Below are 72089 nucleotides of genomic sequence, written 5' to 3'. Positions count from 1 at the left end.
TCTATTCTTAGGTAGCACCATGCATTCCAAACCTCCGGGCGGGACCAAAAATCTACCGATTAACTTCAGATTAGACGAAGAAGAGGGAACCAACCTCCCCCAGGAAACCAACAAGTCTCAGCAAAACTACAACAACAAAGAAAATGGCGGCGTCTCGAAAGCGCAGGGAAAAGAGGGCAAGAAGAAGAAGAAGGGAAGATCGGGCAAGAGAAGGGATGGAGAGAAGAGAAGGAGGAGAGCGCGTTCTCCCGAGGCCGAACCAGGAAGTGGATTCGGTGGCGCGCTGCTCTCTGATAGGTCCATGGCCATTAACGGGCTGAATCCGGCCAATGGGATCAGAGGGATCGGTCTGCGGTGGAAGGCTCTGCTGGGCTTACAAAGGGCCCTGCTCTAAAGACACTGTCACACACATGACAAAGGTGAGTTTATTTGTGAATTATTTGATTGAATTTATTGTATGTACTGTGTGTGTGTGTGTGTGTGTGTGTGTGTGTGTGTGTGTGTGCGCGTGTGTGTGTGTGTGCGTGCGTGTGTGTGCGTGCGTGCGTGCGTGCGTGCGTGTGTGTGAGATATTCACTGATTTTGACAAAAAAGTGATTTTGACAACAAGCGTTCTCCAGAATAGCGGATACACCTTTAATACTCCTTAATAACTTTCGCTCATTTTCCAGTGTATATATTTTGACTTTATTTATGTATGAAATGTTGCTGAAACTAGAAATTTAAACAATGAACTAACCATTTTTTCTCTCTCTCTCTCTCTCTCTCTCTCTCTCTCTCTCTCTCTCTCCCTCTCTCTCTCTCCCTCTCTCTCTCTCTCTCTCTCTCTCTCTCTCTCTCTCTCTCTCTCTCTCTCTCTCTCTCTCTCTCTCTCTCTCTCTCTCTCTCTTCCAGAAAGCGAAGGACAATCCGACTCCTAAACGCTCGTTTTATCGGCGATCGTTTGGAAAGACAATTGGAAAATATTTATTGACTGTAAATATTCTAAATATATCTAAAAAAAAAATGTCAGAATATGTTAAAAAAAAACAAAAAAGTAATTTGATGCTCTGTGAGGCTCTTTGTGAATCCTTTTGCTTAAAACTTATTTTTTTTTTATATATAATTTTTTATTTTTTATTTTCTTTCCCATTTATATAATTATGTCGTAAGATATTTTCTTGTTTTTTTTGCGGTAATTTATTCGGTTTTGTATTTATTTTGTAAATGTACGGAGGGGCTGCTGACCTTATATATATTTTTGTACCATATTGCACTTTAGACATATAAATATAAAAGTATATAAACCATTAATTTCATTTTCATTTTGTTCTGTTTTGTTTTGTTTTGTTCGTTGACTTGATTTTGTTGATTTCAAATGAAGAAGAAAAAAAAAACGACGGTCGTAACTCTGTGTTCAATTTTCACCCTGCGTTCTGAATCGCATACTTTCTACTATTTAGTATTGAGTATGGTAGAAAAAAGATTTAGTATGTCCCCATTCTTGTGGCCAGATTTAGTATGGTTAGAAAATACCTGGATGTCCTACTAGGTCCGGCCAAGATTGTTAGTGTTGAAAACAGCATGCTATTTGGGACGATTCTGACCCACAATCCAGTGCGCACGTGAAGTGACGTCACATCGACGAAGCCTCCATATGAAAACAAACGGGGATGCGACGGATATAAAAAGCAAGAGGCAAGATCAAGGCGCAATGTTATGATGAAATAAGAGAGTAAAAGTATGTCCCAATAGTATGCCTACTGCATCCTAACTAGATTATTTTTATCGTCGGATGTAGTATGTAGAATAGAGAAAAGAAAGAGTATGCGATTCGGAACGCAGGGACAGTTTAAAAAAGTTTTCTGTACGGAAGAGGATTAGGGTAAAATTTAGAGGAACATTCTTCAAGTACATCATGAAAAAAAAAGCTTCCTCAACTAATTTTTGGGCCCTAAATCTCTTCTGTATTTCACTCTGTTCAGATGTCCAGTTCTTTGTATTTACCAGCTGCTGTATTCTTACGTTTTTCTAAATATTTTGCGGCTCAAATCGAAGCTGTTGTTTTTGTCATCTCATCTGTGTTAGTGTTTTCAACCTAGTTCTGCAGTGTCTGTTACCCTGCGTTCCAATCCCCATACTTCCCTACTATTTAGTATTAGTATGCCAGAAAAAGATTTAGGATGTCCCAATACTATGCACATCAATTGTAGTATGCTAAAAAAAAAATGCATAAATGCCCCACTAACTACAATAGCATTTTGGAGTATTCGTCTTTATTCTTGACATTTCTCAACAAAATTTTAAAAAAAATCTTCCTTATCTGATTTTTTTTTTCTCTCCTGTCTGTGGCCCTAAAACTCTTCTGTACTTTAGTATGTAGTGTAGTAAAAAGACACACACACACACACAGTTCTGTACTTTAGTATGTAGTGTAGTAAAAAGACACACACACACACACACACACACACACACAGTTCTGTACTTTAGTATGTAGTGTAGTAAAAAGGAAGAGAATGTGATTTGGAACGCAGGGTTAGTGTTTTTGCCCTTTCTGCTTCTCAAAGTGCAAAGTTCATATTTGTAAATATATTAAAAGCCAAATTTAAAACACGACTCCAGTTATATTGTTGTTTTGCACTGAGACAAACTCCCTGTACTGAACGGAATAAACATTTGACAGTAAATTCATACGTCTCTGTCTGTGTGTTTTTCATGGTGTTTAGAAATGTTATTGAGTCAAATAATGCATGATACTGTGCGTGTGTGTTTGTTTATGTGTGTGTGTGTGTGTGTGTGTGTGTGTGTGTGTGTGTGAGTGTGTGTTTGTGTGTGAGTGTGTGTGTGTGTGTATGTTAAAGTTGCACAATGCAGTTTCAGAGAAGGGGGATTTATTTACATTCACAGAGCCTGCAGTTAGTTTACTAAACATATTTTCTCAAACCAATTAAAAAAAATCTATATGGGCATGATACTGTGTGTGTGTGTGTGTGTGTGTGTGTGTATTCCAACATGATAGCAACCCAAAACACACCTCCAAGACGAGTGGCCAAGCATGTCTCCAGACCTAAACCCTCCCTGCGTTCTGAATCGCATACTTTCTACTATTTAGTTTGGTAGAAAAAAGATTTAGGATGTCCCGATTCTTGTGGCCAGATGTAGTATGGTTAGAAAGACCCGGATGTCTACTACATCCGGCCGAGATTTTTAGTGTTGAAATCAGCATCCTATTTGGGCGATTCTGACTCACAATCCAGTGCGCACCTGAAGTGACGTCACATCGACGAAGCCTCCGTATGAAAACAAACAGGGATGAGACGGATATAAAAGCAAGAGGCAAAATCAAGGAGCCATGTTAGGATGAAATAAATGAGTTAAAGTATGTCCCAAGTGTAGCATACTGCATCCTAACTAGATTCTTTTTATGATCAGATGTAGTATGTAGAATAGAAAAAAGAAAGAGGAGGAGATTCGGAACGCAGGGTTAGATTTATTACACACTTAAAGGAGAAGGAAGTGATATTTTCTTGTTAATATACGTGTTAAATCTCTCTATATTCATACAGCAATCACTTAAACAGTTCATAACACAGGTCTATATCTATCTATCTATCTATCTATCTATCTATCTATCTATCTATCTATCTATCTATCTATCTATCTATCTATCTATCTATCTATCTATCTATCTATCTATCTATCTATCTATCTATCTTAAACAGTATGCACAGTTCACAACACAGGTCTCCCAGTCGTTTTTATCCAATCAGGAGACAGAGCGCTATAAAGAGGCGGGTCTCTGTGCCCGTGAACGTAGGCTGCGTCTCAATTCAGGGGTTACGGCCTACGTAGGCTGCATTTGAAGACCGATTGCGTCATAGCGGCGCGCAAAGGCTGTCCCATTTGCAACGATTTGCAAGGCTCCTCATATGCGGCCGAGAAATGCAGCCTTTAGCTGTATCCCGTTACAGAGACCGCCTCCTTGGTAGGACGCGGTCTCGCGGTCTATGAAGGCTATAGCCTATGAAGGCCGATTCGAAGGCCGAACCAGGGCCGAACGAGCGTTGTTAAACGAGACGTTCTCCGCAGGTCTCCGTTTACGAGCATTTCCGGTTTGCGTAACAAGCCGTTACCTTGCGTGACGACTCGCCGCTCCTGTGCTGCCTAGCAACCCTGATTGCTGCCAACGGAGACAGCCTTGTCAGCAGAGGAAAAAAGAAAAATAAGTTGCCTACCAGACGAAAAGAAAAAAAAGTACAAGTAAAAAAGAAAGGAAGATAAAAGTTAAGAAGATGGAGCAACACGTTGCTGTTTTGTTATTTTTTATTTTATTTTCTGCCATCTCTGAAAAAAACGCAATGAATCTTGGGATATGTTGGGCTGCGAAGGATACATCTGATGCAGCCTTCAAAACCGTGAAACGAAGGCTGCATTTCTCGGCCGCATATGAGGAGCCTTGCAAGGAGCCTTGCAAATGGAACAACCTTTGCGCGCCGCTATGACGCAATCGGTCTTCAAATGCAGCCTTCGTAGACCGCAACCCCTGTATTGAGATTCACCGTTCGTTTCACGGTTTTGAAGGCTGCATCAGATGTATCCTTCGCAGCCCAACATATCCCAAGATTCATTGCGTTTTTTTCAGAGATGGCATACAATAAAATAAAAAATAACAAAACGGCAACGTGTTGCTCCATCTTTTATCTTCCTTTCTTTTTTTCTTGTACTTTTTTTTCTTCTCGTCTGGTAGGCAACGTCTTTTTCTTTTTTCCTCCGTTGACAAGGCTGTCTCCGTTGGCAGCTATCAGGGTTGCTAGGCAGCACAAGAGCGGCGAGTCCTCACGCAAGGTAACGGCTTGTTACGCAAACCGGAAATGCTCGTATGAAGTACTGATGTGACCGCGAAAATAAAGGTTGAACATTCTGGACCTGAATGGACCTGAATGGACCTCCAACTCAGCTCCCCTTGACTTGGACTAAATTAAATTAAAAACGGTAAATTCACAAAACTGAACCTAGATATTGACATTGTGTATAACTGATAAAGCTAACATTATATGTAGCTCTCTAGCCTTTAAGCTGGCTGCCAACTGCCCTGTTAAGTCTCTGGCTAATGTTTTGCTAGCTGTTTATCGACTCTTTGTGTTTTTGTAACTTAGTATTGTGATTATTTCACGGGAGGAAAGGGCCATTAAGAGGTAGGCTCGCTACGGTAGTCGGTTTTCCCTGTGTTTGCGTAACATTATATTATTTATTTCACCCACTGGGACCCCCTTCATTTTGCCGTCGGAAGGACTGACAGTTGAGGTAACGGTTAGCGGCTAACGGCTGCTCTAGTCGGATCTTAACTGTCAGTTCTTCCGACGGCAAAGTGACGGCCAACAGCTCCTTCTTGTTCCATTACGTTCATAGACGGTATAAAACTACTCTCAGACATATTTAAAGTTGATTCACGTCAACAAAAGCTGAAAATACTGCGATCGCTAGCAAGCTAGCTATTGTAACGTTGCCTCAACGGTTTTCTGTCACTAACGTACTTCAAAATAAGAGTCAGTTGGTGTACCGTGATCTGACTTTTGACCAGTGTAAATGCTTTTATTGTGAAACTAGGAAATGCTCCGTTTGCATTAGCAGCTATGATTAGCAGTACCTTCACACAGCTACAGAGAGTGTTTTCATGTCTCTCTCTCTACCGGAGGATTATCTGCACTTTCACTACTGTAAAGTAAACAATGCCACCGTACTCTGTTACAAGAATACATGATTTAATTTAATTATTTGGCCAGAGCGATAAGATCTGCTTTGTGCATTTGTCAGTTTTTGTTATGCTCTGAAAACAAGCATACACTACAGTGGCTCAGACCATATATTCCACATATTAGTACTATTTATTTTCTAGCATTGAGAGCATGCCAGTATTTGAGCGCACTGTCTGTTAGAATAATAATTAAGGTGGACCTCTGCTGAATCTTTTATTTTTTTAAAGCATGACGAAAGTTATTTAGCTATTTTAGTTTTGTTTTCCCTACTCTACAGAAAATGTACTGAACCTTAACGCCCATTACAACCCTACTAGAGGGATATTGCAACAATCCATATGTGCACAATAATGAACTAATACTGTATTTCTGTTAATTTCTTAAAGATGGATGCGTTTGTGGAGGAGACATTCAGAGAATGGACCCTGGCTGAATTGGTCCCTGCATCTGAAGGTATGTAAATTAACAACATGTTTAGGGAAAATATATTATTGCTGATATTTGAATTATATTCTTATTGCAACACAATTTGCTGTTTCATGTGTTCTTAGGACGGAGATGTTGGTTCATCATCCATCAACACTAATAATGGCACTATACAGAATCAATTGACTTTGAATCAAATACAGTGGCTTGCAAAAGTATTCATACCCCTTGACATTTTCCACATTTTGTCACGTTACAACCACATACGTATATTTATTTTATTAGGATTGTATGTGATACACCAACACACAGTGGCGCTACACTAAAAAGTGCTGTTTTGGGTTGGGTTGTTTTTGTAAACACATTGCTGGGTTATTGATGTTGGGTCAAAGTGCTGGGTTGTTTGGGGCACTTTAAACACACTGCTGGGTTATTTATGTTGGGTCAAAATGCTGGGTTGTTTGGGGCACTGTAAACACACTGCTGGGTTATTCTGCTGGGTAAATGGGGCAGTGAGGGGTTAAATCGCAGTTGAACATCTGGTTGGGTTATTTTGACCCAGCTGTTGGTTCATTAATTTTCCCGCTCCTCCATCTCATCGTCGAACAGAACTTTCTGGATCTTTTGGTCGGACACGACAGGATTTTATGGTAGGTTACTGTGAATATTTATACCTATATTTGTGTTAATTACCTTCATATATATATTTGTAACGTTATGTTAACCGCATGATCTTGAGACCAGTTTATTGTAAGTAATAAAAACAAGCAAAGATAGAAACTGAAATCAGTGGTTTAGTCTGTGAGAATGTAGGCTAACTACACATTTAACTTTAGCTCATTAGCTACTACCAGAGCTACTTTCAGGGCTCTGCCGAATACATCACAAGCTATTTTTAATTTTACAATTTAATTTGTGGCGGCCTCTTGTCCTTCTGCACAAATAGTGTATTGGCTAGCTAAGTGACCTACATTAACCGTTAGCTCGCGAGCTATCCGCTAGCTAACGGCTAACCTCTACTAGCCATTGGTAGCGCTAACCGCTAACACCAGCTTTACTTTACTCTGATGTTCAGCACACTAGCTAACCATTAGCTTCAGTAAACCATGGACCTATTATAAAGGGGGCAGTACCGGGCAGTACAGTACAGTGTGGTTTGAACAATTGCAGTGCTGTAATAGGTTCATGAGCTGCCGTGAGCATCGCCGGTTTGTTTTGAAAGCAGCGCGGGGGTTAACCTTTGACTCCTCTGTCATAAAGAGCGAGTATGACAGCTGATCCTGACTGCTAAACGGAGAGCAACCAAACAAACAAACAAACTAAAGGGATTTATTGAACTGAATCAGGCATTGTTCATGTAAGACTAATTTTCTATATAAATCCAAGGAGAGGTATTCAGGTGGGAATTATGAGAAACATATTTTAGTGGAGCTAAAAACAGCAGCAGGTAAACCTAGGTTTGAACAAGTAAATATCATGTGAATGTGAACTGTGAATAGTGGAAAACATCAATGTTGCTGAATTAAGATGAATGCAATTTTTGTGAATTTCTAATTTACTTAATGTGAAATTTCGTTCTAGGTTTTTGACTGAGTTTGGGACTGATACAGATGGACAGTTCTGTGACAGAGTTACCAGAATGGCAGCTTAAAAAGGTAAGTTTATTTTCATTTAGGCCTAGATATACCGTTAAGATGTTATTATGAAGGGACAGAAAGTAAAATGTACTATCTTGCTAAATCATTATTATTATTAATATCATATATTATTCGGTATAAACTGTGTTCGACGTGAACAACATGTTGGGTTTTTTATTGTATTTCGATCTGCATCACATTCTATACTACTAGATTTTTGTCTGAGTGATCTTTCAAATGGACATATCTTCTCATAGGAGACAGAGAGAGGGGCTGTTGAAGAGTAGGCCTACTGTTTGTCAGTTTATTAATACAGTTTGGGTGTGTTTGCTGACAGTATTTTCGGCATCAATGGTTATGTGTGCGTCCATAGAACCGTGAGTATTATTTTCATGGTTGTAAGATTGTTGTAATTTATCTGCCCGCTCTGGAGTCTTGTATAATGAGATCAGTTATTTGAGTTAACCGTGTGTTATGGCCAGTATGTTATATGTGTTAATGTTGATGCACATGTTTACTGTTAAGTTTTATAGAACTTATTGGAGCCACCTTATTTAATATTTTGGATTTTCTGTAATTGTGTTCACATCTGGTTAACATAGGAATTAGTGCATATTGGTTAATCTGTACATAATGTATGGCAGAGCATTTAACTTCTGTTCATGATAATAATGTATATTATTTTAGACTGATTATATTATTTTATGTTTCTGTTTAAGTTTTCTTTATTTGTCAATTGTACACAAGGCACATTGAAATTCATCTTTTCGCATATCCCCTCTCAAGTAACCACACTTCGGAGCAGGGTCAGCCATAGTACAGCGCCCCTGGAGCAGTTTGGGGTTAAGTGTCTTGCTCAAGGACACAATGGTAGAGATGGTGGTAGATGCAATACCAGCCTCTGCTAGGTGCCGGGGATCGAACCAGCGACCTCATGGTTACTGATCGGCCTCCTTACCTCTAGGCCAGGGGTGTCAAACTCATTTTGGTTCGAGGGCCACATACTCTGATCTCAAGTGGGCCGGACCAGTAAAATAATGGCAAAATAACGTACATATGTCAAATCCAAATCTTTAGCTTTGTTTTTCAGTTATATGCTTTATAACTCAGCCTACATATGTAACATATGTAAATTTTGGGGGTATTTTGCTCAAAGATGCCAATACGCACTAATGAAATAAACAACTGTTTATTTGAATACACAAATACAACAGGCACTGACCTTACAGTTGTCCAATTTTGTTTACTACATGTACAGGGACACATTTTGTGCAAACATGCAGACAGTACAAAATACAATTAAATAAAAGTGCAACTTCTACTGTTTTGATTTATTTTTAAATACAGAGGTTATTTGTTGTTTTGGAATATGTTTTTCCCAATTTAATTTAAATTTAATTTAACTTACTTTTTTTTTAAATGCTCAAAAATGTGTGCTCTACAAGTCGCGGGCCGGATGTTTGACACCACTGCCTTAGACACTTGACACAATCAATCATCAATATTAGCATGCTATTTGGCCACATATATTGGCCTATTTACAGCCCTCAGAAAACTGACAGCTCTTCTTAGATGCAAGTTCATCAATTCATGGCTTAAAATCCTGAGCTGTAGAACTTTCAGCAGACATTCCTAGCTGTAAGCCACGTAAGTTTCCTAACAGTTGGGAGCGTATGCAACGTGCGGATATGGCACAGGCTCCATGAAGGAAAAAAAAAAAAAAAGTTTTCTTTTTTTTTTTTTTTTCAGAATTGATTCAAATCGGCCGAATTGATTCGCGGGCCACATTAAAACGTATGTGGCCCGCGGGCCTTGAGTTTGACACATGTGCTCTAGGCCATCCTACCACCCCAGAACAGAACCACAGACACACACACTACACACCTGCTTGCAAACTGTTCAATAAATCTGTGAAGAGATAATCCTCGTTCCCTTGCATTCTTACCGATGCACCACAGTGGTTACAAACTCCTAACCAACAAGCATACATTTATTACACTCTTAATGCAGAAGATTGACTGATGCTTATGTTTAGCATTTACACATTATGAACACACGTGAAAACACTCAAAGTTTCTATAATATAAAGTATACTAACTTCAGGCTCTGTAAATGTAAACAATCCCCCTCCCCTGAAACTGCACCTTTAAAATAAAATTGGAAAAAATCCACCAGCAGTTGTAATGGCAAATAAAGACCAGAAGAGGGCGCTATGCTTTAACACATGTTGAGGTGATGCTGCAGTTTACTGTCACAATCCTCCGGTCACATGTGGAGCAACATGAACCCTCTCTTACTGTTACCAGTTACACATGAGGAATATGGTTTCTGATGCTTTGACCAGTGGTATGCTGCAATTTATCAGAGGGTGTGTGTGTGTGTGTGTGTGTGTGTGTGTGTGTGTGTGTGTGTGTGTGTGTGTGTGTGTGTGTGTGTGTGTGTGTGTGTGTGTGTGTGTGTGTGTGTGTGTGTGTGTGTGTGTGTGTGTGTGTGTGTGTGTGTGTGTGTGTGTGTTAGAGGTTCAGTAATCATGGCTTCATGGTGGGTTAATAGTGGTGGCCTAATCTGTCACCACAAATAAAAGCTTGATTAAATACATGAGGGAATCACATATGAGATGTATTCTTGCCCCCAGGAGAAAAGGTCTGTTGGGCTTCACTCTGTGGAGAAATGAAGAGGCAGAGCATGTGGCTATAGATGGAACATGTTGTTTTAATAATAAGGTTAAAGAGGTTTCTTTAAACACAAATTAACTTGTGTATATCCAGCAAAACAAAAATACATTTGAGAAGTAAGTGATATTTTCTTGTTAATATACGTGTTAAATATCTCTATATTCATACAGCAATCACTTTAACAGTATGCACAGTTCATAACACAGGTCTCTATCTATCTATCTATCTATCTATCCATCTATCTATCTATCTATCTATCTATCTATCCATCTATCCATCTATCTTAAACAGAATGCACAGTTCATAACACAGGTCTCCCAGTCATTTTTATCCAATCAGGAGACAGAGCGCTATAAAGAGGCGGGTCTCTGTGCCCGTGAACGATGACTCGCTGCTCTCCATCGCGGCACTATCTGATGAAGACGGCTGTGTGTTCATGTGGTGGTGACGTAGGGACGAGGGAGGGGACTGCTAACCGAAGTGTGTGTGTGTGTGTGTGTGTGTGTGTGTGTGTGTGTGTGTGTGTGTGTGTGTGTGTGTGTGTGTGTGTGTGTGTGTGTGTGTGTGTGTGTGTGTGTGTGTGTGTGTGTGTGTGTGTGTGTGTGTGTGTGTGTGTGTGTGTGTGTGTGTGTGTGTGTGTGTGTGTGTGTGTGTGTGTGTGTGTTGGCTAACTGCTAGTCACTGACAGGAAGCTAAAAGAACCAAATCACTGACTGAACCTTTAAGACTTGACTTGACACTTAGACTCTTTCTGACTTTATTTCTTCACGTCTTTCAACTTATATATAATTCTTCAGCAAGAAACTATTCAAACTTCTAAATATTGCACATATTTCATAGCCTACATTGTGTGTATTCAACTCATTTCATACTAATGAGACCTTTTCAAGTTTGTCCAAGCCTTCATACTCAGCTTACATTTATTACTCTCTTAATGCAGAAGATTGACTCATGCTTATGTTTAGCATTTACACATTAACACACATGAAAACACTCAGTTTCTATAATATAAAGTATGAAGCGAAGACATTTCTCAATCAAATTTGTCTTTATTGATTCATTGAAAAGCAGGAAGTAGCAGAATAAGAAACAGAGCTCCAATTTTTAAATAGCTGTTAACATCTTATTATTAATACGACTTTGGTTTGATTTTAATTTGACAATTTATTGAACCCAAACAGCATTGATACATTCTGGAATGGCCGGTAATATTATATAATGATAATAATATAACTGTAAAGAAAGAAATGTAATTGCTTTTTATGTCGAAGAAAAAGAGAAAAGAGGTTCAATAAACCATCACCAAAATGATTTCACATCATTAGAACTGTTTGCACAGTCTGAGTATCACCTGGGGCTGAGATCACAGACGACCTCGTATTATATTAGGAGACTTCACCAGGTGAAACTAACTAGGGTGATGGATTCTTAACCTTTACTTATTAACACAGATGTACTCAAGGTGGCCCTTTATGCCTGCGTTGAGATTTATTTCAATCACGGTGACACCAGCCTTTTTATAAGCTGGAACAGCATCTTTTTGGAGAAGCAGCATGATGCCCTTGATGGGATTGCCTCCATCCTGTTTCCTGTACCACAGATTCACTGCGTTGGGTGATCCTGTGCCCTCGTTGAGGTTCACACTCACAGGTGTGTACTTCTGCTTCTCATATTGTTCACACTGGCTGTCAGTGATGGAGACTTTCAGGTCAGTGAGCGCTTTTTCTGGGTCGGCGGTCTGACGGTACCAGAGGAAGACATCCTTTCCTCCTGCTCCCCTGTTGGTATCTTCATCCAGACGGATGTAACCTTCCTTGAAGTTGGTTTTGTCTAAACCAAAGGAAATGGTGGCGGTGACGTCACAGACGTAGGTCTGCTGCTGCCTCTTCACCAACATGTGGATTGGGGGAGATCCTGGATCGTTGGGGTTCAGATCACAGGCCAGCTCCTCCCGGCCGTCAGCAAAAATCCGGGCGTCATCATCTGCATTGGTTGAGAAGGTGATGTCCACTATGGGAATATCGTACTTTGAGGACCCTTTGAAGTACCACAGGTAGATGGAATCGCCGCCTGCTCCAGCATTCAGATCTTTATCAATCCTGGTGTAGCCTGCTTCGGTCAGGCCTACGGCCATGTCATCCAGGTATGTGAGTTGAACCCTAGTGATGGCCGGGAGGCTTCCTTTCTTGTACCAGAGAAAGATTGGATCTCCTTTGATTCCCTTGTTCAGATCAACATTGATTTTCTTAAAACCCTTCTCTTTGAGATCCTGCTCATCAGCTGCATCAGTGGACACAGCAAGGTCGATGATGTAGGCGGCCATTGTGGACAACTGTGAACAACAAAGAAGAGCTTTAGAAAACAAGATAAACAAAGGAAGATGCATGACTTTCAAGGCAAGACACAGCCTATCTTATTTCTATCTTTTCAACAACATCAACAGTGTTTCCCCTAGAATTTTTTTTAGGCCCGGTGTTAAAAGCTGATAAAGAGTATGCGCGCTGCGTGCGTACCAAATTTCTAGTAGAAATTGACCAAAACTAACCGTATTATGGATGAGCCTCTTTTGACAGCCGCTACAAATTAGGGCATAGGGTTATGCCTTCACATACGGTACGTTTGTACATTTTGTGTTTCCCTCAGGATTTTTTGAGACTGCTGGGGGAGAATGGACCTTCTAGTGGGGTCTTGGGGCATGCCCCTGCAGAAGAAAACCTTTACCATTTTAAACTTAAATGCATCAATCTGGTGCGCTTTGAGAAGCTAAATCTGATTAAATTTTTTTTGCTCTGTAAACAGCTGTCATATATGCCCTGCCTAAAACAATTTCTGGAATAATTTGGAGACACAAGCCATATAAACTATTGAAGAAAAACACATGGATATGAAAATAAAATACAATAAACACTAAGACCTAATATCAGGGCTGTACAGTGCGACAGTTTTGATTGCATTTGCTACTGAAATTGATCACGTGCGATGATGAACGAAAGTCCATTCGCACTAGTGCTAGTTGATAATGAGGAGAGGCTGTCTTTGAAACACAGAGGAGAGATGCACAACACTGCTTAGAGGGCTCTACATTAACACTCCAAATGGGGGTAAATGTAGTCTTAGGCAAGTAAGTTATTGAGTCCACCCTTCGCTTTGGCTGGTGAAAGATATGTGTCCTCGGGATCTGTGCTCGTGCAGCGATTCTACCGTATAAAAACTTCACCAACGGTAATAACCGGAAGGAGATTACCGCAGTTAAATTAGCGCGTGTGCAAACAGAACATTTCCTGTGTGCCTTCACGTTAAAAGCCTGTTACTAGCCAAACGTGAGTTGACTTTTATTTTGAAGCCGGTAAGGACAGGAAGTTAGCGCTTCACAGCCCTGCAGTGCGCTAGCTAGACAGGCAACTCATTCAGCTGCAGAGAGCAGTCAACAGTAGTCTAAAAACAAAGTTTGAAATAAGCCACTGAAGAACAACTTCCAACACATTCACAACAACCTATTTAATTTATCCTAAATTGTACCAATATGTATAGGCCTACTTATTTATTTAATAGGCTATGTTTAATGCTTTAAAGTTTGGTTTTAATTAACAGAAGGACATTTTCTAAAAATGTTTATTATTATTATTAATATAATAATTATATGTATATACAAAACATATATATAGCTATAGATATTATTTTTATATTTTTATGGGGAAAAATAATTCTGAACTAGAACTGCAAGCAGTTTTGACCGGGGGTCAAGCCTCCGACGCAACTCGTCGTCAACCGCCGCGCCGGCCGCTCACTCCACGGAACCTGTGGATGTAAAGTTTTTGACCGTGGGATGTTCGGTGTGGGAGTTGTATAGGTATCGCTGTTTATGGATGAATTTTGCGAAAGTGCCACGGTAGAACGATGCAGCTCAATTCACAGAACAAGTGCATGTCAAGTTTTTCAATGTGCGATGTTTGGTTGGCGAGTTATGAGCAAAAGCAGATTAAAATGGCTGCCGGAGCTAATTGCACAATGTAATGTCAATGGACATGCTAGCTGAGATTAGCATCCCGCCTTTTTTCTTTGATGGAATTATTATTTTTTTTTTGCGATTGACAAAATGGCCGCCGGAGCTAATTGCACAATGTAATGTCAATGGACATGCTAACATTCCCGCCTTTTTTCTTTGACGGACAAAAAAAATCTAATTTTATTAAAAAGTCCCTTAAACATTACTATTTCTTGGCCATATTTTTTATATAGACTCGGGTATGCCCCTTGATGGTTTCCCGTGACTTTTAAGAAAATTCCTTTGGCCAATTAGGAGATATACAATTTCCTCGTTTATGGCGCCCCCTTATGGCGAAATTCTCCAAATGTTTTATTGAACGCAATTAAGGGTAGCCCCAACATATGTTTAAAATTTGGACTTGATCCGACTTATGATTTTGGATTTATGAATTTCTACGTAAAACGTAGCTAATCAACAAATATTTAAAGCGCTACCGTTTGGTCTTCCGATGGTCGTAGAAAAATTCTTTTGATAACTTTTGCTCGTGGGAGTCGGTACAGCATAATGCTTTTGGTTTCGTCCGAATCGGATAAAAACTCTAGGAGGAGTGTGTTTTGGTGACTGACACAGTTTTTGCGATGTAGCAAAAAATCTATCTATACGCAAATGGGCGTGGCCTATCTCAAAAGATGCAGCTGACTTGTGGGCATCTGTGGATATGAAGTTTCTGACTGTCGGACTGTCGGTGTGGAAGTTATAGCCCCAAACGCGTTTTTCTTTGTTGTAGCGCCACCTAGTGGTTGGCATGTCTGAATTTTTGTGTCTGCGTACGCGGCACGGACCTGGATAAGCCCGACAAGTGGCATGTCCACACACTTTATGGTTTGGGCCAAATAATAAGCATAATAATTCCTACTAAATCAATAGGGTTCCATGCCCCGCATTGTCATGGAACCGCGATGCTCTGCATTCCGCGGTCCCTTGCCCTTCTCGGGCTTGGCCCCCTAATCAGCAAAAAATTGCAATTGGCAGGCAGGTTAGATTATTTTGTCTAAATTGCAATCAGTGCACCCCTATTCATTCTTCTACAATTATTACTGCACACACTAGGATATAATATGAATTGAGAATCTCAAAGGAGACCAAGATGACAGGCTAAAAGGTAATTACAGTGAAATGCAAGGGTTAAGGTTATGCAAGTTTTCGATCATACTTTGTGTGCTACCAAATTTAATTTTGTGCTACTGAATTTTTTTGCTTGCTAGCACCAGTGCTACCACCTAAAAAAATAAGCGTACAGCTTACAACATGGCGGGGCCGCCAGGCCTGTATAATGGTAGGGGAAACACTGATCAAAAAATGTAATGGATTAAGATCTGGAATAGAAGAATATATACTCCAGAGATAAATGTGAATTAATGATAATAAAATAATTCTGAAATACTTACGTGTGCTGAAGCTGACAGTGAATGACAGACAGGTAGGCAGACAGACAGACAGGCAGGAAGGAAGGTGAAGTCAACTGGTGTGCTGAGTTCTGATGTTCCTACCCAGAGTCTGCTGCCTTTATACAGAGACCTGGTTGTTACATCACCACTTCTGTGGAATTCTATGGTCAGTCATTCCCACTTTCAACCTGACACTGTTAGGCAAGTTTGGCACCACTTTGAGGAAGAAGTATGAATCAAGACAAAAAAGAGAAAAACTTGAAAACCCACACACACAAAAAAAACACTCATTCACATACACACAAGATAGTAGTGCTACACTTTGAGTCTATACAGTTAGCACAATGTCAGCCCTAAACTGCTGCATCATGCTTATTATCCAAATTTCTGGGGTTGGGGTGATTTGTGCCAAAGGGCCTAAGTGAGTTATAAGTAAGTAAGTAAAATGTATTTATAAAAGCACATTTATGACAGTTTGCACTGTCCAAAGTGCTGAACATAGTGCATTCAGTAGGTAAACAATGAAGGTAAAATAACAATAACCAAAATAAAAGACATAAAGCCCATACATCCACATATGAACAAAGATAGTAGTGTAGAGGTAAGATAGTATGGAAGATTTTATTGGACTTTATTATCTGTGAAAGCAAAACAGTTTTGTAAAAGAGCAGAAGACAATTGACAAGTGTGTGTCATGATTCATACGTATTTCACTGTCCACAAACCTGTAATTTTTGACTTGCAAATATGTAGAACTGACTCTGAAAATACAAAGTCATATTTACGCATTTACGGATCCGTTTCTGCTTGTGAAAAAGGGTTTGCATATTTGTGGATTGCCTCCTGTGAGTTTGTGAGCCACATTACATTTTTACATAATTTTGTCCAACTTCTACCACCGAGATCTGTAGAACAAGCCTTACAAATGTGAAGTGCAATAATTTGTATGTGTGTAATTGTGTTCTGTAAAGTTATATCCACACAAAGAAAAAGTGATTTGAAAATATGTAGAATTTAGGCTGAAAATGTGTATTTAATTTTGCATTATTTTTTTAAAAATGTTTAATGCAAATAGTTTCATCACAAAAAAAGACATGTCAACTCCTATTTACGCATTTACGCAACCATTCTACACGTGAAACTGGCTCTGCATATTTGTGGATCGCTTCCTATGTGCTTACGGAATATTGTCCCATTCGTGCCGCAGAGATCTGCAAAATGAGGTCTGTAAAATGAGATCTGTATTTTGAATTCTGTAACTTTAGGTGCAGTTAGAAAGGTCCACCAGCAGATGGCGGCAAACTCCCGGCACAGCCTTTATATACTATTTATGGGCGAACCACATGGCCCCCTTGACCAATCAAAGGAGCTTGTTTAGGGGCGGCCGCCTCATTGGTTCATTTGGAGGCCTGTCACGCGAACAGAGGAGGAAAAAAAAGCTCTCAGTCTCCACAGCAGCTCAAGATCAGGCTCGAGTTCGTCGTGAATGAGCTGGAAAGCAGCTGGCTGCAGACTAGCAGAGCTGAGTATCGGTGATAAGAGAGGTATGTTGTTGTGCTGACCCACCATTATACTATCATACAGTAGTTTGTGCGCTGGTCACCTGCGAGCTGTAATCAGCATTTCTTGCTAGGCTATTTAGCGAGCTAGATGACATGTTACACGTGACTAAAGCATGATTATTTGAGTCTTTCGCCGTCATTTTTAGCACACAGACATGCCGCGACCCGCGACAGGCAAAGCTTCTCCCTTTCATATAATATTTCAATTGTAATACAACAATATGCCAATTAATTAGATGGTCATTTAAATGCAGGCTATACATGTGTGGGGCAGTTAGCTCTAAAAAAAAACTTTTACTTATGTGTGTTGGTCACCTGTGTATCTAGTAACTGTTGTTATAGGGTTACAGTGATAGTATTGTGAGCTTGGTGTAGTTAAAGAATTGCAGTAACATTGCCAAAGTATTGTGATCAGATGAGTTTCATGCACTTTGTATGCACTTCAGGGGAGATTGCCATTATAAGAATTTAGCATAGTAAAAAAAACATGATTAGCGTCGCCTTGTTTATTTTTATATTATCCATAGTTTGCAAAGTAACACAAGCTGTCAAAGAAAGGTACTACAAGCCTCCCCCTGACTGTTATGGTGCTTTCAGATGGACCTGCTTTTACATACAATAATGCTAAGAATACCAGGAGCCAGTACTGTAATGAGATTTGAATTAAAACATGCATACTCATATGCCACATGGTTGTGTAACCTATAATGTTATGGACATTATTGTAACAGAATGTATCTTTCCCCGTTTAGGAAATGCCGCTGAATCGTTTTCTGGACTGGCTGCACTACAGACCATCAAGCTCTGGACCTGGACCATCTCCAGTTCATACTGTCACGGGACCAAACCAACCTCAGATCCCTCGAGCACATGCAAAGCACTGGCTATGTTAAGGGTCATCTTTTTCATATCCCTGTTAAAAAGACCTTTAAAAATGACAAGCAAGGACTAATGACAGTGCACTAACCTAATGCTCATTAATTGGTTATCCATGAACATTTTGACTTTGTCTATTTTATATAAGTTGGAAAATTACAGAACTAAACATGTGAATGTATTTGTGAACTCATAACTTTGTTTTACTGCTCCTCGGTTGTAGTTTTCTAGAGTTATCCAACCCCACTGTCATCATGCAGTTTCATAAACGATGGCTACATTCTCTGTAACTCCTATGATGACCGGGCAAGAGTAGGTTTCATGTTTGCATGTGGATGAAATGGGATGTTGCCTTTGAATCACCTCCACTCTCAAGTCAGCCATGGGAATCTCCCATCCAATTCAGAATTTGACAAGCTATTCTCAGCTGCTCTTGGGACAGTGGAAGTGAAAACGACTAAAGAACAACACTAACAATGATCAAAGCACTGGAAACAGATCATTTAGTTACTGCATGCTAAAGTAGACAGATGTTCTGCTAGTTTGAAAATATGGTAGAACAAAAGTTACTTGCTCTGACATGGCATTGTTAATACGTGAAATTTTATTTGTTTTAGGTGCTAATTTTATTTGTATTTCTTTTTTGCTGCTGGGCCTGTTTCACAGTGTTACATTGCTTTGTAGTGTACTCCTGCCTGCTTGTTTATTTGATGTATTTCTTTTCTTTTTATCCATTTCTATGGACCTATTTGTGAACCAGAAATAAAGATTGATTGATTGATATCACTTGAATGGGCACATGCAGTATGTTACTGGGTGTTCACTTAGTCAATGGGTCAGACCAGATATCAGTACAATCTGTGTGCTCAAATAATAGTTGTGTTTTTATATCCTCTACATCCCTAGAATATGTATTGATGTGAAATACCTTTTACATGGTAGCTTTTCAGTGGTTATCCCCTCTTACAGCAAAAGTATGGGCTACAGTAATTAAAAGTGAGACACTGAAGGGTAATGGGATTATATTTTCATCTAAAATATATCAAGAACATTTTTCAGTTGATTACTTACATTAAATAAGCATTTTATGTATTACAATGTTTTCACTTTTTCTTTGTGTGGATATAACTTTACAGAACACAATTGCACACATACAAATTATTGCACTTCACATTTGTAAGGCTTGTTCTACAGATCTCGGTGGTAGAAGTTGGACAAAATTATGTAAAAATGTAATGTGGATCACAAACTCACAGGAGGCAATCCACAAATATGCAAACCCTTTTTCACAAGCAGAAACGGATCCGTAAATGCGTAAATAGGACTTTGTATTTTCAGAGTCAGTTCTACATATTTGCAAGTCAAAAATTACAGGTTTGTGGACAGTGAAATACGTATGAATCATGATACACACTTGTCAATTGTCTTCTGCTCTTTACAAAACTGTTTTGCTTTCACAGATAATAAAGTCCAATAAAATCTTCCATAAGATAGTTAATGTGGAGGAAAAGCCAACGTGTACAGATGGGTTTTGAGCCTTGATTTAAAGGCAGAAACGGAGCAACTAGTGCAAAGTAAATTTCTGAGAGTTGTGCCAGTGGCATGGCTGTATACGCTGGTCATCAAAAGAAAGTGATTGTCTACAGTAGCTCAGAAGAGAGTGACATCTCCATTCCACTTAACGACACCACTGACAAGAGTTCAGATGGCCAGAAAGATGATGATGGTGACTTTGTCATTGTGAGCTTTGCAGGTAAAACCATTAGAACTGCTAGGCCTTGTTTAAGAAAATTGTCCTTCAATCTTTGTAAAGTGTTTATTTTATTTACTTTAAATAAACCTTAAATAAGTAATTGTCTAATGGATTTGTCTTGCATTACAGTTTAAGAGATATATATCAATGGCACAATTTACCCCATGGTATTCTCTCAAATTTTAATTATTTTATGTTTTTTTTTTTTTTTTTTTAATGTGTGCTCTATTCTTGATGTATTTTGTTTTTGCATCTGTAAAGCACCTTGAATGGCCTTGTGTCCGAAATGTGCTTTAGAAATAAACTTGCCTTGCCTTACCTTGTGGCACAATTACACCGCACTGGGGGCAAGTTGTGCCACAAGACAACTTTTTTTCTGGAAGCTATTTTTAAACAGTTTATTTCAGATCCAAAATTATTGTTGCCGGGGATGCACCACACCTTGATATACACATACATATTTACGTTGGGAGACTTTTTACTCAAAGTCACTTTGAGTAAAAAGTGGCTGAACTCCCCCCTCTCTCCCCTATATAACCTGCGTACATACAGGGGCATAGGCTGGTTTTATTTCAACATTTTGGGTGACAAATCACAGGTGGGGGATATGGGGGTGCTCCCCCTGACATTTTCTGACCGTCAAACACTTAATTTCCTGCATTCTGGTGGATTTTTATCCATCAATCTTTGCCTTTTCTGCATCAATTTATGGTGGAACTGTAGCCTGGAAATCCAGACCTGCCGCTGGCCAATTTAAATTTGCTGCGCCCAGGGGCGTTGCACCAAATTCTGGGCCCTTATACAGAAAGTCCTGATGGGCCCTCCTGAGGCGGTCTTACAATACAAACATGTAAAAGCTATGTTTGTCTATTGTCCCAAAACGTATGAGTGACTGGTCCCTCTCTGAGCCAGATAACAACACAATGTTTCTATTGATGAATGACCAAATCATTATGCATACATGAACACAACCCCTGGTCTAATGACTCTTAATTACCATGCACACACACAGTGTTTCTCACAGGAATTTGGGAGACTGTGTCGTGGACCCTGGACCTTCTAGGGGGGTCCGGGGGAATGCTCCCCCGGAAGAATAATTTTAAAATGTTACAGTAAAATTCATCAATCTGGTGCACTTTGAGAAGAAAACTAAGGCTTAATCAACTGTTTCCTATGTAAGCTATTTAGTACTATTTTCTGGAATAATTTATAGACACAGAATGACCAAAAAGCAGAAAGAAGAAATGTACATGTTTAAAAAATCCAGTCAGCTTTGGGAATTTTTTCCCTTTATTTGTATTTTTTAATGGCCCAATATAGGGCCCTGATCTTCGTAGCCCCGAACAGGGCCGTTGCTAGGAATTCTGGGCCCCCTGAAAGAATATCGATGTGGGCCCCTCTACCCCATTCATTGCCACCTTAGATTTTCTTGTTTTTTCAGTGTTCTTGACGGTGCCTGGTACACCCAATTTGTTTCCTTTTTTTACAATTAACGACTAAACAAGTAAGAGTATTATTATGTAAATCATGTATTATTAGTTGTCTTATTCTAGGAGTGATGGTAAGTGTTTTGCAACTGTTTTAACAGCCACTATGTGGGCACTCCAACGGGGTATCAGACATGTGGTGAAGGGAGCAGCAGTGTTTTCCGCTAGTTCCTCCAATGTGCAGCTGGGTAAAAATAGTAGCCAGCAGAGATCGTGACCCTCCTAGGGAGATCCGGGGGTATGCCCCCCCAGGAGATTTTTTTTTACCTTTTTAAAGTGAAATGCATGAATTTGGTAGCCTGGAAATCCTGACCCTGATATCTTGAACGATAGAGGGTCTGGCGACGATCAATAGTAATTTCCAACTCTAGGGGCGGCTCCTACTCGTGCATTTCAAATGCCACTGCACGCAGTTGGATAGCACTACAACCAATCAGAGCGATGCACAAGTGACGTGAGCCCCGTTCGTTTAGCGAACAGCTGTTAAACTGTTCAATTAAACGTTTGCCGTTGTCGGTCGGCAAAACAGAACATTCCACTTACTTGCTAGTGAAAGCTATGAGTCCCGTCTTCCAATTCGTTAAGGGTCGAGGCCAAAGCAGTCTCAAACTCACACAACATATCCGCAGCCATCTTTGATGTTTACTATCACAGCTTCGACGTCGCATGCACGTCACTGTCGTCATCCGGTTACGTCCTCCCCAGAGCACCATATAAAGGGCTCTGGCGCGCCCATATTAGATAGAACCAATTGAAACGTTATACCAGATTTCTGGTAGTCTTGATAAGCTTCAACGGAGCGTCTCCAGACCAACACGCGCAGCAAATTTAATTTGCCAGCGCCTAGTGGCAGGTCTGGGAATGCCAGGCTATGAATTTGGTGCACTTTGAGAGGAAAATTAAGAGGCAACATCTGAGGAATTTTGTGTGAACAACTTTTTTCTGTGTACTAGGCCTACTTATTTTTGGAATAATTTGGAGACACTGAGTCAGATGAATGAAATTAAGCTATTGAAGAAAGACACATGGATTTACCATAAAAATACTAATAAAATAGAATATTATGCAAATAAACATCCACAAAGTTGTAATCTTTCTATATTATTTTCTTTTCTTTAAAGAAACCACTTAACTTTACATGAAGAACTCTGTTGTCCAGCTATCTTTTTTTCACAGATGAGGGTGAAATGGAATATATAGAATATACACAGTGCATGGGCAACTGAGGGCATTTTTTTCAAATGTTTCTAAATAAACTCAATAATGTCCAAATAGATTAAATCATAGTCTGTTTCTGACATCAGAATACTGAGGAAAGTTCAAAAAAATTAAAAACATGGTTCAGTGACAGTAGGCCTATTTCTCCTCTCCTCTCTGTCTGTAGAGTATGTCACTGATATAGGGAGGAGGTTCTGCTACACTAGTCTCAGTCAGCAGCGCTATTAGCAGGCTTTGCATTATTTTATGATTCGTGGCAAACTAAACTGAACGATTAGAAGACAGACAGCTTCATTTGTTTAGCTGGTTAACTGCTGAGGTAGCGTGCTGTGCTTCTCTGGACAGACAGAACAGATTAAAATATCCCTTGTTCACGTTGAATGCAGGTGGACAGGTGAAGCCTACTCATTGGACAATGTTGGGCTTTATAGCTTATGCTTTATTTTACTTACTTGCAGTAACAACCAGCGTTATTCAGTCTATTCTGGTCCAAACGTTATTAGCGTATTTCAAAGAAACGTTTGTCCGCCGTGAGTGATGCACCGCGGGTGCATGCTTGTGTATTTGTGCACCAGCGCTGAGACACTCTTGCTGAATCTCAATCCAGGGGTTGCACCCTACGAAGGCTGCATTTGAAGACCGATTGCGTCATAGCGGCGCGCAAAGGCTGTCCCATTAGCAAGGCTCCTTGCAAGGCTCCTCATATGCGGCCGAGAAATGCAGCCTTCGTTTCACGGTTTTGAAGGCTGCATCAGATGTATCCTTCGCGGCCCAACATATCCCAAGATTCATTGCGTTTTTTTCAGAGATGGCATAAAATAAAATAACAAAACAGCAACGTGTTGCTCCATCTTCTTAACTTTTATCTTCCTTTCTTTTTTTCTTGTACTTTTTTTTCTTTTCGTCTGGGAGGCAACTTCTTTTTCTTTTTTCCTCCGTTGACAAGGCTGTCTCCGTTGGCAGCAATCAGGGTTGCTAGGCAGCACAGGAGTGGCGAGTCGTCACGCAAGGTAACGGCTTGTTACGCAAACCGGAAATGCTCGTTAACGGAGACCTGCGGAGACCGTCTCGTTTAACAACGCTCGTTCGGCCTTCTAATTGGCCTTCACAGGCTATGGCCTTCATAGACCGCGAGATCGCGTCCTTCCAAGGATGCGGTCTCTGGAATGGGATACAGCTACAGACAGACAGCGCAGCGAGGAGCTGGCAGATTCTTCAGTGACGCGAGGGCGGGTGGACCAAACCATTTTTATTTATTTTTGTTAAAGATATTTTTTCGGCATTTTTATGCTTTATTTGATAGTGCAGAGAGACAGAGGTGAAATGGGGCAGAGAGGGGAGTGACATGCAGAGAACGACCGCGGGCTGGAATCAAACCCGGGTCTGCTGCTGGGCCCGGCCCGGGAGGGGGACGCCTTACCAACTGAGCTAAAGGCGCCCCCGCCCAAACCATTTTTTAAGAAGGGGCTAAGGGGATTATTGAAATGATTAAAATTAGAATATTGTATGACTTGTGGCTTTGTTTTGATTCGGATTCATTCGTATGAATATATAATAGTTCAGTGTGTGCATAATCATTTTGCCATAGAGGCTAGTCTACTGGGGGGTTTGTGTGGGCATGATGCTGCTGACAATGAGGCACTTGATCTAGCCAGAGCTGCTAATGTAATGAGGAAATAAGTGTTCAAGATGAAGCAAGGTCCCACTGCCAGGAGGAGTCAGTGCTAGTTTCACTTTTGGCACTAGTTTCCATAAATATATGTATGACTATGGCACAAACATCACAGCCCAAAAGAGCTCTGTGTTCATGCCTCAACCAGCCCCTCACCCTCTTACCCTCTCATGTACAACAGTTTGGTACGCCAGAGGGAGATTTCCAACACATATAGGCCTACCAACAGGCACAGCCAAGACCGGTAGACACCATTGCCCATATACAGTCCCCTCCAAAAGTATTGGAACAGTGAGGCCAATTCCTTTATTTTTTGCTGTAGACTGCTTAATTATTTTAACCCACAAAATAAGAGTGAAATATTTCGCAATAGCAATCAATTCTTGTGCCAGGTTTGATAAGCGTGGGTGTGGTGGGTAATGTTTCCCTATTGCTGTGTGTCACCTAAGTGTTTTTATTGGTTTGGCGTAATCAGTAACCGCTTGAAGCCAAACAAACAACGATGAGTTTGAAAATACAACGGAAAATCACCCACGCCCGTGTTATCATGAAGTGTTCCTACGAAGCTAAAGCCATAAATCACCTTTTTATGTTCGGCCAGAAAATGTCTTTGGATTGCAAGACATTTTCTGGCAGTAGCTTATTACTGAACCAGTAAACAATAGGCCTATTGATTACTGTCTGAGTAATTCTACATGTAGAAACATTTCATGGGATTGCAAAGTGTACTGAGAGGTGAACTGGGATTTGCTTGGTCTTTCTTTACTTTAAACACGTTTTATTCATCAGTTTTTGACATGACCACAAAGAAACATTTAGTGAGTAAAGAAAAGTGGAAACAAGAGAAGAATAAAAGTAGAGTAAAAAAAGAAAGAGAAAAAATAAATAATAATTTAAAGGTGCTGTAAGCGGAATGGTTCTTTTAGCTAACTTCCTGTCAGTTACTGCAGTTAGCGGTCCCCTCGCTCATCCCTACGTCACCACATTAATGCACTGTGGTCTTCAAGCAGCGAGTTATCTAGCATCATCTCGGATCCATAAGTGTGATAAAACATGATAAAAACCATCAAAACAGACATTGGGAAGGCGCATACACATTCACCCATCTGTTGCTCTGGCGTGCACCGGCAGTGAGACCATGGAGTGTATATATTATGTATGAATGAGACGAGTGTCGGTTTGTAGCGTTCTCTCTTCTGATTGGATAAAAAATTCGGGATCCTCCAATAAGTTTATTTGCCGATTACATGCAAAGCAGCTGACTGAGAGATCGGCTTTATGAAATGCGCACATTATGTAAGTGATCACTGTATGAATAAAGAGCGATTTAACACTTATATTAACATAAATAAATCGCTTACTTCACCTTTTAAGAAAAAAAAATGAAATAAGCTAACAAAGATTACTAAGCAGCTACATATCAGTATGAACATTTACAGTTCTTTCTCATGAATTCATTTGCTTCAAATAATGTGTCCACAAAAAAAGGAATACACAAATAAAAACTTGGTCTAGGCCTAGATGTCAGTGCAGATGCACTGACATCTAGGTAGGGTTGCAAAGTTTCGGGAATTTTCAAAGTTGGAAACTTTCCATGGGAATTAACGGGTACTAATTTTAAAGCACAAATGCACTAAATCCTTTTAACTCTGTTATTTCCGTCCTGGCAAATGTTCTAGACTGTAAAAAGCAGTTTTTTCAACTACGTTTTATAATATTTATGAACATTTAACTTCAAATGAGATTTTTTTTAAAGCTTATTGAGACACCTAACTTGATATCATATATTGCTTTTTACTAGACCAGGTTTACAGAGGCTTAAACAGTGATTTTAAATATAGTTGGGGAAATATATTTTAGCATAATCTTACTAACTAAAACAACCAGATTTCATACACTTGACAAGTTGCACATAGCACACATCCTACTGCAGGGGTACTGAGGCCACGCCCCTATATATGCACTGTGCATTCCTCCATCACATGGGGGGCAATTTACTTAAATTATTGAATGGGTGGGGTCAGACATATGAGATATATTTTACTCAACATTCATCTTTTTGTTGTTCAGTGAAATTATTGATTGTTCATAAAATAATCAAAACTTGATAAAGTTCTACTTACAAATAAATCTGTTCAAATGTAATGTTTTTTTTATTGTATTATTTTGCATGTCTGTCTGCCTGTGACCAAACATAGTGTTTAAATGTTTAGATTTATGTTTGGACATGAAAAAAAAATTAAATGACCACCATTTAGTTAATTCCTAGAATTCCCAATTTTGAATATTCCCAAAATTCCCGAGCGAACGTTCCTGTGGAAAGTTTCCGGAAATTTACCGGAAACTTTCCACCCCTTTGCAACCCTACTTCTAGGCCCAGACCAAGTTAATGGAAATGATCCAAAATGAGTCCAGAAAAATATGACTAGAAAATGATGAGCATCATATTAATAGCTACAGATACTGTAAAACACTACAACACATAGGAGTGCATTTATTGTCTTTATTTTATCAAGTAAAATATGAGTTGAAGGTTAACTCAGAGTGCAACAGCTTGTGAAAAAATCCTTGTTTAATTAACATGCTGACTGTTAGTGTTAAGTGGCATGCAGTGACCCTCTTTACCTAGGGGGCAAAGTGATTTTTTCTTTTATAGTTTGTCTATCCTCAGTAGTTGTCATATTTTAAGCTTAACTCATATTTTGAAATTATAGTATTTACAGTATTAGTAAAAAAAGTAAAGTAAAGTTTTGGTAGCCCTTTTTCTTTTTTTTATTTATTTATTTTTGGTAGCGGTCCCCCATGCGGATGGATGCGCCCATAGCATTTGCCTATACTGCCTATGCCCAGGGCCGGGCCTGTCCGGGAGTGTGCTATGGTCAGGCCTCTCTGGACTGAGATTCTCTTTATTTTAAGCAATTGGTTTGGTTCAGAAATTCCTGTAAGCCCAGAGCTCTGTCTACTAGGGACAAATCTCAAATACCTAACGTATCGAAGTGTGAGTTTTATGTTATTATTGTAGGTATAGTAACGGCTTGCCGTGTTATTTTAAGACACTGGAAGATACCAAAGGGCCCACAAGTAGAAGAACGGGTCAATGCAAAGACTGAAACTGTATCTTATGAATGCATGTTGAACAGATTAAGTGACACTTGGGGGGAGGGGGCGTCCTCTTGGGAAGGGTTTTGGGACCACATAAAGGTGGACAGTGACCCCAACTAATACAACTGCGAAGGCAGTTAACCTTACTCAGTGGCGCAAAAAGTGGGTATGCACTAGAGGGGCGCCAAAGCGATCGGGGGAAAATTATTTGGAGTCGGCATTTTTCTGTATTTAACAGCGTTTGTGTAAATGATATGATCAATAACAGAAGCACGTCAGTGATAAGGCGCCCCCCCCGCTCCTTCGCCTCCTCCTCCCCACGCTCCAGTGCGCGCCCCCACGAGCACGCGCTGGAGCGCGAGAGCTTTCATTTGAATCGTGTTGTCATCTGATGATCTTACCTGGGAATCTTATCTACTGTCTTATCAGGACCTTTAAATATCTCTTTATCATTCATCCAAGCGAATCCATCATCCCCCCACCCCTTCCTTAGCCTTGCACATCATACTTAGCATTGCACAACATACTTCAAACATCCACCTGGGAATCTTACCTAAGATTCCCAGGTAAATTGGGCTTACCTGGGAATCTTATCTACTGTCTTATCAGGACCTATGTACATAGACATAAGACATAAGACAGTAGATAAGATTCCCAGGTAAGCCCAACTAGAACAGCAGGTTTTTCTTTGGAGCTATGAGTGTAACGACAAAAAAATGTTTCTGAGCAAATGTTTTGTGCGGGTGAGCTGCAGGGCTTATGTACATGTATAGTGTTTGAAGTATGTTGTCGTGCAATGCTAAGTATGATGTACAAGGCTAAGGAAGGGGGGGGGGGGGCACCACAAAGCATCACAATTCAGAATCCCCCAAAGCATTACAATTCAGGATCGGTTTGAATAGTGTGTAAGTTACACATACAGTATTACAGGAGAGAGAGAGAGTATATGATAGTTTATTGAAAGGGAATTTGGTGCGATAGATTGGTGGCTCTAAGTTTTTTTATCTTATTTATTGCCTTTTCTCTCTCATTCACTTGAAAAAATAGCTTTATGAACAAGCTGGTTTTTCCAATTTAACCGTTTTTCTGAGCTGTTTTTTTAACGTTTTTCTTAGTAAATACCTACACACGTTGTATCGGTAAAGTCAAGAAGGTTGGCTGACTAACTTGTTTGGCTCATTTTACTATTCATTTGAACTAAAATAAAAGTTTTAATTTTCTTTAATTCTCTTCACCAGAGTTCACCTAATTGCTTATTTTATATGTTCAAATCACAAAAAAATCTGGGTGGGTATGTCAGTGGGTATGAGTATGCATGCCTGACACTAGTGAGGCCACAAAAACCTAAATGCCCAGTATATAGTTTTATTTCTGATGACCAACCTGTTATTCACTGTGTCCTTTAATTTTGGGTGAATCAGTGCAGGCAGACATGTCATGTTTGAGCCGATCACCTGCTCTAATATGCAACTTAAAATGGAAGACTGTAATTGGGGCGGGGGGGGGGGGGGGGGGGCGCCTGCTAAGTGCCTGCATACCCCCCAGAAAGTGGGTAGTTGCGCCCCTGACCTTACTAGTTCCAGGGTAACTAATGTATTGTATTTTTGTCATTGGCCTGTAGTTGCTTGTGGGGTCTGACCATGGCACACTCCCAGAGGGGAGACGAAAGGAAAAGAAACTTTGGCCCCTGTCTGACTGTATGGTTTATATTTATTTTTTAGCACACAGGCCTTGAGTTTGACACATGGCACCGTCCGCCTACCTACTTCCGCTCAATTTTTATTTCCCTTCAGTAGTCAGTCTGGGTCTGCAGTATATTCGCAGGTTTTCTCAGCCAGATTTTTGGCGGTCCAATCAGCGAACAGAGGGAGTGGCTCAGAACAATGACGTTGAAGCCGGTGACTTGTCATTTTCTGCTGCCTATCAGATTTTGCTCCCTAGTGGTTTTGCGCATGCGCATTCCGAAAATAATAATCCTGCGTGAGCAGCCGTCAGATTCTGCTACCTTTTTGGCTGATGGTATTTTCTTTAAAAAAAAATTGAACTGCGCAATTATGCTACACATGTGTTTAAATTGCGCCTTTTGACCTGTGAGCATGTACAAATGTGCATGTGGATACTAGCTTTGCTGCTGAATATAGAAATAAAATGATAGGCTAGGCTAGTGTTAACTTTACCGGACTCAGAGTGGAGAAAGTTTTCGCCGGTGGTGGGAGGGGGGTGTACATGGGTAGTGGTGTAAAATAACGTGATTCTGTAGTGGGAGCATTATTTGATAAAGACAATGGGTCTCACACAGCTTACTATACCCCTGAAATATTCAATAAACACGTTATAAAGCAGCATCAAAATATGCTCCCAATATTCCTACAGTGTACATTGGATGAGTAGTGGTGTAAAATAACGTGATTCGTACTGGGAGCATCGTTTGATAGAGTTAATGGGTCTACAGATCAAATACGCTACGAATGACGTAAGGTAGCATTTTCTGATAGGTAGCAAAATCTGACGAGGGAGCAGAAAATGTCAGAACACCGGCACATGACATACGTCGCGACCAAACGTATTGGTTGGCAGATCCAGAGGGGCACTGGGCAGATCCAATAGTTTTAAACTTCAACAGACACCCGCCTTCAAGTGAGTTAACGTTTGTCAATTTAGCGATTCCAGACCTTCTGTACAAATGAAATGAAATGAAGTACGATGGTCTGGTAGAACCAGGCTAAATGAAGTACGATGGTCTGGTAGGACCAGGCTAAATGAAGTACGATGGTCTGGTAGGACCAGGCTAAATGAAGTACGATGGTGGTAGGACCAGGCTAAATGAAGTACGATGGTCTGGTAGCACCAGGCTAAATGAAGTACGATGGTCTGGTAGCACCAGGCTAGTCCTGCTAGCCCAGGGGGTTCTAAATATGCACAAGCCAAGTCTGAGCTGGGAAAGACAGCTTTCAGTGCCCCTGACTCCTGGAACAACTTACAGCAACAAATTAAACTAAATACCTTCATATCCTTTAACTAATTTAGACATATTATCTTAAATCTGCCAAACTCTACCTGTAACTGTTTTAATTAGGCTATATTGTACTTTTACCAATTTAAATTGTACATCACTGTCAAAATACTTATTGACAACTTTATTGAAAACTATGAATTAGGTTTATGTTAGGGTTAGTGTAAGGGTTGGGGAATGCATTATGTCAATGAGTATCCTCACAGGTACAGCATGTACGTGTGTGTGTGTGTGTGTGTGTGTGTGTGTGTGTGTGTGTGTGTGTGTGTGTGTGTGTGTGTGTGTGTGTGTGTGTGTGTGTGTGTGTGTGTGTGTGTGTGTGTGTGTGTGTGTGTGTGTGTGTGTGTGTGTGTGTGTGTGTGTGTGTGTGTGTGTGTGTGTGTGTGTGTGTGTGTCTGAGTGAGTGTTTTGTGTGTGTGTGTGTGTGTGGGTGTTCAAGTTTTTCTCTTTTTTGTCTTGATCCATACTTCCTCCTCAAAGTGGTGCCAAACTTGCCTAACAGTGTCAGGTTGAAAGTGGGAAGGACTGACCATAGAATTCCACAGAAGTGGTGATGTAACAACCAGGTCTCTGTATAAAGGCAGCAGACTCTGGGTAGGAACATCAGAACTCAGCACACCAGTTGACTTCACTTTCCTGCCTGTCAATCACTGTCAGCTTCAGCACACGTAAGTATTTCAGAATTATTTTATTATCATTAATTCACATTTATCTCTGGAGTATATATTCTTCTATTCCAGATCTTAATCCATTACATCTTTTGATGTTGTTGAAAAGATAGAAATAAGATAGGCTGTGTCTTGCCTTGAAAGTCATGCATCTTCCTTTGTTTATCCTGTTTTCTAAAGCTCTTCTTTGTTGTTCACAGTTGTCCACAATGCCCGCCTACATCACCGACCTTGCTGTGTCCACTGATGCAGCTGATGAGCAGGATCTCGACGACCAGGGTTTTAATAAAATCAAAGTTAATCTGAACCAGGGAACCAAAGGAGATCCAATCTTTCTTTGGTCCAAGAAAGGAAGCTCCGAGCCCATCACTAGGCTTCAGCTCTCATACAGCAATGCCATGACCGAAGGCCTGACCGCAGCAGGCTACATCAAGATCAAAAAGAATCTCAATGCTGGAGCAGGCGGCGACCCCATCTACCTGTGGTACTTCAGAGGCTCCACAGAGTACGATACTCACATAGTGGAAATTTATGTCTCAACCGATCCAGAGGATGACGCCCGGAAGTTTGCTGAAGGCCGGGAGGAGCTGGCCTGTGATCTGAACCGCAACGATGTAGATGCTCTCCCAATCCACATCTTGGTGAAGAGGCAGCAGCAAACCTACATCTGTGATGTCACCGCCACTAATGCCTACAGTTCAGATCTTAACAACTTCAAGGAAGGTTACATCCGTCTGGATGAAGATACCAACAGGGGAGCAGGAGGAAAGGATGTCTTCCTCTGGTACCGTCAGACCACCGACCCAGAAAAAGCGCTCACTGACCTGAAAGTCTCCATCACTGACAGCCAGCGTGAGCAATATAAGAAGCAGGGGTACAACCGTGAGCCTGTGAACCTCAACGAGGGCACAGAATCAGGCAACAAAGTGCATCTGTGGCACAGGAAACAGGAAGGAGGCAATCCCATCAAGGCCATCATGCTGCTTCTCCAAAAAGATGCTGTTCCAGCTTATCAAGATGCTGGTGTCACTGTCATCAAAGAAAATCTCAACGCAGGCATAAAGGGCCACATTGAGTACATCTGTGTTAATAAGTAAAGGTTAAGAATCCTTCACCCTAGTTAGTTTCACCTGGTGAAGTCTCGTAATATAATACGGAGGTCGTCTGTGATCTCAGCCCCAGGTGATACTCAGACTGTGCAAACAGTTCTAATGATGTGAAATCATTTTGGTGATGGTTTATTGAACCTCTTTTCTCTTTTTCATCGATATATAAAACAGTTAGATTTATTTCTTTACAGTTATATTACTGTCCATTCCAGAATGTATCAATGCTGTTTGGGTTCAATGTGTTAATCTGTCAAATTAATATCAAACCAAAGTTGTTTTAATAAGATGTTAAACAACTAATAACATATTGGAGCTCTGAACCTTATTCTGCTACTTCCTGCTTTTCAATGAATCAATAAAAACAAATTTGATTGAGAAATGTCTTCGCTTCATATTTTATATTATAGAAACTGAGTGTTTTCATGTGTGTTATAATGTGTAAATGCTAAACATAAGCAAAAGTCAATCTTCTGCATTCAGAGTGTAATAAATTTAACTCAAAAAAATTAATACTGGATGCTGAAAACGCTAAACTGGATAGCTGAGTATGAAGGCTTGGAAAAACTTGAAAAGGTCTCATTAATATGAAATGAGTTGAACAGTTGAATACACACAATGTAAAGGCTTTGAAATATGAAATATGTGCAATATTTAGAAGTTTGAATAGTTTCTTGCTGAATAATTATATATAAGTTGAAAGACATGAAGAAATAAACTCAGAAAGAGTCTAAGTGTCAAGTCAAGTCTTAAAGGTTCAGTCAGTGATTTGGTTCTTTTAGCTAACTTCCTGTCAGTGGCTAGCAGTTAGCATTCCCCTCCCTCGTCCCTACATCACCACCACATGAACACACAGAGCAGTCCCCTCCCTCGTCCCTACGTCACCACCACATGAACACACAGCAGTCCCCTCCCTCGTCCCTACGTCACCAGCACATGAACACACAGCAGTCCCCTCCCTCGTCCCTACGTCACCACCACATGAACACACAGCAGTCCCCTCCCTCGTCCCTACGTCACCACCACATGAACACACAGCAGTCCCCTCCCTCGTCCCTACGTCACCACCACATGAACACACAGCCGTCTTCATCAGATAGTGCCGCGATGGAGAGCAGCGAGTCATCGTTCACGGGCACAGAGACCCGCCTCTTTATAGCACTCTGTCTCCTGATTGGATAAAAACGACTGGGAGACCTGTGTTATGAACTGTGCATACTGTTTAAGATAGATAGATAGATAGATAGATAGATAGAGACCTGTGTTATGGACTGTGCATACTGTTTAAGTGATTGCTGTATGAATATAGAGAGATTTAACACGTATATCAACAAGAAAATATCACTTCCTTCTCCTTTAAGTGTTTGATAAATCTAACTGTTAGAACTATTGATCTGATCAGAGATATATTACAAACATATTATATAGGAATACATACAAAGGCCTAAATGAAAATAAAGTGTCATCAGTCCATAAGTCGTTTCTCAAAAACACAGCATAACATTGCCTTACTTTTCTTAAAGGTGGAGCCAAATCACCACTAGTCAAAATCAGTGAATATTTCATCACAATCCACTACCTGTCCATAAGGTTGTTGTGTTAATCTGGTGTTAATACACAGTCTAGGCTCTGCAAACGGGTAAGTAAACAAAGGGGACCCACCATAGCTAGCAACATGACTGTTTAGAAGAATGTCTTATCCTGTAATTGGACTGTTTGCCTGGTTTTCCATCTTATATAGAGCTTAACATCCGCCCATAACATTCTGCTATAGGCCGACACACAATGATAAAAAGAATATTCAACATCAAGTCCAACCTTCTCAAATGTATTTTGTTTTGCTGGATATACACGAGTTAATTTGTGTTTAAAGAAACCTCTTTAACCTTATTATTAAAACAACATGTTCCTTCTATAGCCACATGCTCTGCCTCTTCATTTCTCCAGAGTGAAGCCCAACAGACCTTTCCTCCTGGGGGCAAGAATACATCTCATATGTGATTCCCTCATGTATTTAATCAAGCTTTTATTTGTGGTGACAGATTAGGCCACTATTTAACCCACCATGAAGCCATGATTACTGAACCTCTAACACACACACACACACACACACACACACACACACACACACACACACACACACACACACACACACACACACACACACACACACACACACACACACACACACACACACACACACACACACACACACACACACACACACACACACACACCTCTAATAAGTTGCAGCATACCACTGGTCAAAGCATCAGAACCATATTCCTCATGTGTAACTGGTAACAGTAAGAGAGGGTTCATGTTGCTCCACATGTGACCGGAGGATTGTGACAGTAAACTGCAGCATCACCTCAACATGTGTTAAAGCATAGCGCCCTCTTCTGGTCTCTATTTGACCATTACAACTGCTGGGGGATTTTTTTTCCATTTTTATTTTAAAGGTGCAGTTTCAGAGGAAGGGTATTTCTTTACATTCACATAGCCTGCAGTTAGTTTACTAAACATATTTTCTCTACATGTAATTCTTAGTATTGAATAATTCTATCATCATAAAAAAAAAATATATATTTCGAGGAACCTGGAACCAAACGTAAGACTAGAATATGTTTGTAAACCAAACTGTGGGCCCTGCTGCTGTAAACAACAACAGTGAAACAGTAACTTTTCAGGAAGCTTTCTACCTTCAAACAGTGTTCCAGGGATCACATATTCCTGTGAGGAAAGTTTGTTTATTAAATTAGGAGAATATACAGTATATGAATCCTATGTATTATGTTTAACTGGATTGCTTTGGTCCGAGTACAGATGGAAATCTTTTTAGCATAACTCCAAATATCCACCCGCCATGTCTCGTTATCAATATTGACTGATACTTCTTTCTCACACACACCTTTGATTTTTATTTTATTTTATTGGTTTATTTCAGGGACATTGCACATTAATCAACATTCAAAATGTAAGTGAGCCAGAGTTAGCCTAAGAGGCTAGTTTTCATCTGTTGTCCCCTGACAGATATGTAAAAGACAAGCTAAAATTACAGAAATAAAATGCATGTATAAACAAAGATTAAAAAACAACATAGTCGACTCAGAAAATACAGTAATAGTGAGAATGAACTGACAGACAATGGCAAACAAACAATAAAATAAACAGACAATAAAACACAACGTACATTAAACATTATAGGAAAGTGCACAAAACAGTAGATAGAGCAGGACAGACACACCTACAATAAAAACACATATATAGCAGCATAACGCTCAAACATGCAGCACTAACATATATAGCAGCATAAAGCACAAACATGCAGCACTAACATATATAGCAGCATAAAGCACAAACATGCAGCACAAACATATATAGCAGCATAAAGCACAAACATGCAGCACTAACATATATAGCAGCATAAAGCACATACATGCAGCACTAACATATAAAGCAGCATAAAGCACAAACATGCAGCACAAACATATACAATTAGACACTCACATGAACAACACAGGACAGGAGCACACAAGAGACAAGCAAGCAGGACCAAACAGTTACTGAGAAGTCGACAGGAGAAGCAAATGCACAGATCCTCTGTTTGTCAGTAGTAGAGGTCAGCCGTAATACATGAGAATCAGGTTAACTGTTACAGGGACCCACTCTACAATCCACTGAAGCTTTTATTTCTTTCAACACTAATTCTGCAGTGAGAGAATGAATCATCGTGTACTGTGGACATTTTAAAGGGATAGTGCGTAGGAAGGATATTAACGTCAGCACTTTGTGAATATGTGTATCAACACATTTAGTAGCTGCCCCACGCTTGTGGAACCAACTGCCACCTGACATACGTGATGCCCCCTCCATTACTGCCTTTAAATCAAGGCTCAAAACCCATCTGTACACCCTGGCTTTCCCTCCCCATTAGCTATCTGACTTCTACACTACTGTATATGTTTGTGTGTGGAAGTCCGGGTTATATGTATTTTGTACTTTTATCTTTATTTTATTTTTATTTATTTTTTTCTATTGTTGTTGTTGTTATTTTACCTTCATGTTGGCCCATGTTGGCCTACTGAATGCACTATGTACAGCACTTTGGTCAGTGAAAACTGTTATAAATGTGCTTTTATAAATACATTTTACTTACTTACTTACTTACATTTCATTTTACAGAGAGAGACAAAGAAAATATAAAAACCATGATGTACGGAATCATTTTAACCAACAAAATACAGCAAAGAGTGAAATATTTCGCAATAGAAATCAATTCTTGTGCCAGGTTTACTAAGCGTGGATGGTGAATGCTTAGTGTCACCTATGTGTTTTCATAGTTTGGTGTTATCAGTAACCGCTTCAAGCCAAACAAACAACGATGAGTTTGAAAATACAACGGAAAATCACCCACACCTGTTCCCATGAAGTGATGAAACTAAAGCCATGGATCACTTCATGCACTGACAGAACATGTCTTGGATCAATCTTGTAACTGTTTCAGTATTTCTTCATGTAGAAACATTTCATAGGAATGCAAAGTGCATTGAGAGGTGAACTGGGGTTTGCATGGTTTTTCTTTACTTTAAAAACGTTTTATTTATCAGTTTCTGACATGACCACAAAGAAACATTTAGTGAGTAAAGAAAAGTGGAAACAAGAGAAGAATGAAAGTAGAGTAAAAAAAGAAAGAGAAAAAATAAATGATAATTTAAGAAGATAAAAAAAGTGAAATAAGCTAACGAAGATTACTAAGCAGCTACAGATCAGTATGAACATTTACAGGTCTTTCTCATGAATTCATTTGCTTCAAATAATATGTCCACAAAAAAAGGAAAAAAGGAATACACAAATAAAAACTTGGTCTCGGCCTAGAAGTCAGTGCAGATGCGCTGACTTCTAGGCCTAGACCAAGTTAATGGAAATGATCCAAAATGAGGCCGGAAAAATAAGTCTTGAAAATGATGAGCATCATAGTAATAGCTGCAGATACTGTAACACACTACAACACATAGGAGTGCATTTATTGTCTTTATTTTATCAAGTAAAATATGAGTTGAAGGTTAACTCAGAGTGCAACAGCTTATAAAAAAAAATCCTTGTTTAAAGGTGAAGTAAGTGATTTATATATGTTAATATAAGTGTTAAATCGCTCTTTATTCGTACAGTGATCACTTACATAATGTGTGCGTTTCATAAAGCCCATCTCTCAGTCATAGTGTTGCCACCCGTCCCGTTTTTCTAAACTGACCATTCTGCTTACTGAACCTTAAAGCGGCAGTTGAGAGTTTTTTTACTGTAATATTTGGCAAAACTGTCATAATAGCCATTCAGCTATATGTAGGTGAAGTGGTCTGAAAATATGTTTTTATCACTTTGCTCCCCCCTGCCTCTGTGTGCTTTCCCCCAAAATTGCCACCGCTCATGTTAATTTTGACCAATCAGAGCGAGGTCAGATTCACCGTTCTTATTGGCTGTGGGACCTTGGCAACGACGTTGATGCGTCAGTTGCGTGAGCGTTCACGACCCTAGCAGTCTGACACTAGCCTACTGTTTGGTACTAGGCTACTACGGCGGACAGCGAGTAGCAATGTCTTCACAAACGAACCCTCAATTTACCATTCCCAGGATACCACGTCAAGACCTCTCCGACCGTGACCTCGTCCCCTTCCTCTGCCCCTAGGCTGCCTGCCGCTACAGGGCTCCAGAGTGCGCCTAATTTGGGCGCACATGCGCCCAAAAATCTGTGGAGTGCGACCAGATATTTCTGGGCATATAAAAGAGTTGCCTACCATGAACTGTCTTTGGGTTGAAAAAAACTCCTTCAACTCAGTATCCGTCTACCTGTAGTCCAAAAAAAATAAAAAAAATGCGCACAGCTGCTGCTGCAGACGGGCTCGGAGAGTCGGCACCGTGCGCATCAACAGTCATTCAAAGCAGCGGTAGTTATCATACAACCGGACGGTGTAGAAAGTCCTGTCAGTTAAAAATAGTTATCCAGTTTTCAAATCCATGTTAAAATCAGCAGGATATAGCATGTGATATAGAGCTAGTTAGCTTAAAAAAAAGTTGCTAACGGTGTCAAATGTGTTGTGTTCAGGTCGGCTCGGTAATATAAATTTCAGGCAAAGGTAAATAAAAGGTCATCATGGTGTGTTCAAATGTAACAAAAAAAAATTATGACCTGTTTAACATCCTATCTTGAGCTCTGATCATCTTATGGGCAATTAAAGCAATAATACCAGTTATCTTTCAACAAAATAATAGAAAAGTATGGATAGTGGTATCGATAAAGACCCGGATCGATAAGGAGACTCGATAATGCTTATAGAGACTATTGTCTTTGGAGGAATGCATTTATTTTAATGGGGAAGTATTTTTTTTTTTATTACATTTTTTAACTATAATTTTTATTATTTTGAAAACAGTATAGGCCTAGTAGAAGCTTTATTTTTTATATTTTCACTGATTCTTAATATGTGCTTGTTTTAAATTGAGATCAGGTGTCGAAGCTGTCAATATTCTCAAATCTTCCTTGAAAACCAAGAAAGTAGAATCATAATAGCCTACCATTTATTATATTGCGTCGCAAATCGCAATATTGGCCACTATAATCGCATTTCTCCAATTCATGCAGCACTAATTTGGTGCACCCAAAATATATGCTGGTGCACCTAGATGAAAAAGTTAGGCGCACCGGTGCACCCAATGAAAAAAGTTAGTCTGGAGCCCTGCGCTAGCAGCAGGACGTCCGCTGGCCCTATATAGCCCTCGTCCTGTGCTCAGTGTTGCCAACTCAAAGCGATTTTGTCGCTATATTTAGTGACTTTTCAGCCCCCCTGGCGACTTTTTTTTTCAAAACAGCGACAAGCGACAAATCTAGCTTTTTTTCTGGTGTTATTGGTGACTTTTTTCGCCAAAGCAAGTATCATCTCTTCTCAACGAGCAGCGGGAGCACTGACACGCAGCCCGCTCCTCGCGCAGCAGCCCCGAGCAGCCCCTCCCAGCTGCGGTCAGAGCAGTAGCATAGATAGTAGGAGACACACACCTCTCCGCTCTGTTACAATTAGTTTGCTATCTTGCCTGGCTGTTAAGCCGGGAACACACCGCATTGGCCGCCTGCGGCGGTTGGCCGCGTGAACGCAGGAGGCTCGCCGCTTGGTGATATTGGGCCATGTTCACCACAGTCGCCGCCACGGCCAACCGCCGCCTCATCGTAGGCGGCGGTTGGCCGCGTGACCGCAGGAGGCTCGCCGCTTGGTGATATTGGGCCATGTTCACCACAGTCGCCGCCACGGCCAACCGCCGCCTCATCGTAGGCAGCGGTTGGCCGCGTGACAGCAGGAGGCTCGCCGCTTGGTCATATTGGGCCATATATTCCTGACGCCGACGCCGAGATCAGACCCGTCACACTTACGGTGCAACAACAACATGGTCCAGCTGTGCCAAAAAATACAGATGTAGGTTCACTGTGTAACCAGCGGCAGTCTTGTCACAAATATCATTAAAACAGCCTGAACACGCACCCCGATCGCAAATACACACACATTAACAGCAATTCAGCAACATACTAAACACATTAACAACAGCAGTGTGTGCTCAGCAGCACAAATAAAGGCAGACATCAGCCTACCTGAAAGTGAAAGTGTGCCGGCTGACGGAGGACAACACCGGTGCTTCGCTGTACTATATTGGAATTCCACACGGACACTGCCGTCAACTTTGGGTTCATATTATCCTCAGGAGCAGCACACAGCTGGGTGAGTTAGTTTCACTATGCTAACCGGCGCTACCTTGGCTAAAGTACAACCAACAGCTAAACAGATGCAAAATACACATATTTGCAGAATGTATTGGAAGCCCAATGTCCTCACTCCACACGCCCACCTCGTCTTGCAGACCACCGCCACTGGGCAATCTCAACGCTGATTGGCTGTGGAGGCGCGGCGCCCGGCGGCGCTGCAGAAAAAGATGAACATTTTCATCTTTTTCTGCAGCGCCGTGTTCGCCGCACAAGCCTTCGATTCACGCTCCTTCGATGACACAATTTCTATGCGCCGCTAATGGCCGCGCTCCCGATTCATGAGAGGCGCGGCCACGCGCCGCGCAAGCCCCCGCCGCCGGCCGCCGATTATTGGGTGGACGCGCGGCCACGCGCTAGTACATTGACTTTGTATGTAATCTCGCCGCGCGGCCAGTGCGGTGTGTTCCCAGCTTTACAGCTACTTTTGTTTGGCCTACCAGAACACTTACAATGATTTTAAGCTAACATACATGGTATGTCTGTGATTAAAATGAAGATTACTAATGTTTAATCACCTCGGAATCAGACATGGTGTTTGTCTGCAGCTTCAATTAACAAAGGCTGACTGTTAGTGTTAACTATCATGCGTGGGTGTGTTTTAATTAGTTGGGTGTTCTCAGTAACCGCTTGAAGCTAAAACGAGTTTATAATTACGAGTTTGAAAATACAACGTAAAATCACCCACAACCGTGTTCCTATGAAGTGTTCCTACGGTTGAAGCTAAAGCCAAAAATCACCTTTTTATGTTCAGTAGCTTATTACTGAAGCAGTAAACTATATTGATTGATTACTGTCTGAGCATTTCTTCATGTAACATTTCATGGGAATGCAGAAAAAACAAATTATAATTTAAGAAGAAAAAAAAGTTAAATAAGCTAACGAAGATTACTAAGCAGCTACAGATCAGTATGAACATTTACAGTTCTTTCTCATGAATTAATTTGCTTCAAATAATGTGTCCACAAAAAAAGGGAAAAGGAATACACAAATAAAAACTTGGTCTAGGCCTAGAAGTCAGTGCAGATGCGCCTACATATGGACACACTCAATTAGTTTTGAATTGGGACCGGTTAATGGAAATGATCCAAAATGAGGCCGGAAAAATATGACTAGAAAATGATGAGCATCATATTAATAGCTGCAGATACTGTAACACACTACAAAACATAGGAGTGAATTTATTGTCTTTATTTTATCAAGTAAAATATGAGTTGAAGGTTAAAGAGTGCAACAGCTTATAAAAATAAATCCTTGTTTAAAGGTGAAGTAAGTGATTTATATACACTCACCGGCCACTTTATTAGGTACACCTGTTCAATGGCTTATAAAAACAAAAAGCTAATCAGCCAATCACATGGCAGCAATTTAATGCATTTAGGCATTTAGACGTGGTCAAGACAATGTACTGAGGTCAAACCGAGCATCAGAATGGGGAAGAAAGGGGGTTTAGGTGACTTTGAACATGGCATGGTTGATGGTGCACGGCAGGATGGATCCATACTTTCATGTTGTTTACGCCAAATTCTGAACCTGCCATCTGAATGTAGCAACTGAAATCGAGAATCATCAGATCAGGCATGATTTTTCAATCTTCTATTGTCCAATATTGGTGATCCTGTGAGAATTGTAGCCTCAGTTTCCTGTTTTTAGCTCACAGGAGTGGCACCCGGTGGGGTCTTCTGTTGCTGTAGCCCATCTGCTTCAAGGTTGGTCGTGTTTTGCGTTCAGAGATGGTATTCTGCATACCCTGGTTGTAACGAGTAGTTATTTGAGTTACTGTTGCCTTTCTGTCATCTCAAACCAGTATGCCAATCCTCCACTGACCTCTGACTTCAACAGGTCATTTTATGTCCACACAAATGCCGCTCACTGGATATTTTTTCTTTTTCGGGCCATTCTCTGTAAGCCCTAGAAATGGTTTGGACTGAAAATCCCAGTAGATCAGCAGTTTCTGAAATACTCAGACCAGCAATTCTGGCACCCTCAATATTGCTATGTTCCAAGTCACTTAAACCCCCTTTCTTCCCCATTCTGTTGCTCGGTTTTAACTTCAATAAGTTGTCCCGTCCAGGTCTACATGCCTAAATAAATTGAGTTTCTACCATGTGTTTGGCTGATAAGTTATATGTGGTTACAAGAAATTGAACCACTGTACCTAATAAAGTGGCCGATGAGTGTATGTTAATATAAGTGTTAAATCGCTCTTTATTCGTACAGTGATCACTTATATAGTGTGTGCGTTTCATAAAGCCGATCTCTCAGTAGTGTTGCCACCCGTCCCGTTTTTCCCAGAATTGTTCTCTTTTTTCACCAGCTGTCCCGGGAAAAAAGAAATCTCTCCCGGGACACAATTTGTCCCGTTTTTTTGGGGAAATGCCAAAACCTCATTTGATTTCCTTCGTTCAGTAGTTAAGGCCGTTTCACACGGGCCGAGGCGTTTGTTGCGCCCACTAATGCATTCTCAATGGAGAGGCGAGCGGGCAGAGAGAAAGCGCGGTGTTCCGTCGTCAGGCGGCACGACAAGCGTTCAGGGGCGGTCTTAATGATCTCGGGGCCCGTTTCAAGACCCAGTGTGGGGGCCCCCACTTTTTTTTTTATATATATATATAAATAATGCTTGTACATGCTCCCCGCGAAAATAAAAACAAATATTGTGGAAACCATTTGGTTCATAGACGGATTATGAGATAATGCCCCCCCCACTCCTCCCTATCCCTATCCAACAGATAAAGGGTGGATAGCTACTTTTTATGAACAGTATATAATGTACACATAGAAAGCTTATTACTGCATGTGTGAGGGGGCCTTAGAGGCCCCTCATGAAGCCCCTAAGACAGAGCTAATAATGCTTTTGTTTTGCACTTGCTTTTCCATTTTTCACCTACTAGTTGAGGGGCCATGAAGATTTCTTTCCTTATTTTAGGTGATTCCTTTTTGGACCCTGTTATTGACATGAGTGACTGAGGTCTTTGACAATACGACATGTAAAGTTACTATCAGTATTTCTGGCTTAGGGCCCCCCTGAGCCCTTGGGCCCCTGGGCCTGGTTGCATGCAGTTTTCTTCTCAAAGTGCACCAGATTGATGAATTTTACTTAAAAAAGGTTGCATTTTTATTATTATAGGTCATTACACTGGTCAGTCTGAATTGGTAGACTAATAATGGCCGAGCCCTCCACCCCAAACATCAAGTGTCCCTTTTTTTCCTAAATCCAAGGTGGCAACCCACCTGCTCTGCATGTAATCGGCAATTAAACTTTTCGGGGATCCCGAAACTGATATCCAATCAGAAGAGAGAACGCTACAACCCGTCTCACTGCCGGTGCACGTGCAGAGCGACAGATGGGTGAATGTTTATGCGCCTACAATGGTGGAGGAGGTAAAAATCCTTCCCAATGTCTGTTTTGATGGTTTTTATCATGTTTTATCACACTTACTTATCTGAGATGATGCTAGATAACTTAGCTGCTTGAAGACCGCAGTGCATTAATGTGATGACGTGGGGACGAGCGAGGGGACTGCTAACTGCAGTCACTGACAGGAAGTTAGCTAAAAGAACCATTCCGCTTACTGAACCTTTATTAACATAGGATGACTGTTAGTGTTAACATGCAGTGACCCTCTTGGCAGAATCTGCTCTAATTGATTTAGCAAGAGCAGTGAAAACGGGACTCGTCACAGTGGAGCAGCAGTGAGGGATGCACGACTATTAGTTTTAACGGCATTCATGTTTGAGATTCATAGACTGAATATAAAATGGATGTAGCATCCGGGCTGATCTCAGTTATTCTAACTGCATCTAATACAGAGTAAAACATTTCGCAATAGAAATCAATTCTTGTGCAAGGTTTAATAAGTGTGGGCGTGGTGAATGCTTAGTGTCACCTATGTGTTTTCATTAGTTGGGTGTTAGCAGTAACCGTTTCAAGCTAAACAAACAACGACGAGTTTGAAAATACAACGGAAAATCACCCACACCTGTGTTCCCATGAAGCGTTTTATCTATTCCTGCGATGACAGAACCTGTCTTGGATCAATCTTGTTACTGTTTCAGTATTTCTTCATGTAGAAACATTTCATGGGAATGCAAAGTGTATTGAGAGGTGAACTGGGGTTTGCATGGTTTTTCTTTACTTTAAAAACGTTTTATTTATCAGTTTCTGACAAAACCACAAAGAAACATTTAGTGAGTAAAGAAAAGTGGAAACAAGATAAGAATGAAAGTAGAGTAAAAAAAGAAAGAGAAAAAATAAATGATAATTTAAAAATAAAATAAAGTGAAATAAGCAAACGAAGATTACTAAGCAGCTACAGATCAGTATGAACATTTACAGTTCTTTCTCATGAATTCATTTGCTTCAAATAATGTGTTCACAAAAAAAGGGAAAAAGGAATACACAAATAAAAACTTGGTCTAGGCCTAGAAGTCAGTGCAGATGCTTCTAGGCCTAGACCAAGTTAATGGAAATGATCCAAAATGAGGCCAGAAAAATATGACTTGAAAATGATGAGCATCATAGTAATAGCTGCAGATACTGTAAAACACTACAACACATAGGAGTGCATTTATTGTCTTTATTTTATCAAGTAAAATATGAGTTGAAGGTTAACTCAGAGTGCAACAGCTTGTAAAAAAATCCTTGTTTAATTAACATGCTGACTGTTAGTGTTAATGCATGCAGTGACCCTCTTTACCCAGGGGGCAAAGGGATTTTATGGATCACAACCTGGATGGATGGATGGATAGACAGACAGACAGACAGACAGACAGACAGACAGACAGACAGACAGACAGACCTGGGTGGACAACCTGGTCAACTACCTGCTGGAAAGCAACAGGGGCCCAAATAGAACATCAGAACCATGGTTTAATGCGAGGGTAAAATTACATTTTTTTAACTGATAGATATCATCATGAAACTTTGCCAGTTGATTACTGGCATTAAAACATTGATTTGTTGTATTCCTTTTAATATCTATGCAAATTTAGCATATATATATATATATTTATTGGATAAAGCAAGAGTTGAAATCTTTATTGCATTTTGACTCTATATAAGTGTTAAGTTTCTACATAACAAACTTCCTCTGTGAGAAATGGTGTGACAATTCTGGTTTGATAGTGTATAAATAAACGTGATTTGATAGTTTTTTTTCATTACTCTGACCCAGAAATCTCAACTTCTAAATCACTTACATCAACTAAACTTTCCATAATCATTCTCAGCACTATTCTGTAGGTTATTGAAAAAGGATTTTTTCATATGTTGTTCACTGTCTGATTTATGAGAAATGTTCTTCTTCAAAACACGCCGTAATGCATTTTTAAGACCTGTCCATAGTATTTTTTGATTTATAAAATTAAAAAAGGCTGTGTAAAGAATCCTTCCTCAAAGTGGTGCCAAACTTGCCCAACAGTGTCAGGTTGAAAGTGGGAAGGACTGACCAAAGAATTCCACAGAAGTGGTGATGTAACAACCAGGTCTCTGTATAAAGGCAGCAGACTCTGGGTAGAAACATCAGAACTCAGCTCACCAGTTGACTTCACCTTCCTGCCTGTCAATCACTCTCAGCTTCAGCACACGTAAGTATTTCAGAATATTTTTATTATTATTAATTCACATTCATCTCTGGACAATATATTCTTCTATTCCAGATCTTAATCCATTACATCTTTTGATGTTGTTGAAAAGATAGAAATAAGATAGGCTGTGTCTTGCCTTAACAGTCATGCATCTTCCTTTGTTTATCTTGTTTTCTAAAGCTCTTCTTTGTTCTACACAGGTTCCACAATGGCCGCCTACATCACCGACCTTGATGTGTCCACTAATGCAGCTGAGGAACAGAATCTCCAATCGAAGCATTTTCTGAAAATCAATGTTAATCTGAACCAGGGAACCAAAGGAAATAAAGTCTATCTCTGGTACAAGACAGATGGCCCCCAGCCCATCACTAGGGTTCAACTCTCATACGACAATGCCATGGCCGGAGGCCTGATCAATTCAGGCTACACCAAGATCAATGAGGATCTCAATGCTGGAGCAGGCGGAAATTACATCTACCTGTGGTACTTCAGAGGCTCCGGAGAGTACGATACTCCCATCGTGGAGATCACCTTCTCAACCAATGCAGAGCAAGACGCCCGGATGTTTGCTGACGGCCGGGAGGAGCTGGCCTGTGATCTGAACCGCAAGGCTGGTGGAGACTGGATCTACATGTTGGTGAAGAGATCAGAGCAGACCTACGTCTGTGACGTCACCGCCACCGATTCCTTTAGTTTAGATCACACCCTCTTCCAGGAAGGTTACATCCGTCTGGATGAAGATACCAACAGGGGAGCAAGAGGACGGGATGTCTACATCTGGTACCGGCAGACCACCGACTCCAAGAGAGCGATCACCGACCTGCAGGTCTCCATCAATGATGCAGAGTATCAGCAATATCAGCAGCAGAAGTACACACCTGTGAGTGTGAACCTCAATGAGGGCACAAATTCAGCTTACAAAGTGTACCTGTGGTACAATAAACAGCCAGGAGGCAAACCCATCAATGCCATCATGCTGCTTCTCCAAAAAGATGCTGTAACAGCTTATAAAAAGGCTGGTGTCACTGTCATTGAAAAAGATCTCAACGCAGGCAATAAGGGCCAACTTGAGTACATCTGTTATAATCAGTAAAAGTTAAGAATCCATCACCCTAGTTAGTTTCACCTGGTGAGGTCTCCTAATATAATACAGAGGTGGTCTGTGATAACCAGGAGATACTCAGACTGTGCAAACAGTTCTAATGGTGTGAAATCATTTTGGTGATGGTTTATTAAACCTATTTTCTCTTTCTCTTCGAAATAAAAAGCAATTAAATGTATTTCTTTACAGTTATATTACTGGCCATTTCAGAATGTATCAACGCTGTTTGGTTCAGTGTGTTAATCTGTCAAATTAAAATCAAACCAAAGTCGTATTAATAATTATAAGATGTTAAACAACTAATAACATATTGGAGCTCTGAATCTTATTCTGCTACTTCCTGCTTTTCAAAGAATCAATAAAAACAAATTTGATTGAGAAATGTCTTCGCTTCATACTTTATATTATAGAAACTGAGTGTTTTCATGTGTGTTAATGTGTAAATGCTAAACATAAGCAGAAGTCAATCTTCTGCATTAAGAGAGTAATAAATGTAAGCTGAGTATGAAGGCTTGGACCAACTTGAAAAGGTCTCATTAGTATGAAATGAGTTGAATACACACAATGTAAAGGCTATGAAATATGTGCAATATTTAGAAGTTTGAATAGTTTATTTCTGAAAAATGATATATAAGTTGAAAGACATGAAGAAATAAAGTCAGAAAGAGTCTAAGTGTCAAGTCAAGTCTTAAAGGTTCAGTCAGTGATTTGGTCCTTTTAGCTTCCTGTCAGTGACTAGCAGTTAGCCAACACACACACACACACACACACACACACACACACACACACACACTGCAGTTAGCAGTCCCCTCCCTCGTCCCTACGTCACCACCACATGAACACACACAGCAGTCCCCTCCCTCGTCCCTACGTCACCACCACATGAACACACAGCAGTCCCCTCCCTCGTCCCTACGTCACCACCACATGAACACACAGAGCAGTCCCCTCCCTCGTCCCTACGTCACCACCACATGAACACACAGCAGTCCCCTCCCTCGTCCCTACGTCACCACCACATGAACACACAGCAGTCCCCTCCCTCGTCCCTACGTCACCACCACATGAACACACAGCAGTCCCCTCCCTCGTCCCTACGTCACCACCACATGAACACACAGCAGTCCCCTCCCTCGTCCCTACGTCACCACCACATGAACACACAGAGCAGTCCCCTCCCTCGTCCCTACGTCACCACCACATGAACACACACAGCAGTCCCCTCCCTCGTCCCTACGTCACCACCACATGAACACACAGCAGTCCCCTCCCTCGTCCCTACGTCACCACCACATGAACACACAGAGCAGTCCCCTCCCTCGTCCCTACGTCACCACCACATGAACACACAGCAGTCCCCTCCCTCGTCCCTACGTCACCACCACATTAGTCTCGCAAAGCCAGACCAAACTACAGCAAGTAGTATGGTCTGGAAGCACTCTGTTTAGAGCCGTCTATTCGGGTGGGGAAACCGGGGGAAACTGGGCTAGCCTGTTTGTATTTGTTTAAACCAATCACAATCATCTAGGGCGGGGCTAACCCCGGGAAGCAGCAGCGGTGTTCTGCAAAATAGTGCCGGGGGGAGACTTATTTTGATGGAACGTCTTCACGTCCAGAGACTGTCAGAGAAATGGCTAAACCCGCAAACGCCACACAAAAACTATTACAGACAAAAGGAATATACATAGTGTGTTGCTTTCTAACCAGCATGTCAAGACACCATACACTTTAGCCCCCGAGGAGCTCACGGGATAACTTAACCGGAGTTAACTAGCCACCCACGTAGTGTTATCTCTGGTAACATTATCATCGGCGGTTGAGAGGACGGCTACGGCGGTCGAGTAGAATTTTTAGCATTCGAGAACTTATGTCACCACCTCCTATCGCTGTAGTCAGAGCCGTAGTCCGTCTGTTTACAGGCAGAACAGGGTTTTGACGTTGTGAGCGCTACACCAACTGCAGCAAGTAGCCGTAGTTGCTAGGTGATAGTGGAAGCCGTTGGAATCTTTCCCCGTCGCTAAAACACCGCTGCATAGTCCCTAATTCACCAAAGAAAGGGAACGGCGGATCTTAATCTAGCCGGTTATAAGGTCCGGTGCTCAATTCAAACCCCCACGCTTCATTTTCCAGAGTTTATGAGGGTATTTCTGCCCGGGGGTAGTTGTACAATGAAGTTGGACAGCTAGGCTAAGCTAGGATGCATCCCGGACCGCCGCCGCCAATATTATTATCCCGAAGTATCGCCACACTTTATTTCTGTCTACAGTAATGTGACTTCTCACACCCTGTGTGTGTGTGTGTGTGTGTGTGTGAGAGAGAGCGCTGCTCATAAGCACACGGGTTGACTGTGAGTGAATTGTTTCCGAATATGAGGGGGATCGCAATAGGGGAAAGCCAGCAACCGGAAAAGGAGGGGGCTGCGTCAGGGCTGCGTAGCTTTTCGACGCAGGCGAATAGACGCTGGCGGAAGTGGTCATGCCAGACTACCACCACATGAACACACAGCAGTCCCCTCCCTCGTCCCTACGTCACCACCACATGAACACACACAGCAGTCCCCTCCCTCGTCCCTACGTCACCACCACATGAACACACAGAGCAGTCCCCTCCCTCGTCCCTACGTCACCACCACATGAACACACAGAGCAGTCCCCTCCCTCGTCCCTACGTCACCACCACATGAACACACAGCAGTCCCCTCCCTCGTCCCTACGTCACCACCACATGAACACACAGCAGTCCCCTCCCTCGTCCCTACGTCACCACCACATGAACACACAGCCGTCTTCATCAGATAGTGCCGCGATGGAGAGCAGCGAGTCATCGTTCACGGGCACAGAGACCCGCCTCTTTAAAGCACTCTGTCTCCTGATTGGATAAAAACGACTGGGAGACCTGTGTTATGAACTGTGCATACTGTTTTAGATAGATAGATAGATAGATAGATAGATAGATAGATAGATAGATAGATAGATAGATAGATAGATAGATAGATAGATAGATAGATAGATAGATAGATAGATAGATAGATAGATAGATAGATAGATAGATAGATAGATAGATAGAGACCTGTGTTATGAACAGTGCATACTGTTTCAGTGATTGCTGTATGAATATAGAGAGATTTAACACGTATATCAACAAGAAAATATCACTTCCTTCTCCTTTAAGTGTTTGATAAATCTAACTGTTAGAACTATTGATCTGATCAGAGATATATTACAAACATATTATATAGGAATACATACAAAGGCCTAAATGAAAATAAAGTGTCATCAGTCCATAAGTCGTTTCTCAAAAACACAGCATAACATTGCCTTACTTTTCTTAAAGGTGGAGCCAAATCACCATTAGTCAAAATCAGTGAATATTTCATCACAATCCACTACCTGTCCATAAGGTTGTTGTGTTAATCTGGTGTTAATACACAGTCTAGGCTCTGTAAACGGGTAAGTAAACAAAGGGGACCCACCATAGCTAGCAACATGACTGTTTAGAAGAATGTCTTATCCTGTAATTGGACTGTTTGCCTGGTTTTCCATCTTATAAAGAGCTTAAGATCCGCCCATAACATTCTGCTATAGGCCGGCACACAACGATAAAAAGAATATTCAACATCAAGTCCAAACTTCTCAAATGTATTTTTGTTTTGCTGGATATACACGAGTTAATTTGAGTTTAAAGAAACCTCTTTAACCTTATTATTAAAACAACATGTTCCTTCTATAGCCACATGCTCTGCCTCTTCATTTCTCCATAAAGTGAAGCCCAACAGACCTTTCCTCCTGGGGGCAAGAATACATCTCATATGTATAACTCCCTCATGTATTTAATCAAGCTTTTATTTGTGGTGACAGATTAGGCCACTATTTAACCCACCATGAAGCCATGATTACTGAACCTCTAACACACACACACACACACACACACACACACACACACACACACACACACACACACACACACACACACACACACACACACACACACACACACACACACACACACACACACACACACACACACACACACACACACACACACACACACACACACACACACACACCTCTAATAAGTTGCAGCATACCACTGGTCAAAGCATCAGAACCATATTCCTCATGTGTACCTGGTAACCTACAGTTAGAGAGGGTTCATGTTGCTCCACATGTGACCGGAGGATTGTGACAGTAAACTGCAGCATCACCTCAACATGTGTTAAAGCATAGCGCCCTCTTCTGGTCTTTATATGCCATTACAACGGCTGGTGGATTTTTTTTTCTATTTTTATTTTAAAGGTGCAGTTTCAGAGGAAGGGTATTTCTTTACATTCACATAGCCTGCAGTTAGTTTACTAAACATATTTTCTCTACATGTAATTCTTAGTATTGAATAATTCTATCATCATAAAAAAAAAATATATATTTCGAGGAACCTGGAACCAAACGTAAGACTAGAATATGTTTGTAAACCAAACTGTGGGCCCTGCTGCTGTAAACAACAACAGTGAAACAGTAACTTTTCAGGAAGCTTTCTACCTTCAAACAGTGTTCCAGGGATCACATATTCCTGTGAGGAAAGTTTGTTTATTAAATTAGGAGAATATACAGTATATGAATCCTATGTATTATGTTTAACTGGATTGCTTTGGTCCGAGTACAGATGGAAATCTTTTTAGCATAACTCCAAATATCCACCCGCCATGTCTCGTCATCAATATTGACTGATACTTCTTTCTCACACACACCTTTGATTTTTATTTTATTTTATTGGTTTATTTCAGGGACATTGCACATTAATCAACATTCAAAATGTAAGTGAGCCAGAGTTAGCCTAAGAGGCTAGTTTTCATCTGTTGTCCCCTGACAGATATGTAAAAGACAACCTAAAGTTACAGAAATAAAATGCACGTATAAACAAAGATTAAAAAACAACATAGTCAACTCAGAAAATACAGTAACACGTAGTAAGAACGAATTGACAGACAATAGCAAACACACAATAAAATAAGCAGACAATAAAACACAGCGTACATTAAACATTATAGGAAAGTGCACAAAACAGTAGATAGAGCAGGACAGACACACCTACAATAAAAACACATATATAGCAGCATAACGCACAAACATGCAGAACAAACATATATAGCAGCATAAAGCACAAACATGCAGCACTAACATATAAAGCAGCATAAAGCACAAACATGCAGCACTAACATATATAGCAGCATAAAGCACAAACATGCAGCACTAACATATATAGCAGCATAAAGCACAAACATGCAGCACTAACATATATAGCAGCATAAAGCACATACATGCAGCACTAACATATAAAGCAGCATAAAGCACAAACATGCAGCACTAACATATATAGCAGCATAACGCACAAACATGCAGCACAAACATATACAATTAGACACTCACATGAACAACACAGGACAGGAGCACACAAGAGACAAGCAAGCAGGACCAAACAGTTACTGAGAAGTCGACAGGAGAAGCAAATGCACAGATCCTCTGTTTGTCAGTAGTAGAGGTCAGCCGTAATACATGAGAATCAGGTTAACTGTTACAGGGACCCACTCTACAATCCACTGAAGCTTTTATTTCTTTCAACACTAATTCTGCAGTGAGAGAATGAATCATCGTGTACTGTGGACATTTTAAAGGGATAGTGCGTAGGAAGGATATTAACGTCAGCACTTTGTGAATATGTGTATCAACACATTTAGTAGCTGCCCCACGCTTGTGGAACCAACTGCCACCTGACATACGTGATGCCCCCTCCATTACTGCCTTTAAATCAAGGCTCAAAACCCATCTGTACACCCTGGCTTTCCCTCCCCATTAGCTATCTGACTTCTACACTACTGTATATGTTTGTGTGTGGAAGTCCGGGTTATATGTATTTTGTACTTTTATCTTTATTTTATTTTTATTTATTTTTTTCTATTGTTGTTGTTGTTATTTTACCTTCATGTTGGCCCATGTTGGCCTACTGAATGCACTATGTACAGCACTTTGGTCAGTGAGAACTGTTATAAATGTGCTTTTATAAATACATTTTACTTACTTACTTACTTACATTTCATTTTACAGAGAGAGACAAAGAAAATATAAAAACCATGTTGTACTGAAACATTTTAACCAACAAAATAAAGCAAAGAGTGAAATATTTCGCAATAGAAATCAATTCTTGTGCCAGGTTTACTAAGCGTGGATGGTGAATGCTGTGTGTCACCTATGTGTTTTTATTAGTTGGGTGTTATCAGTAACCGCTTCAAGCCAAACAAACAACGATGGGTTTGAAAATACAACGGAAAATCACCCACACCTGTGTTCCCATGAAGCATGAAACTAAAGCCATGGATTATCTATTCATGCACTGACAGAACATGTCTTGGATCAATCTTGTAACTGTTTCAGTATTTCTTCATGTAGAAACATTTCATGGGAATGCAAAGTGCATTGAGAGGTGAACTGGGATTTGCTTGGTTTTTCTTTACTTTAAAAACGTTTTATTTATCAGTTTCTGACATGACCACAAAGAAACATTTAGTGAGTAAAGAAAAGTGGAAACAAGAGAAGAATGAAAGTAGAGTAAAAAAAGAAAGAGAAAAAATAAATGATAATTTAAGAAGATAAAAAAAGTGAAATAAGCAAACGAAGATTACTAAGCAGCTACAGATCAGTATGAACATTTACAGTTCTTTCTCATGAATTCATTTGCTTCAAATAATGTGTCCACAAAAAAAGGGAAAAAGGAATACACAAATAAAAACTTGGTCTCGGCCTAGAAGTCAGTGCAGATGCTTCTAGGCCTAGACCAAGTTAATGGAAATGATCCAAAATGAGGCCGGAAAAATAGGCTTTGTCTTGAAAATGATGAGCATCATATTAATAGCTGCAGATACTGTAAAACACTACAACACATAGGAGTGCATTTATTGTCTTTATTTTATTAAGTAAAATATGAGTTGAAGGTTAACTCAGAGTGCAACAGCTTATAAAAAATAAAAAAATCCTTGTTTAAGGCGAGACACGGCAGGCAAAAACATAGTTTTTTAAGCACTGGTCAATTTTGAGATTTGTGTCTATTTATCTTCCATAACATGTCTTCTTTCATACTAGTATAAATCAAAAGGTCCAAAACATACGTTTTAGGTGTTTATTTTACTAAACTTTGACTGCTTGCGTCTGTATTTTGCTCCTAAATTCGTCAAAAGTGAGCATTCTAACGTAACATAAAGCACCGCGGCCGCTGTATGAATCATAGGTTGCGTTCCGAATCGCATACTCTTTCTTTTTTCTATTCTACATACTACATCTGACGATAAAAATAATCTAGTTAGGATGCAGTAGGCATACTATCGGGACATACTTTACTCTCTTATTTCATCATAACATTGCGCCTTGATCTTGCCTCTTGCTTTTATATCCGTCGCATCCCGTTTGTTTTCATATGGAGGCTTCGTCGATGTTACGTCACTTCACGTGCGCACTGGATTGTGGGTCAGAATCGCCCAAATAGGATGCACTTTTCAACACTAACAATCTTGGCCGCATGAAGTAGGACATCCGGGTACTTCTAACCATCCTATATCTGGCCATAAGAATCGGGACATCCTAAATCTTTTTTCTACATACTATAGTATAGTAGAAAGTATGCGATTGGGAACGCAACCATAATAACCATGGTACTGTTGGAAAGCTCTGAATCTCAAGCACAACGTTATCAGATCCAAATATGGTCATTTCCTTTGTGTCAGTAACCAATCGTGAAAGTGTGAGGAGGGATTCAATGCTAGGAACGCGAACTCATTGGCTAATGCACATTTCTGACGATGTGATTCGCTAAAAGGCATCACGTGATGCTAGCCGCGGGTAGCTCGAAAATCACAAAATAAAAAGGGAAAAACGTCGAAAATATGCCAAACCAACACAAAAAAAATACTTAATCAATTGGCTACGGACATTACATGATCGCCATTTGAAGGGGAGAAGTGTTAAAGACATGTAAATCACGCCGATCACGTCGGAGAGACTGTCAGAGGAGAGGGGAGATGGTGGGGAGAGAGAGCGTCTGTGCCGACTACGGAGCAGGTTGACAGACAGTGGCTAATAATGAATGAATCACGTTTAAATTAGGGTGTGGATGTAAATGTTACTATGCTATGGTTTATATATGTTAAGCAGTGGTAGGCCTATATGGCATTGAGGGGTGTAGGGCCTAATTCAATAAATATCTGTAGCTATAATCAGTGATTATCAGCAGAATTCACGTTTTTATCTTGAACGGCCGTTTTCTCAAAATTAGCTTTTTCCAATACTCTGAGAAAGATATCTCAACTTCTAGACCACTGACATCAACCAAACTTTCTATAATCATTCAAAGCACTATTTTAAAGGTTTTTACAGAAGGATTTGTTAATATATTGTTAATAGTCTGATTTATGATACATTTTCCTCCTAAAAACATGCCGAAAATGCATTTCTAAGACATGCACATAGTATTTTTTGATTTATTAAATGAAAAAAGGCTGTATCCAAAATCTGTTCTGTAAAAACTTTAGAAACTAATATGTGATTAAAATAAAATAGAGATTTTAACTCTGGTTTTATCCAACATCTCGATTTTTTTCTCGAAAAATGACCCAAATTTACGCATAACTGGTTAAGTATTGCCATATTTGCATATTTAATAAAATATTAAAGAAAAACATGTAATACAAAAAAATATTGTGTTAGTGTCAGTAATCAACTGGCAAAGTTTCATGATGATATCTATAAGTTAAAAAAAAATCCCTATTCACCTGGGGTCTCGCCTTAATGAACATAAGCTGACTGTTAGTGTTAACTAGCATGCAGTGACCCTCTTGGCAAAATAGAAATAATTTGTTGTGCAAGGTTAATAAGCGTGGGTGGTGAGTGCAACAGCTTATAAAAAAAACAATTCTTGTTTAAAGGTGAAGTAAGTGATTTATTTATGTTAATATAAGTGTTAAATCGCTCTTTATTCATACAGTGATCACTTACACAATGTGTGCGTTTCATAAAGCCGATCTCTCAGTCATAGTGTTGCCACCCGTCCCGTTTTTCTAAACTGACCATTCCACTTACTGAACCTTTATTAACATAGGATGACTGTTAGTGTTAACATGCAGTGGCCCTCTTGGCAGAATCTGCTCTAATGAGAGAAATGGCATTTGATTGATTTAGCAAGAGCAGTGAAAACGGGACTCGTCACAGTGGAGCAGCAGTGAGGGATGCACGATTATTAGTTTTAACGGCATTCATGTTTGAGATTCATAGACTGAATATAAAATGGATGTAGCATCCGGGCTGATCTCAGTTATTCTAACTGCATCCAATACAGAGTAAAACATTTCGCAATAGAAATCATTTATTGTGCCAGGTTTAATAAGCGTGGGCGTGGTGAATGTAATGCGTACCCAATGCTTAGTGTCACCTATGTGTTTTCATTTGTTTGGTGTTATCAGTAACCGCTTCAAGCCAAACAAACAACGACAAGTTTGAAAATACAACGGAAAATCACCCACACCTGTGTTCCTATGAAGCATGAAACTAAGGCCATGGATCACTTCATGCACTGACAGAACAGGTCTTGGATCAATCTTGTAACTGTTTCAGTATTTCTTCATGTAGAAACATTTCATGGGAATGCAAAGTGCATTGAGAGGTGAACTGGGGTTTGCATGGTTTTTCTTTACTTTAAAAACGTTTTATTTATCAGTTTCTGACATGACCACAAAGAAACATTTAGTGAGTAAAGAAAAGTGGAAACAAGATAAAAATGAAAGTAGAGTAAAACAAGAAAGAAAGAATAAATTATAATTTAAGAAGAAAAAAAGTGAAATAAGCAAACGAAGATTACTAAGCAGCTACAGATCAGTATGAACATTTACAGTTCTTTCTCATGAATTCATTTCTTCAAATAATGTGTCCACAAAAAAAAGGGAAAAAGGAATACACAAATAAAAACCAGGTCTAGGCCTAGAAGTCAGTGCAGATGCACTGACTTCTAGGCCTAGACCTGGTTAATGGAAATGATCCAAAATGAGGCCGGAAAAATATGAGTTGAAAATGATGAGCATCTTATTACTATAATAGCAGCCGTGTCGGTAGGACTTGCAAGACTTACTCAATGCGCGGGGGTCAGGGGGGCGCAGTGCGCATGTGCGCAAATGTATATGTGTGTGTGTGTGTGTGGGGGGGGGGGGGATATTGGGACTCGGCAAATGCGCGGGGGGCGCAGTGCGCATATGGGGGGAGGGGGACTCGGCAAATGCATCGGGGCGACCCGTGACACAACTTCTACCTGCCGGCTTCCCTCACCTGCCGCTGTATACGCAGCTGCCGCTCAGAAGAAGCAAGGTAACGGCCCAGTCACTGCACTGTCTCAGGTAAGAGCTGGCTATAGGCTACACTTTGCTGCTCAACTTTTTATTTATTTTAAAATGACTCTCCTCGGTCATATTAGTATTATCCTGTTGTAGGGGAGGGCGCGTTATATGCCCCCTCCCCCACACTCCCCGCTCCCCAAAACTGTTTAATTTTTTAAACCTGGAGTGTGTAGAATTTTGGGTTTTATTTCCTAGCAGATTTTGTAGAAAGTAATTATAATATCCATAAGTACATTTAATTTGGTGCATAATAGCTGCATTTTTTTTTTAATTATGATTTTTTCCCTTAGAAAGGGTCTCATATATGTCCATATTTCTGCATATTTTGGACCAAGGCCTAGTGCCGCCATCTTGAAAGTGTCATAGGTGGAATGTCATGAGATGCATTGTTTAAAATGTAGAATTGTTCTTGTCCTTGAAGGCCACTGTAGCTTCTGTTATTATTCTAAAGGGGTGGGGTTACCCAGGGAGCGTTGCATTCTAGAACTTTGTAGAACTTTCTTGATGATGTCATATTACACACTGCTCCTTTAAAGTGGGAAAGTCACACTCCCCCGCTGCCCAGGAATGTTTAATTTGTTAAAGAGTCGGTGATTTGTATTTCTTCTATATTTTAAATGACTGTCCTCCTTCAGCGTCGGCCATTTGTAGCCTATTACTTCTGTCTCACTCCTGGCCTACAGCAATACTGCTTTGAACTCCCCCCATTTCCGTCTCCAATATACTATCTATGTCTCCAACACACAAGCCCTGCTTTAATTCACTGTAGTTAGTGTTGTATCTGCCCTTATGACATATTCTAAAGGTAATTGTTTAACTAAGAAATAATGTTTAATTAAGTGTCAAAATCTTCTGTTGTAGATAACTGAACAGGCCCTTTCTACCTCTCCCAACATTAACTGGAGTGTGTGTGGGCCTCACAGGATGTAGCCTATGTCCTGTTTCACATTGTTCCTTTCCATAGGAAGTTCTGAGCATAACAGGATGAAGGTATGCTGCACACGCAAAAATAGTTTGCATTGAAGACAATAGCTACACGTTTTTAGATTCCAATGTATGTTGCTTTACACGTGAGTCAGATACAGAATGACCAGGAAAGAGATAATTAAGACTCACCAATAGAATGAGTGAGACCAGTTCAGGAAGAATGTTTGACCAATCAGTGTGTCCCATTTTTGAGGTATAAGACACGCTGTTGCTTTGGGATAGACAGGTTTTTTGGGAGCTCTTCATCCTTTAATCAGATACTTAGTACTTTTTGATTGGCACAGGGTTCTGGCCACAACCCTAATCTTGACCACAGCTGAGCTTTTTGTTTAAATAAAGAATTGTTCCTGACCTCCTCAACTGTACTCGAGTCGATTCATTTATCTTCCAAACTGCACCTTTTTGAATGGAAACAAGCCCATATACCTCAAAATGGCGTCACGAAACAGACAGCTTATGGACGGCTTGGGCCCACACGGGGACTGGGGCGCGGCTTTCACTCCAAACCAGCTGGAAGGTGAGCATATTTTGCTCTATGGGGTCAAATTCGGGCGCTGGTCTCACTGTGTGTGTTTTCTAAAACTGTCAAGCTGCAAATTACTTAATGCGGGGTGGGCAATAAGGTGATTCAGTTTGGTTGATGGGAATCGGTCTAAATTTTTGTTTTGTTAATTAGGGTTTAGAAGTAATATAACCACTAAAAGAAACAAATAGATAAAAGGAAAAGGGAGGAATACAAGAATTTAATTAAAGCTACAGATGTAAAGTTTTTACTGAAGAAAAAGTTGAAGAACACAGGCCTGACGCGTGTTGGCGGTGGATGTTGGATCAATATACATTGCGAGTTACTGGTGTGCAGGCGCTAGCCACTGTAATCGTCAGACAATGTGGTCCTCACTATGGCAAGCCTACGATGACAGGTCACAAGGTGTTAATGTTTGATCACCACTACAGACAGCATGAAGAGGTTGTAGATTTAACCTAACAGAGAGGTTAGAGTTAAATATTTTATGTTCAGCATGTGGCGGTGGATGTCTGATAGAAAAACATTGCGAGCTCCCCAGGGAGGCCTATACTGGACGAGCTGTAAGACATTGTATTTGGACACTATGACAAGCCTATGCAGAGGGGTTGTTAAAGAACACGCAGAAGAGGCGTGAAAAGGGATTTCAATGTACAGAGTCTTGAAAGCTGTAGGCCTACTGATATTAAATTGTACGATTGTTTCCAAAAAGATGTTTTGAGGGGCCCGGGAGTATTGAGAATATTTTTAGTGTGAGATCTCGAGTATCAGTCTATGTTTGTCTTGTTTGTTAGTTTGTTATAGGCCTGATTGTACTGTATGTTTCAAATGCGCATTATATAAAATATATTCAATACATATGTATTGTAGTTGATACCGTGTTATATAGATGGTGTTGATGTCTCAGTTACATTTTCGAAATATGGATAGAATAAATGTAATCATCTCACTCGTAATATGGTCGAAAATAACGTAAAACTGTATAGCCTAATACTTTGCACAGGGAGAGTATTAGTTGTGGTGAATTAGCTGTTGACAAGAGTTAGGTATGAGATTTGACCTATAAGCCTAAATGAAACAATAGTTTGGCCTATCTGCACCAAAAGCATTATTGTTCATATGAAAGAGACAAATTATAGTAGACATAAGAATAGAAGTTGAGGGGATATTGTGCGATGGTATTGATTTGTTCAGGGGAAAATAGGCTGAAATATGATAACATTTTGTAATATTTGGCTTATTAATGTGTCGAATGTGAGAAATCAATATGTCAATGTGGGAATTGGACACAAAAGTTGATTGCATACAATATTTCAGATTTGCAGGCATGTGATGGATTAAATGCATGTTTAGACATGACTAAATTTCTAACTAAATTCACTTATTTGAGTTGGTATCTCAGCTGTTTACATTAGGCATAGGCTATGGGCAGCAGAGGTAGATTGAATATTTTCATAAAGAGACCAAAGGAACAAGTTATAAGATATATATTTGCTCTAAAAACACCATTGTTAGAGCAAAGGCTTATATAGGGATTGATTGAGCTCCTAATCATAAATTAGGACAGTAGTTTTAAGGTTGTGCAGTTGGTTGTTAGTCTGACCCTTCGGCCGAGTTTGCCTGGTGCCGTGTGCCCGGGAGGAAGTGCCTGCCAGGCGGATGAGCTGTCATCCAGACAGCCGGTCTCATGTGAAGGGTCTGGTTCACAAAAAGGGGGAGCTACCATTGGCTGCTGATAGCATGGAGCAGACATGGAGAGAGAGAAAGGCGGGGCTGTGAGCCCATGGCTGTGTGTGTGTGTGAGCAAGCATGTGAACGCGCAGACATAGCAGGCAGGCGCGGTCACAGACCATAACTCTGTTAAAAGGGACGAGGCGCAGCTTTGACGACGTGAGGTCGATTCGCCTTAAATATGACAATAAGCTTGGGAGGAAATAAATAAATATAGAGGACTATGTCATTTATGTCACACAAGGACTCCATATGCAACAGATAGGGATCTTTAAAATAAATTTAACTGAGCATTGCGTAACTTTAAGAAAAAAAAAAGAAAAAAAAAAAAGAAAAAAGGGGGGAGAACATTTATCATATAAATACAACTAGAAGAAGCATATCCAGGAGAAAATGTGAGTTAATGCTGGAGGCTGAGAAAGCTGAGGCTAAATTGTGTAATAGTGCTGAAAAATGCAAAAAGTTGGTGATGTTGAAGATGATTGACATTTGGAGTGATTCGGAGGTGCATGGTGTTCGCGGTGCACTTGTTGTGGCTGGCAGTGGTGGTTGACGGAGGCGTGGAGCGTTGTGTAGGTTCTGAGGGGTGACGGATGTAGTTGTGTTTTGAGATACAGGTTGGGTTTGAGGAGTTAAAGGTGTAGTAGACAATAAAAACTTTCTAATGTTAATATTTTGAAAAAAATGTGTATGACAGCATAGAGTGGGACGACATAATTTAAGGAGTACAATACACACCTATTGTAAAGTTAATGATAAGATTCTGAAAAGAGCATTGAACTTAAACTGTTACCATTTAAAGGCAAAGTAAGGAAATCTATTTATATAGCGCAATTCAGACACAAGACCATTCAAAGTGCTTTACAGGGCATGAGCATAGATCAAGATTAAAATACATCAAGTATAGGATAGATTTTAGAGAAGTAGTGTATGTATGTATATGTATATATATATGTATATATATATATATATATATATATATATATATTAGAGGTGGGCATAGATTAATTTTTTTAATCTAGATTAATCTAGATTAATTTTGGAATTAATCTAGATTAATCTAGATTAAAATGGCTCATTTGAATTCAATCATAATATGTGTGTGCTCCTAAATAATGACTCAAAGTAAGTCTTTGTGCTCCTAAATAATGACTCAAAGTAAGTCTTTGTGCTCCTAAATAATGACTCAAAGTAAGTCTGTGTGCTCCTAAATAATGACTCAAAGTAAGTCTTTGTGCTCCTAAATAATGACTCAAAGTAAGTCTTTGTGCTCCTAAATAATGACTCAAAGTAAGTCTTTGTGCTCCTAAATAATGACTCAAAGTAAGTCTTTGTGCTCCTAAATAATGACTCAAAGTAAGTCTGTGTGCTCCTAAATAATGACTCAAAGTAAGTCTTTGTGCTCCTAAATAATGACTCAAAGTAAGTCTTTGTGCTCCTAAATAATGACTCAAAGTAAGTCTGTGTGCTCCTAAATAATGACTCAAAGTAAGTCTTTGTGCTCCTAAATAATGACTCAAAGTAAGTCTTTGTGCTCCTAAATAATGACTCAAAGTAAGTCTTTGTGCTCCTAAATAATGACTCAAAGTAAGTCTGTGTGCTCCTAAATAATGACTCAAAGTAAGTCTTTGTGCTCCTAAATAATGACTCAAAGTAAGTCTTTGTGCTCCTAAATAATGACTCAAAGTAAGTCTTTGTGCTCCTAAATAATGACTCAAAGTAAGTCTGTGTGCTCCTAAATAATGACTCAAAGTAAGTCTTTGTGCTCCTAAATAATGACTCAAAGTAAGTCTTTGTGCTCCTAAATAATGACTCAAAGTAAGTCTTTGTGCTCCTAAATAATGACTCAAAGTAAGTCTGTGTGCTCCTAAATAATGACTCAAAGTAAGTCTTTGTGCTCCTAAATAATGACTCAAAGTAAGTCTTTGTGCTCCTAAATAATGACTCAAAGTAAGTCTTTGTGCTCCTAAATAATGACTCAAAGTAAGTCTGTGTGCTCCTAAATAATGACTCAAAGTAAGTCTTTGTGCTCCTAAATAATGACTCAAAGTAAGTCTTTGTGCTCCTAAATAATGACTCAAAGTAAGTCTTTGTGCTCCTAAATAATGACTCAAAGTAAGTCTGTGTGCTCCTAAATAATGACTCAAAGTAAGTCTGTGTGCTCCTAAATAATGACTCAAAGTAAGTCTGTGTGCTCCTAAATAATGACTCAAAGTAAGTCTTTGTGCTCCTAAATAATGACTCAAAGTAAGTCTTTGTGCTCCTAAATAATGACTCAAAGTAAGTCTTTGTGCTCCTAAATAATGACTCAAAGTAAGTCTTTGTGCTCCTAAATAATGACTCAAAGTAAGTCTTTGTGCTCCTAAATAATGACTCAAAGTAAGTCTTTGTGCTCCTAAATAATGACTCAAAGTAAGTCTTTGTGCTCCTAAATAATGACTCAAAGTAAGTCTTTGTGCTCCTAAATAATGACTCAAAGTAAGTCTTTGAGAACGTGTTTCTCAAGCCAGGTGGCGCATCAGACCAGGGGCTCATCTCCTGTTTCCAACATGCATCACAAACTGCTTGAGGAAGCTGTTCTACTATGATAATCGGTGATGAATGAATGTTCAACAAGATGTTACTTAGTAACGCGTTACCGGCATCGGACCTCTTTTTTCAGTAACAAGTAATCTAACGCGTTACTATCTCCAAACCAGTAATCAGATTAAAGTTACTCATCAAAGTCACTGTGCGTTACTTTTTCTGTAATTTTCCTTAGTGAAACATTTTACATAAATGCACAAATGACTGCGATTGCGATTTTATGTAAATAAATGTGCACGCATGTGTCTCTAAACGCTCCAACTGCTCCAACCGCTCCTCTCGTCTTTTTGGTAGCGCCCCTCGTCTCTGTCATGCAGCGTGTGTGTGTGCGCCTGTGTCTGTGTGTGTGTGTATGTGTGCAGCAGCATTACGGCCGAACTGTGGCGCAAAACAAAGTTTCCCCCCCGATGAAATATAGCGTCTGCTATGGGGATATTTAGGATTCGGGTACGGTGACGTTGACGTTGAAGAGATAGAAGTGTTTAAAACTTGGAAACTTATAGTCACGTGGCGACCGGTGGCCACACACACCCACCCTGCGTTCCAATACCCGATTGTGTCGTGGGCAAGTGATGGAGAGAGAGAGCGGCGGGTGTGTGAGAGAATAAAGGCTCCTCAAGTGTCAACAACGGCCCCCGGCTATTATTATCTCCCCTGAGCCGAACAGGAGGTGGAATAAGAGATTAACGGCGATATTTTTTTTATCGCCGATAAGAGTCTTGCGTTAACGCAGCACGTTAACGCCGATAACGGCCCACCACTAATATATATACAGTCATATGAAAAAGTTTGGGAACCCCTCTCAGCCGGCATTATAATTGACTCTGCTTTCACAAAAAAAAGATAAAAGTGGTATGTCTTTAATTTACCAGGAACAGCTAACTACTGGGATGTTTTCCAAACAAAGATTTTTTGAAAAGCAGTATTTGGTTGTGTGAAATAAAATAAAATGTGAAAAACTGGCTGTGCAAAAATATGGGTACCCTTGTGGTTTTGTTGATTTTAATGCCTGTAACAGCATGTAAAACTGATGACTTTAAACACAAAGTTGGTTGGATTATGTTATTAAGCCTTGAACCTCATAGAAATGTCTGTTTAATCATGAGAAAATGTATTTTAGGTGCCTAAATGCAAGTTGCACTTCTCTTTGACTCTCTGCTGAAGTGAGACAGAATGGGACCATCAAAACTGCTCCCAAAATATCTTAAAAACAAAGATTATTCATTATCATGGTTTAGGGGAAGGCTACAAGAAGCTTTCCCAAAGGTTTCAATTGTCAATTTCTACTGTAAGGAACGTTGTCAGGGAATGGAAGGACACAGGCACAGTTGCAGTTAAACCCAGGTCTAGCAGACCAAGAAAAGTACAAGAGCGGCATATGCGGCGGATTGTGAGAATGGTTGCACACAACTCAAAGATCACCTCCAAAGACCTGCAAGAACATCTGGCTGCAGATTGTGTATCTGTACATGGTTCAACAAATCAGTGCAATGTTGCCGGCTGAGAGGGGTTCCCAAACTTTTTCATATGACTGTATATATATATATATATATATATATATATATATATATATATATATATATATATATATATATATATATATATATATATATATATATATATATATATATATATATATATATACGAATAGAAATAAAACATTTAGACAAAATAAAGATTACAGACTAAAAGGGCAACAGCAAAGCCTTCAGATTTGATTAGAAGCGCTGAGAAGATGCAGCAGACTTCAGATTTTGTGGGAGTCTGGACCAGATTTAATTCAATAACCTTTCATTCATTTGACGAGCATACTCAATAAACATGATTACAAGGATAATGAATAAATAAAATAAAATAAAAAAATGAATAAAAATAGGATAGGATAAAAGTTGACGATGAAATGTATTTAGAAAATATAGATAGATATATTTGGTGTATAAAAATAAAATAAATAAATAAAAAATCTTCAGAACTGGAGTGATGTTATATACGTTTTGGTCCTAGTGAGGACTCAAGCAGCAGCGTTCTGAATTAGCTGAAGCTGTCTGATTGATCTGTATAGGTAGGAAGGCCTGCTAAGACACTGTTACAGTTGTAAAGTCTACCATGGAAGGAAGTGTTTTATAAATCCTATGGAGACATAAGCCCTTATAATTATTGATTTGTTTTTTTAAGGTGATAGTAGGTTTACTTTGTAATTGATTTTATGTGTTTTTATCCAAATCTGAATCCGTGACTGCATCAAGATTTCTGGCTAGATGTGTGGTTTCTAACTGAACAGATTTGAGCTGTGCGCTGACTGTGTGTTTGAAGTGGATGTCATCAAGGACATTAACCAGAGTAGTCTCAGTGCTGAATCCTGACTGGAAGACATAAAAGCAGTTGTTTTCCCAAGTAGTTATTTAGCTGTTGATAAACAGCCCTTTCAATGATTTTGCTTAGAAATGGTAGGTTAGAAATGGGCCTATAATTGTTCATGAGTGAGGCATCAAGATTGTTATTTCAGGGAGTGGTTTAATGACTGCTTGTTTCAGAGCCTGTGGAAATATACCTGTGCGAAGGGACATGTTGACAATTTGTAGAACATCTGAGGCCATGCAGTTAAAAATGGGTTTAAAGAAGCCTGTGGGCAGAATGTCAAGGCAACAGGAGGAGGAGTTCAGGTGTTATATAATATCCTCCTGGTTTTGTGGTTGATTAGATAAAATTTGGTAATTGAATTGATTTTAAGTACATATATATATTGAAATTGGTATTGATGCGGTGACAGCTTGTGAATGTTTCTAAGTTTGAGACACAAAATATTTCAAGAGGAAAGGTAATGTGAATAAAGAACATCTTTTGACTTGTTTATATGTTAAATTGAGCTTGTAGCTGGCGGAATGCAGGAGGAGATGCATTTAAAAAAAAAGAAGGTGAAGTTTCAGAGGCTTTGAAAGCTTACTTCCATGTTAAATCTTACTTAAGAGAATTTATTAAAAAGCTGATTATTTTATATAGTCTAAAAAGTTACAAAAGCTAAAAGAAAAAGGGAGCTGAACATTTAATATTTGAATGGTTAAAATAGTTTCAGATATGAAGGAGTTACAGTGAGCCTAGTCTGGCTTGACCACTTCAGCCAGCGTCTATTAAGCGCTGGCGTCGGCAAACAACGCTACGCCTCCATTGGCTGCTTCCCGGGGTTAGCCCCGCCGTAGATGATTGTGATTGGTTTAAAGAAATAAAAACAGGCCAGCCCAGTTTCCCCCCGAATAGACGGCTCTAAACGGAGTGCTTCCAGACCATACTACTTGCTGTAGTTTGGTCTGGCTTTGCGAGACTACAGTGAGCCTAAAACTTATGGAGGGAAAATAGTAACTATAACAATGAAGATAACAATATGCTGGATGTTCTAACCTTCACAGTAGAAATTAACAAAGTAATAATAATATATAACCATCTATTTGGCTCAGGATAAAAGTATATAAACACTAGTTTTACATCTGAATAAGTTGTATGAAATGCATTATGTATACACACAACATGTGGATTTTGATGCGGCAATTCGAAGAGCAGTGACAAAGTGTTCAACTGCTGATTAGAAGCGTTAAACTGCTGACTAATCCAAATAGTAATTTCACAAAAGTACCCTTTGAAAGAGTGAGAAAAATCTGTTTCTGTTTCTATTTTTATTTTTATTTTTATTTATTTAGAAGAGACAGCGCACATTGATAAACATGAGCACCAAAGTTCAACATGTAAATGTGCCAGATGTAGCCATGCAGGCTAATGTTCACCTGTAGTCCCTGAAGGTAGATAACTTAAAGAAAAAAATAAAATGACACAAGCACAGACAAGTAAAATGACACAGTAATTTTTCCAGCAAATAACAGGTTGGTGATGTGTGAAAAATATGAAGCAAGTAGCAAACAGACACAGATAAAAGTGCATGAACGTATATCACGATTAAAACACATAATCATTTAAAGAAAGACAAAAAGTGCAGATAAGGAGCATACAAGCTGCATGAATGCAGACGAAAACACATAAGCACAAACAAGGGCATACAGACAAGGAGCATAAACTCAGACACAAACACAATTAGTAAACACAAAGACGAACACACTATCCCAGATTATTATGGACGCATATTTGATTTGTCAGTAGGATGAGTATGATATTATGATGATTTGATACTAAACGATACAGTGATAATTCACTCCCACAACATGAGCTAAATGGAAATAGACTGTGACATGTCTGCAAGTTAACTTCTCGTTCTGTTTTTTCAAACAGGAAGCGCGTGTTTACACAGGCTCCACAGACCGGATGGATCTCAGGCAGCACGAGGGAGAGCTGGCTGACTGAGTGTAGACCTAGACAGTATATAATAAGGACAATTTAGATGGTTAAGTAACTTAATAGTCTAGGAAAATGTTTTTAAATTAAGGTGACTTTAAGAGTTAGGTGATACGTCAAGTACATCGTTTAGAGAGCCACTCCCTGAAGTTTTGATAGGAATAAATTGGATGAAGTAAATTCATTATTTAATCTGTACAATGTTACTGTCTCCTCATGAGATCTCTAAAATAAAAATAAGTATTTTGATACTTTGGTAGACCATTTTGATGAATATTTCAATGTGCCTTTGGTTATATTTCGTTTTAGTGTTTTTTGTTTTTATTTTGTATTTTATTTTATTTTTATTGGTTTAGTCTAGGGACATTGCACACTAATCAACATTCAAAATGTAAGTGAGCCAGAGTTAGCCTAAGAGGCTAGTTTTCATCTGTTGTCCCCTGACAGATATGTAAAAGGAAAGCTAAAGTTACAGAAATAAAATGCATGTATAAACAAAGATTAAAAAACAACATAGTCGACTCAGAAAATACAGTAACACATAGTGAGAACGAACTGACAGACAATGGCAAAAAGACAATAAAATAAGCAGACAATAAAACACAGCGTACATTAAACATTATAGGAAAGTGCACAACACAGTAGATATACAGCAGCATAACACACAAACATGCAGAACAAACATGCAACCTCACATGAACAACACAGGACAGGAGCACACAAGAGACAAGCAAGCAGGACAAAACAGTTACTAAGAAATCGGCAGGAGAAGCAAATGCAATCCTAGTTTAGTCTTGACGCAAGCCATGAATGAGATCTGATAATTAAAGCTATCTCACTAATCATTGTATGCATTCCATAGATGTTTTGGAATTACGGGGCAAGGGTTTATGGACTTTTGACACAGAAGGTAAAGTACATATTTCCTGGCCAACCATGGCAACAAATGACAATGGAAAATACACAAAAGGAGGGGCTCACAAACTTTGATGGACTGTTTCTTGAATGATGAGTGAACAGGGTTCCAGCATCCTGCCAACCTATGCCAAATGTCCGGGGACACGGAGGACTGCAATAACAGTGACTGTTCTGGGGTGCAAATGACTCAAACAATGTTACGAAACCATGAACTGGAAGACATGGAAGACTAATGACACAACTTGTGTTGTTATCTGTCACAGAGAGGTGCTCAAGCCAGCACATCTGCAAGGAAGAATACAGATCCGTCTGTAAGGAAATTACAATTCCCTTTCTGTGTGGGAAGTTCCTAAAACCCAGCGTTTCCCCAAAAAATAAATGTATGTGCATGCAGTGAGGAGTCAGCTTTAAACGAACCAAAGTTAAGCTTCCATAGACATTAAATTATTGATTATTAGAGAGATAACTCTGAGCAGTTAGAGGGTAGTATTATTTTTGTTGTTAGCACTTACAGAGGGAAAGGAAGGTTTATATTTAATTTATGATTTTTCTCATGCTTTCAAAGATACCTGGGTTTCTTTAAATTTCATCTAAATTGTAGTTTTTTTAAAAGATTGACAAGTAAAGCCACCTGTTGTTTCTATGTTTTTTCTAATTTAATTATACTTGCTGACTATCTGCTTCTGACTAGAGTGAAGCATGGTTTTAGAGTGGATGACGTCCTCTTCCTGTGCAAAATGAGTTTTGGCAAAGGGGGTGTAGCGGCTCCCCATTAGCCACTGGGCTGCATGTCGTTAGGTGTGCGACGCGTGCCTATAGCATACAGTTGACAATACAACTTGGATGTCCACTCGTTCCTTTAGCGTTTTAAAAGTTTACTTTATTATTTACTTAAAACAAATGACCTATTCGGTACAACTGAGCTTGGTGCGCACGATCAAAAACAGTTTGCCTTCCGGCATGCAAGCACCTGGCGTCCCTGCTACGCCTGATTTATAGGCTTGCATTGTACTGCCGCCAGGCGGTCACATTAGGTATACAAACAAACAAAGAAAAGGGGTCAATGGCTCTTACACTGGGCCCCTAATTGTTAGGGCAGGTAGTCTTAACAATTATATACAATGCCAAAACAGAGCCATAGACAAACTTCCACGTCTTTTGTGAACTTTGCAGGTAACCATTTACATAATATCTACAGGCAAGACAAGACCATGAGTAAAGATAGCTAAGGTGATAGTTTTCACAGCAGCCATGGGAACCTGGGCCGGCCTAACAGGAGGAGGCAGTGCCTCTCCTTTAACTTGGGCTACTTTGGGATTTACTTTAACTTTACTTGCCTAACTGATCTTGGGATCAACTTCAGCAATGCTGTTGCCCACATGGAAGTCTGGAGGATGCTTGAATAAAGTCCTTAAGTAGGCAGAGTTTGGCTTTGTTCCCATATTCGGTCTTCTACCAGAGGTGACAGCTGTTTTACCATCAGAGTTGTTCCACTGATATTCACCAACAGCCCTTCTCGCTGCTGACTGAGCTTGTGCTTTATTGGTGGCTGTAAAGCCATCAAGTCTGTAAGTCACTCTGTTCTCAGTTGTCTTGTGTTTTCTTTGCTTCTCCTTGTCACCAGTGTCCTTCTCTTTGCTCTTGGATCTATGTGAGCTGCCTTTATTGCCTTTTTTCCCTTTGGGTGAGTGTTCATGCTTTGCGTTGGAGGTCCGTCGCTCTCTTCTTGGAGCTTTAGCGGCCTCATCCTTGCCCTCATGCATGTATTGGTTGTTCACCAGCTCGGTCCGATCGCAAACGGAGACCCTATTCACAGCCGCTACAGTGAGTCCAGATCTTGGGTCAGCTCTTTCACTGTCTTGCACAGGACCGTTAACCACCCAGCCAAGCACAGTTTTTGTTGCATAGGGGCCTCCTCCATGGCTGTTGACGATCTACCAGGGTTCTAATAACTCGGGGGCGTTGCTACCAATCAACAAGTCAACGTTGGCGCCTATGCGAGGGACATCAATGGCTGAGAGGTAAGTCCACTTTGCCAGATCTTCTGGTGTGATGATGTTATCGGTTGTAACAGGCATCTTCTTTTGAGTGAGCACATCAGGTAGTTGGTAGTAGTACTCCCCATTAAGACCAGACACCTCAAGACCAGTGAGCATGAATGTTGGAACGACCTTCTCCTGTCCCATGGTGCGTAATAGGAAGTGTTGACGTCTGCCTCCAATATTCAGCTTGTGCATCAAACTTTCCGAACAGAAAGTGGCAGAACTGCCAGGATCCAAAAAGGCATAGGTATGCACCACTCTGTCTCCGTTGCTGGATTTAACTTGGACGGGCAGTATGGGTAAAGCGCACACGTCTTTTCCGGCCCCTGTATGTCCACAAGTTCCTTGAGACACCTGTTCCCCATTGGATGGTGGCCCCTGTGCCTGTTCCAGACCTGAGCTTTCTGTCTCTCTCTTGATATGAAGCACAGTGGGGTGGTTACGACCACAACTGTTGCAGGTAAGGCGCCTTTCGCAATCCTTGCTCATGTGTCCAGTACACAGACAGGCAAAGCAGATTCCTTTCTCTCTTAGGAAGGAGATCTTGTCGCGATGGTTCTTCCTGCTTAGTTGTGGACACTCATCCAATGTGTGTTCACGAGAGCAGCACACACAGGTGCTGGGATCCCTTCCCTCACTCATAGTTGGTTTCCTTGGAGCATTTGCATTACCTCTTGGTTCATCTACATAGCCCGCCCGATATACTGTGGTTGCGAAGCTACTCCCTCTCCCATCATTCCTGTGCAGCGACTTGTTCGCACTCTTCGGGTCAGGTTTCTGAATAGCTGAGTCCTGAATATCACCAAAGACAGGATCGGACTGTATCCTGACTTCCCGCTCGGTAAAGGTGACAAAGTCTGTGAACCGTGCCCTGCGTTTGTACTTATCCGACACATTGTGTGCAGCGGTCCTCCATCTTTCCCTTAGTTTGAACGGCAGTTTTGACATCAGTGTCCTCATGGTAGTTGGTGTATCCATTTCGTGCATGTATTGAAGCTCCCCCATCACGTTACAACAACCACGCAAAAACAAAGAATATGCCTGCAGCGCCTTAACGTCCTCTGTTTTGACTGCAGGCCATTCCATTGCTTTCTGTGTGTATGCAGCACCAACCTTGTACTCGTTTCCAAAGTGTTCATGTAGCAGCTGTTTTGCCAGTGCGTAACCAGATTCAGGAACCAGATGCTGACAGCTGCGTACTAGTTCCCTTGGCTGACCTCTGGTGAACTGCTCCAAAAAGTACAAGCAATCAGCTTTGCTGGCTTTGGCTTCCACACCCTGCTCAAAGGCTCGAATGAAGGGTTTGTAATCAAGTGGGTTTCCATTAAACACCGGAATGTCTCTAGGTGGTAAGGACAGTGACAATTGTTGTTGAACGAGAGCTGCAGTTATCTCATTCTGTCGTTGCATAATGTCATAGATGTTTCCAAATGATTCCTCGGTGTGTAGTTGAGGTTGTGTGAAATACTGTGGTGTTGGATCAAGGGGAGCATAGTGTGCATGGGTTGTTTCCGGCATCGTAGGCTCAGGTTGATAGCATGTGATGACCTTGGCCTCTTGCTTTGGTTTGGAAGGGATTTGCTTTCCCTTTCCTTTGGGACGTGCACCCAGCGATACATTATCCGTCCATGTTGGTATTTGATTCTTTTCATGTCCTAGTGCTGCAGTAGGTTCATATTCGTT

General features: G+C 40.3%; 2 protein-coding genes across 2 annotated transcripts in view; both read left to right on the top strand.

The window, feature by feature from the left end:
- Nucleotides 1–2638, top strand: part of LOC307268358 (uncharacterized protein) — a 5589-nt gene extending 2951 nt beyond the window's left edge. Inside the window, exons 3-4 of the mRNA XM_080050944.1 lie at nucleotides 12–419; nucleotides 895–2638. Coding sequence (XP_079907070.1) covers nucleotides 12–394 — 383 coding nt within the window. The 3' untranslated portion in view covers nucleotides 395–419; nucleotides 895–2638. The remainder of the gene's footprint in view (nucleotides 1–11; nucleotides 420–894) is intronic.
- Nucleotides 2639–45705: 43067 nt separating this feature from the next.
- On the top strand, nucleotides 45706–46877 carry LOC307268677 (uncharacterized protein). The gene is made up of 2 exons (XM_080051410.1): nucleotides 45706–45756; nucleotides 45957–46877. Exon 2 carries the CDS (start codon nucleotides 45965–45967, stop codon nucleotides 46847–46849), a length of 885 nt encoding a protein of 294 aa, XP_079907536.1. The 5' UTR covers nucleotides 45706–45756; nucleotides 45957–45964; the 3' UTR covers nucleotides 46850–46877.
- The last annotated feature ends 25212 nt before the right edge of the window (nucleotides 46878–72089 follow it).

Source organism: Ammodytes marinus (assembly GCF_949987685.1).
Source record: "Ammodytes marinus genome assembly, chromosome: 22".
Classification (NCBI taxonomy): Eukaryota; Metazoa; Chordata; class Actinopteri; order Uranoscopiformes; family Ammodytidae; genus Ammodytes; species Ammodytes marinus.
Note: the sequence above shows the minus strand (reverse complement) of the source record. Positions and strands in the feature narration are given on the sequence as shown.

What these genes read in the sequence shown, in the direction of transcription:
- LOC307268677 (XM_080051410.1), top strand. Translation starts at nt 45,965, where the DNA reads ATGGCCGCCTACATCACCGACCTTGATGTGTCCACTAATGCAGCTGAG.